Source organism: Pipistrellus kuhlii, unplaced genomic scaffold (assembly GCF_014108245.1).
Source record: "Pipistrellus kuhlii isolate mPipKuh1 unplaced genomic scaffold, mPipKuh1.p scaffold_m20_p_36, whole genome shotgun sequence".
Taxonomy (NCBI): domain Eukaryota; kingdom Metazoa; phylum Chordata; class Mammalia; order Chiroptera; family Vespertilionidae; genus Pipistrellus; species Pipistrellus kuhlii.
In genome coordinates, this window is record NW_023425536.1 from 3,937,860 (window position 1) to 4,009,948 (window position 72,089).

General features: G+C 43.8%; 2 protein-coding genes and 1 pseudogene across 3 annotated transcripts in view; 1 reads left to right on the forward strand and 2 right to left on the reverse strand.

Annotated features, from left to right (window-relative positions):
* Positions 1 to 2,337: 2,337 nt before the first annotated feature.
* Positions 2,338 to 39,500, reverse strand: HABP4 (hyaluronan binding protein 4). Of its 2 annotated transcripts, XM_036461363.2 has the most exons (8): positions 38,956 to 39,499; positions 34,780 to 34,942; positions 28,756 to 28,917; positions 28,488 to 28,556; positions 24,628 to 24,711; positions 9,647 to 9,818; positions 3,826 to 4,011; positions 2,338 to 2,457 (listed from the first exon to the last, which is right to left on the reverse strand). In XM_036461363.2, the coding sequence occupies exons 1-8, from the start codon at positions 39,350 to 39,352 to the stop codon at positions 2,401 to 2,403; spliced, it is 1,290 nt and encodes a 429-aa protein (XP_036317256.1). In that variant the 5' UTR covers positions 39,353 to 39,499; the 3' UTR covers positions 2,338 to 2,400. The 2 variants fall into 2 exon arrangements, with proteins under 2 accessions (XP_036317256.1, XP_036317257.1); XM_036461364.2 differs by lacking the exon at positions 28,488 to 28,556 and having other exon boundaries at positions 38,956 to 39,500.
* On the reverse strand, positions 31,066 to 31,186 carry LOC118732254 (annotated as a pseudogene).
* Positions 39,501 to 71,970: 32,470 nt separating the features above from the next.
* The window catches only part of ZNF367 (zinc finger protein 367), a 28,154-nt gene continuing 28,035 nt past the window's right edge, over positions 71,971 to 72,089 (forward strand). The window contains exon 1 of the mRNA XM_036461342.2: positions 71,971 to 72,089. This exon is cut by the window's right edge and continues 850 nt beyond it. The gene's annotated coding sequence lies outside the window, so the exon portion shown is untranslated.

A 72,089-nucleotide genomic window follows, 5' to 3' on the forward strand; every position in this document is an offset into this window, starting at 1 on the left:
AGGACCGCGTGGAAAACCCACGCCGCTACCCAATGCCAGCCGTGCCCCAGCCATTGGGCAGTCCCTCCCCCCCCACCCACACACACACACATACACTCAGCCGCTGTCCGGCTGGGAGCTGCTGAGGGCCCTCCAGCACCGCTCCTGGGCAGCACCGGGTCATGGGGCAGAGTCCTCTTCGCCCTGGGCTGGGCAGAGGCGGGGCTGTCACTGCCTTGCACCACGTGTACTCGGCCTCACACCTGCCTTACGGTTAACCAGGGAGCTTAGCGCATGCCCCCGGGGTCTTCTCTCCAGCCGGCACGATCCAGTCCCCGCCACTCAGCAACGCCCTCCTCCCTCCCCAGCGATGGCCGGCCGGCCCGGGCTGGGCACTTCCTGGACCGGCTGTTCGTCTGGCTGGGGCTCCGCAGGGCCTAGGCCCCCGGAGCAGGTCTGTGCTGGACGGCAGCGGCGCTCACCAGCGGCATTCTCTCCCGGGGCCAGTTAAACCCATCTCCTCTGGCCCAGGCCTCGGCCTCAGCAAGCTCTCGCCTCGATCTGGCACTTGGTATTGAGGTTTCAGCCGGTGGGGAAGGCCAACAGGCACCTCTCCGATCCAATCTCAAGCCCCGGAGACAGGGCCCTCTGTCTCCCCAGGAAAGCTCACGCGAAAAGTGGTGACATTCTTAACAGGCCCTCAGTGGCCTCCCTGGCTGGCTGCGTCCGTCCGTGGCATCTTCCAGGCTCGGCGGGAAGGGCGCCCGGGAGGTGTGCCGTAAAGGAACCTACTCGCCGGCCCCTCCAGGCCTAGGGATCCCGGTCAGGGGAGGGGAGATTAAAGGAGAAGCCATGCCTGCGCCCCAGAAACACCTGCCCCCGGGCGGGTGGAGAGCCCAGCGGTCGGAAGGCAAGGGGGGCCGAGTGCTGCCTGGGCGCGCAGGGCCGAAGCCCCAGCTGCTCGCACCGCCAGGCGAGGCCCCGCCGGACAGGCCACAGGGCAGGGACCAGCCCCTCCAGGCGGTCAGGGTCACGCCTGCCTCGGTGGGGTCTCCCAGCTGCAGGTTCTGGGACACACACCCCCTCACACACACACACACACACACACACACACACCCCGTCTGCAGTTGCTGCCCTGGCAGCCGGGGCCCAATGGGCTGGGCCGGCGCTGCCTGGGGACCCCAACCCGCTGGACGGCGCTTCCCAGTCCCTCGGGCCCATGTCCTGTGGGTGAACCTGCCAGAAACATGGCCCGTCCGCGACAGCACATCCACACACACCCCAGGATGGAGGGGGGGGGGGACACACACTCACACACACAGCACCCCCTCCCCCCACCGCACAGGAGGGCCTTCCTGGGCCGCGGCCTGGCCGATGCAGGCAGGCTCAGCGCGGGCTGGGGTGGGGGGAGGGGGGACGACGATGGACCAACACTGCAGTGTTTGCAAACCTCACATGCAGCGCTGTGGGCTTTGTAGCACGTGTTCTTCACAACCTGGGGCGGCGAGGGGGGTTGTGTCTTAAAAGGGAGGTTTCACTCGTCTTCCAAGGAAAAGGGGCTCCGGCACGGCCCGGCCGCACGGCTGGTCCTGGCCGAGCGGCCGGAGCATCGCCCAGCTTCCCGTGGCGGCCCTGCCCAGCCCCCACGCCGGCTCCAAACTCCGCGGGCCTTGGGGAGCTACTGCACCGGAGGCTGCCCTAACCCCAAACATTCACGGGAGCAGGGGCGGGGCTGAGCACACACATCCAGCTCCACAAGCCCGCCGGCAGGCCACAGGCCTCAGTTCTGACAAGTTTTGGAGGAGGAAGGAATATGGAACCAAGTGAAGCATGCTCTTTCGCTGGACCCTTTTCACTCGATTGGCGGGTAAATAACATGACTTAAAGCCACAACTTAATGCTCATCCCAAAAGCCACGCAAACCCTAGCTGCGCACACTGATACCCACGTGGTGTGGGTGCGCACAGGCCATTGCACAGCCAAGCCTCCCGGCCGTCTGAGGGTGGCCAGGCTGCACAGTGGCTGCACATGGCTGGCTAATGAAAGCCAGGACTGCAGCAGGCCTGGGAGGGTGACGGTTAGCCAACAGCAAATCTGCTGCAGGTCTGCTCCGGCCTCCCCCCGGCAGCCTCATTGGCGGTGCCGGTCCTCCCCGACAGCAGCCTCCCTCCTCTCTGTCTCCACGGCCACAGCGCGCACCTCCCTCCTCAGCTTCGCCTGCAAGTCCCTCAACAGAAACAATGCCTGCGCTCTGCCTGCTTGGCAAAGTGCGGACTAACCTGACTAGAACAGCAGCTCTGTACCTGAGAAATCTCTAACCCTCTCCACCCCCCACAAAATGCAACGAATCACACCAAAGGGGGAAAAGCAATATCTATTGTTCTGAGTCTCTTCCCCGAGCAAGAAGTCTTCCCGGCAGCCTCACGCCAGAGCAGGAAAGTCTTCAGGGTCGTCCGGGTTTGGAGCAACGTCTTGTGTCTGGAAGAGAAGAGTGTTGGAACCAGCTGTCATTTCATCCAACCCCATTCGAGCGCTCACCGCATGCCGGGCAGAGGCGGGCGGCCCCCAGTGCAGCACCAGGAGCTGCGCTGAGGGTGCCCCCTCCCTCTCACCCTCACTGCTGCCTGACTACTGAGTGCCTGGCAGTGCCCCCACTCCTGTGGTCACAGACAGCAGGGGGTTGGGGACATACGTAGGGTGGGTTTGGGATGGGAATGGGGGGATGAGGACAAATATGTGATACCTTAATCAATAAAGAAATTTTAAAATAAATAAATGTAAAAGTTCAGTTTTGTATGTTAAAAACAAAACAATCCAGTCACCCAGTATACTAAAATTACACCAATCTTTATCCCTGAATGCAAACATACAACTTGAGGGACTATGTGTCCATTCATCTTCATACTATCAGCACCTAGCAGGGTGCCTGCCATGTAATTAGTGCTCAATAAAAATATTTAAGAAAAAAAAAAAAAAAGAACAGAACCTTTCCCAACCTGGCCTCAACTGCAACCTGGAAACTTGTGATGTGTTCTGCTCTTGCTTAGGTATAACCACCGGGGGGCTGCTCCTGGGAGCCAGGGAATCGCAGCCAAAGGAACGTCTGGGGGGTCAGCCAGGAGAGCCAGGAGGACTCTGGCCCACGCTGGCCACGGGGCCTCAGGCCCAACTCCTCCTAAACAGGTATTGGCGTATCTGGGCACCAAACACGATGAAGCACCTTCTAAGCTCACATGGTGCCAGGCCCCCGGGAAGCGGCTAAAAGCAGACATGGCTGCTGCCGCCCACAGACACAATCCGCGATCACACCAGTGACAGCAGCTCCCACTGGAGGCGGTGCTCCGAGAGAGGCAGTGTGCCCTGGTCTGGAGGGAAGCGGAACCCAGGAAGCCTCGGGGAGCGGGCAGGTCAGAGCTGTTCCCGGGAGGCAGGCAAGGGCCCTGCAGTGACCAGTAACTGCGCGACCGGGAGGCAGAGCCGCCTGGGCAGCGGGGGAGCTCTGACTGGAGAAGGGCTGCAGAGGGCCTTCGGCCTGAAAGCTCGGGGTACAGGGCGTGCCCTCCGGCACCGTGAAGGCGGCGATCTGTTCTGATGCGGTGAGTCTGCTCTGAGCGCACCTGCAGGGCAGGCACTGGACCGCTGGAGACCCTGGAGGCCAGGGCTATAGCTGGTCTGTACCCAACTGACGGCGGTGCTGACATCACTGCTCCAAACACCGACAACAGGCCCGCTAGAGAGGAGGCATCCACCACAGGACCTGACGACCCTCCAAAACCAGACCGTGCGGCCCAGGGCTCCTCCTCGGGTTCTTCGGGAAGCCACCGGGATCAGAACACAAACACTCACCACCACTTCCGCTCTGGCTCCATAGTTCTCTGTCCTTCGGATCCGCCCCCGGCCGCCCCGTGTGCCGCCTCTGGCTCCGCGCCCCGGACGAGGGAGGTTACCGAAATTAATCTCCAGCTGGGACGTGATGTCATTGGCCGCTCTCCGGAAAACATGGGCATCATCCTCGCAGTCATCCTTTACTATCTGAAACAGTGACAGCACCACACTCAGCGGTCTCCATGGACAGCACTGGGCTCAGGGTCCGAGCGACACGCTGCAAGGGAGCGAAGGCCTCGTGGCCAGAGTGGCCGCCTGGTGTGGCCGGCCGGGGCCCAGGGTGGAAGAAGGCGGCAGTGCCGCTCTTGCCAGCACAGGGCGCTGCACATCTCACAGCCACACGTTCTCATGTGCAGTCCTAATGCAAACATCTCTAACTTACATTATTCCAACGAAACAAAAATTCTACCCGTTTAGCAAGATGTACAATCGGACATGACTAACAGCAATTGAGACAAATATTTTATATCTGTATATTTTGCTAAGATTAAAAGTTTTAAATTTCTGCTTTTAATTGCTCACAATAATACTTTGATAAGGAAATATTCTCCTTCCTTGAACAGAACTTGATGGAGAAACTCCTTTCAAAGGGGAGAGCTAACTGTACAAATACCAGATGTTAGAAACTGCACGATCTGCAACAAACAATTCTTAACTCCGAGTATATGCAATGGTCAAATAACAGACTGGTTACCTGAGGACTGCTACCAATGCTGTGTCAAGAATGCCAGCCGTTTTTTAAGAACTGCTTTACAAAATTCTTTGAGAAAGCACATTTTATTGTAAGAGGTTAAATAAGTTCTGCCTCTTTTAAAAGAAAACTGTATTAAAAAAGTCTCTCCAATTTTGACTTGGCTTCAACTCCTAAAGGATTTTTTTTTTAATCTCACTTTTAAGTAAAATACAAATCTACAGAGATAAATATTAATTAGCTGCATCCTGCATGCCCCCTACTGGAGATCAAGCCCACAAGCAGGCATGTGCCCTTGACCAGAATCAAACCCGGGACCCTTCAGTCTGCAGGCAGATACTCTATCCACTGAGCCAAACCAGCCGGGCCCCAACACCCAATTTTTATAAAAACTGTCAGCAAAGTTGGAATAGAGGGATCATATCTCAATATAAAAAGGCCATATGTGACAAATGTATAGGCAACATAATACTCAATGAGCAAATACTAAAACCATTTCCCCTAAGGTCTGCTTTCACCATTCTTATTCAACATAGCACTGGAAATCCTAGCCACAGCAATCATCAAAGGCATCCAAATTGGAATGGAGGAAGTGAAACACTCATTATTTGCAGATAACCTGATATTGTAAAGAGAAAATCCAAAAGATTCCAACAAAAAACTACTTGATTTAATAAGTGAATTTGGCAATGTAGCAGGATACAAAATTAACACCCAGAAATCTATGGCATTTTTATACACCAATAATGAATTCACCTGACCAAGGAGGTAAAAGACATGCACTCAGAATCTATAGGACACTGAAAAAAAAGACAGAGGAAGATATAAACAAGTGGAAGAATATACTGTGCTCATGGATTGGTAGAATCAACATCATTAAAATGTCCATACTACCCAAAGCACTCTATAGAGTCAATGCAATCCCCCTAGTATTTTATTATTTTTATTTTAAAAAAATATTTTATTGATTTTTACAGAGAGGAAGGGAGAGAGATAGAAAGCCAGAAACATTGATGAGAGAGAAACATCAATCAGCTGCCTTCTGCACACCCCCTACTGGGGATATGCCCGCAACCAAGGTACACGCCCCTGACCAGAATTGAACCTGGAACTCTTGAGTCTGCATGCCGACGCTCCATCCACTGAGCCAAACCAGTTATGGCAGTAAGCCCCATATTTTATAGATCTAGAATAAATACTCCAAAAATTTATATGGAATCATAAAAGACCCCAAATATCCACAATAATCTTGAAAAAGAACAAAGTTGGAAGAATCACAATACCAGATATCAAGTTATACTACAAAGTCACTGTAAGAAAAACAGCCCAGTACTGGCACAACAACAAGCATATAGATCAATGGAACAGAACAGAGAACCCAGAAATCAACTGAAGCCATTATACTGAATATCTGATGAAAGAGATAAGAACATACAATGGAAACAAGACAGTATTTCCAGTAAATGGTGTTGGGGAAATTAGACAGATAAATGTTAAAAAAATGATGACCAACTTACACGATACACAAGGATAAACTCAAAAATATGTAAGTCGTGAAACCATAAAAATCCTAGAAGAAACCACCGGCAGCAAAATCGCACACATCTCTCATAGCAATATGTTTGTGGATATCTCTCTCTAGAAAAGGGAAACTAAGGAGAAAATAAACAGATGGGACTACATCAAAATAACAAGCTTCTGCACAGCCACATAAACTATCAACAAAATGACAGGGAGCCCACTGTATGGGAAAACATATTTACCAATGATACATTTGATAAAGGGTTAATATCCAAAATATATAAGAAACTCATACAACTTAACAAAATGAAGACAATAATCCAATCTAAAAAAAGGGGGCAAAGGACCTAAACAAACACTTCTCCAAAGTGGACATACAGATGGCCAAGAGACATATGAAAACATCCTTGAAGTCACTGATTATCAAAGAGATGCAAATTAAAATGACAATGAGGTATCACCTCACCTGTCAGAATGGCTACCATCAACAAATCAACAAATGGCAAATGCTGGCGAGGATGCAGAGAAAAGAGGATGCAGACTGTGCAGCCATTATGGAAAACAGTATGGAGTTTGCTCAAAAAGGTAAATACAGAACTGCCATTTGACCCAGTGATTCCACTTCTAGGAATCTACCCTAAGAAAACCAAAACACCAATCAGAAAGAATGTATGACCCCTATGTTCACAGCAGCACAATTTACAATAGCTAAAATCTGGAAACTGCCCAAGTGCCCATCAGCAGACAAGTGGATAAAAAAAATCTGTGGTACATTCACACCATGAGGTACTATGCCTCAGTAAAAAAGACTCTCTTAACCTTCGAGAGAGCATGGAAGGACCTGGAGAGTATCAAGCTAAGTGAAGTAAGTCAGTCAGAGAAAGACAAGTATCATGTGATCTCACTCATATGTGGAATCAAATGACCAAAATAAACTAATGAACAAAACAGGTTCAGAAGAGATCAACCAACAGACTTTTATGCATGCATATGAACATAACCAATGGACACAGACAGTAGGGGGGTGAGGGCAAGTACTGGGGGGTGGGAGTGGCTAGGGAGAAGTCAATGAGGGGAAAAGGAGACTTATGTAATTATTTAAACAATAAAGAATTTAAATTAAAAAGATTTGGAGACATAGAAGCTGGAACACTGTTGAATCTCAGAGGGAAGGAGGGACAGGGTGGATGGGTCACAAGCGATCAACCAAAGAACTTGTATGTATATATACATAACCCACGAACACAGACAATGGGGTGGAAGCCTGGGGCAGGGGACGGGTGCGGACTAGATGGGATCAATGGGGGGGAAAAGGGTCACCTGTAATACTTTCAACAATAAAGCTTTTAAAAATAATAAAGATTTTTTTTAAAAAAAGAAACACAACACCACAAAACAGTAAGAGGCAAAATAATAAACAGCTGCCTCCTGGTTTAGAAAGCAGCTGAATGTTGCAGCAAGGGACAGTGGCCCTGCCCCAGCAAGGGACAGGTGCAGTGGGCTCAGTGAGCTAAAGGTCCGAAGCCAAAGCATGTTGAGGGCCCAGGTCCACTTGCAGACTAGTGTTAGGTCTGGACTTTGCAAAAATCAGAGCTCCAAGGGAATGAGCGTTATTATCCTAGTGCTTTTGTCTCTTAGCGTGCCCACAACAAAGGCTTACGTTGCTTCAAAATAATTTCTGGCTAAAATCTCCAAGGCCATGAGATTAACAAAGACGTGTGCTTTCCTGAGATGGAAGCTCAGAGTCTCAGCTCAGCCAGCTGCTTCAAATATTCCAGGAGCCTTCTCTGCGGAGCCGGAGTCGGGAGGAGAATCTGGTGAGAATTACGGAGAGCAGCTTCTATTTTTACCTAACGTGTCAGCTGCACATGTCACCCTGACAAGCACATTTGTTTTAGACAAGGCTATATTTACAATTCCCCAGAACAAAAAGAACAACAAAAGTGGAGAGGAAAAGAACCAACCAAGCTAACTGATGTACTTGTTAAAAAAAGAAAAAATCTCTCAGAGATTTCCACTTGTAGAAAAAGTCACTTGTAGTAGATAGCTCCGATCTTACTAGTCAAGGCCCCTAAGAGCCTTGAGTACCCAAACAGGAGGGTGGAAGGGGATTCTGTATCATAAACAACACTTTAATGAAGGTATTCATTCAACGAATGCAACTAACCAAAGTGTAAATTAGCTGTAGTGGGTGTGGGTCAGTGGTTAGAGCATCGGCCCACACACTGAAGGGTCTTGGGTTTGACTCCCAGTCAAGGGCATGTACCTGGGTTGCAGGTTCAATATCTGGCTGTCAGAGTGCATCCAGAAGGTAATCAATCAATATGTCTCTCTCACATCAATGTTTCTCTCCCCCCCCCCCCTCTCTTCTTCTCTCTTCCCACCCCCCACCACCCTTCCCTCCTTTCACTCTCTCTTTAAAAAAAAAAGTCAATGGAAAAAATATCTTTGGGTGAGGATTATCAGTGTAAATGGGAATGAGACAATACTATACGGTGCAAAATCCCTGAGTTTCAAACAGAAAATAAATGAGTAATATTCAGCAGAGAGGATTTGCTCATCACCATCACTGACACAGAGACTGGTATCGAGATAAGCAGCGGGAGCAAATGATGCAAATTATAAATGTTCAAATTAGAATGCTTTCGTGTGCCCTTAAGTTCAGTAACTTACACAGAAATGTAAGAACAGGCTTTCTGACCACCCAGCCACCGTGGCTCAGTGGTTGAACCGTCAACCTATAATATAAACCAGGAAATCACAGTTTGATTTCCAGCCAGGGCACATGTCGGGGTTGTGGCTGGATCCCCAGTGTGGGGCGTGCAAGAGACAGCGGATCAGTGATTCTCTCTGGTCAGTGATGCTTCTATCTTTCTCCTCCTCTCCCTTTCTCTCTGAAATAATATATATATATATATATTTTTATTATTATTATTATTTTTTTTTTTTTAAAGACTGACCATCCTTGTCAATATATTTTCAAAGCGGAGGCCTCCAATAGAGAGCTGAACAGAAGCCAGGAGCAGGAAGGCCTCACAGGAGAGGTGCTGTGAGCAGCCCTGACTGGACAGCAGGCTGCTAGGCTCCTCGGCTGAGTTTCAGCAGTTACGCAAGGGAGCAAAGATGCCGCAGCAAAACAAAAAGGTGTCACAAGCATAGCACCTCAACCGGTTTCAAATGATCAACCCTCCCAATTAAGTGCCCTAAGAACTAGAGGTGAGAGTAATCTAATCATGTTTATGTTGAAATGGCATCATTCAGAAACATTCTGTACCTCCCTTGATACAAAAATGAAGTGCAATTAACATGTACTATTTGCACAGTCTCAGCAGAGTTCTGGTTGAGCAGAAAATTCAGTGTCACTATTACTACTTTGTACTAAGTGTCAAAATTCAACCATTTCATAATAAAAATATAGTAAAATTAGGCACACATCATCTCGATTATTCTTGGGTAGAAACTAGAATGCCAACTGCCAATGTTACATTTTCAAAATAGAAGTGGGAAGTCCCATCTCGTTTCCAGTAAGGTATCAGGGAAGATTAGCTCCAGGCAGAACAACATGCTTACATCATCTCTGTATCGGGACTTGTGTATCACCACTGCTTTGGAAGGGACCGTGCACTCAGGTTTCCGGATGTTAAATTCAGGTTTCGGTCTGGTCTGTTCTTGAAGAATTTTCCACTCATCTAGGGTCATCTCTTGAACTTGAGTTTCTTCTTCTACCTCCAACTCAGGAACTCTGGAAAGTATGATCATAAAGAATTACTTTTGATGGGTCTGAAAAGTCTACTTTCTCAAAGAAAAAGTCATAGCCATTAGTTTAACATACTTTCATGATACTGCATCTCGACTCTAAAGAAGGTAAGAAAAATCTTTGTGCTGAGACCGGTTTGGCTCAGTGGATAGAACATTGGCCTACAGATTGAAAGGTCCCAGGTTCAATTCCGGTCAAGAGCATGTACCTTGGTTGCAGGCACATCCCCTGTAGTGTTGGTGCAGGAGGCAGCTGATCGATGATTCTCTCTTATCGATGTTTCTAACTCTCTATCCCTCTCTCTTCCTCTCTGTAAAAAATCAATAAGATATAATAAAATAAAAAAAGAAAAGAAAAATCTTTGGGCCAAAAGCTTCCTTGTTTTATTTTCACAACTTTATGCCATCACTGCCAACAGAAGAGACTTCCTGTCTGTGCTCAAAGCAGTCTTTGAAAAGTAGGAACATTACCATCCCAATGACAGGCACCTGACCACCAGGACTCCCTTCCCAGATGGCACTGCACATGACATGAGATAATTGTAGAGGAAAGTGGGAGAAGCTACTAACGTAAAACAAAGGAAACTATGAACACATTATAAAACAATGGGCCACAAATGCCTACTTTTATAAATAGTCTCTTTTTACAAGTTTATCTTTTAAAAAAAAAAAGATAAACATGTAAATCAGAAATCTGGACTTTAAAGAAGTCCAGAAATAAACCCTCACATCTATGATCAACTGATTTTTTTTGGACCAGAATGCCAAAGACAAAAGAAAACAGTCTCTTCAAGAAATGGTGCTGGGAAAACTGAGTATTCACGGGCAAAAGAAAGAAGTTGAATCCCTACCTCACAGCTGGAAGTATGAGACTCTAGAAAACATAACTGTAAACCTTCAAAACTTGGATTAGGCAATGGTTTCTTATATATGACACCAAAAGCACAAGCAACAAAAGAAAAAGCAAATAAACTGGGCATCACCAAACTGAAAACTTTTGTGCTGCAAAGGATACCATCAGGAAAGTAAAAAAGACAACGCACAGAATGGTAGAAAACATGTAATCATCATATATCTGATAATGAACTTCTATCTAAGAACATACCAAGGATTCTTACAACTCAGTAAAAAGAAATGATCCAACTCAAAACCACGCAAGGCTCTGAATAGTCATTTTCCCAAAAATAGGTCTGTACATAGGCAATAAGATGCTCAATATCATCAGACATCAGGGAAATGCAAATCAAAACCACATCAACTTTCATCACTCCACCAACACAGAGATGTTTAGCCACAAAAGGCCATTTTAAAAGTGTTGGTGAGCCGTGGCTCAGCTGGTTTGAGCGTTGTCCCAATATGCCAAGGTTGCAGATTCAATCCTTGGTCAGGGCACATGCAAGAATCAACCAATAGGGCATAAATAAGCAGGATAAGAAATCAATCTCTTTCTTTTTAAAAACCAATCAATCAATAAATAAGTGTAGGTGAGGATATGGAAAAATTAGAACCCTCTTATATTGCTGGTGGAAATATGAAATGGTGTGACCATTTTGGAAAACAGTCAGACAGTTCCTCAAGAATTTAAACATAGCGCCACCATCTGACCTAGCAATGTCATTCCTAGGTATGTTAGTATACCCAAGAGCAATAGAAACGTTTAAGTCCAGCCGAAACCGGTTTGGCTCAGTGGAAGAGCATTGGTCTGCGGACTGAAAGGTTCCAGGTTCGATTCCGGTCAAGGGCATGTACATTGGTTGCGGGCACATCCCCAGTGGGTGGTGTGCAGGAGGAGCTAGCTGGTCGATGTTTCTCTCTCATCGATGTTTCTAGCTCTCTATCCTTCTCCCTTCCTTTCTGTAAAAAATAAATAAAATATTAAAAAACAAAACAAAACGTAAGTCCTTGGGGTGCCCCGGCTCCAGGTTACTTCTTTGGGGCAATCCATCGAGGAGCCCCAGATGGGTGGGCGGGGCTACCTTTTTGGGGAGATCAATCACGGGGCTCCTGCCCTGTGGGGGCACAGGCCAGGTTGGAGAACCGCCTGCCCCCCAATTTTGTGCACCAGGCCTGTAGTTATTTGTAATAGGCAAAAAGAAGAAACAGCCTAAATGTCAATATGTCAATCAGCTGATAAACAGATAAACAAAATATGACCTATCTACGTTATAGAATATTATTTGGCTAAAAGAAGGAATGAAGAACTGATATATATTACAACATGTATAAATCTTAAAAACACTTATGTGAAATAAGTCAGCTACAAAAAGTTTATGTAGGATTCCATTTATATAAAACAACCAGAAAAGGCAAATTCATAGAGATAGAAAGCAGATTAATGGTAGCCAGAGAGAGGGGAAGAGAGAGTCAGGAGAGGTAGGGGCTGAGGGGATAGTGAATAGGAATTGAGTGTTTATAGGTGTGGGGTAATGAAAATGTTTTAGAATGAGATAATGGGGATAGTGACATAACATTGTGAAAAGTACTATATGTCACTTCATTGTACACTTTAAAATGATCAAAATTGTGGGGTAGCTCAGTTGATTAGAATATTGTCCCAATATGCTAAGGTTGTGGGTATGATCCAGTAGGAGCACATATAAGAAGCAACCAATGATGCATAAATAAGTGGAACAACAAATCAATGTTTCCCTTTCTAGTCAATAAATTTTAAAATATGATCAAAGATATAAATGTTATGTTACAATATTCTACCACCAAAAGATATAATAAAGAAGAAATGAAGTATTAATATATCCTATGATAAGGATGAACCTGAAGGAAGGAGGAACAAGACGGCAGCATAGGTAAACACCTGTACTTGCCGCCTCTCACAACCATATCAAAACGACAACTAGGGATCTTATCTGAGACCTCAAAAAAACACAACTGTGGAGACCACTGAGCAGCTGTGGGGCCCCGATCGGTGCGGACACGCAGATTCCACAGAAAGGTTGGATTTTGCTGGGGATAACGTGGGGTGTTTGGGACCCAGCAGCGGAGGCGGCAGCTGCAGAGGCTGTGGCAGCAAAAGCTGCAGCCGCCGCTGTGGCAGAGACAAAAGCATGAGCGATGCATGATCCAGAGGTCCGTGGAAATCTGTGTCCACAAAAGCCCCTCGCTGTTGGGTCTGGCGTGATCCGTGAGAGTGGACGGGAGTCCTCAAGGTTGCTAATAGTGGGGTTCTCTAGGGAACAACCCATTGGGATCTGACCCGGAGGGAGAACATAGGAGTTTGAAAGGTATGCAGTCTGTTTGTAATTGCCCGTAGACCGGTCAGTCGCACACCTGGCCTTGTTCCCCTACAACCCTTTGCTTCTGATTACAAAGGAGAGACCACCCAGATTGGCTGGCCCTGGGAGACGGCAGGGGGAAGCTGCTTTTCTGGAAGCTGGGAAGCAGAGCAGGGAGAGACCATCTGGAAACCAGCTCCGAGGCAGCCCACTTACACAAACCAGTATTGAGAGCCATAGAGAAAGAGGGCTAGAGCAGCCAAAAAGATGGAGACATCAATCCAAAAACACTGCCACCTAGGGGCTGGAGTACAAACTGACTGTGTTTATTATTAGTTTTATTTAATCAAAAACCAAGAAACTAAGAAATCAGCAACTTAAAATTAAGGACTAGCTTACAATACTAAGGTGCAGTGGGATGCAGGAAACTGCAATACTGTCTTGACTGAGAAACAGGCGTGCCAAACAGAATAATGGAGGAAGCGAATGGCCTTCACTACTGCACACTATTTTGCTAATTTTTTTATTTTTTATTTTATTTTCATTTTTTGCATCTTTTTCTTAAGAAACAAAATTTTTTCCTTTGTTCCTCACTTGATTTTACCTTTTTAATTACTAGATTTTTAGGTTCAATCAGCATTATTACTTCTGCATTTTAACTTTTTTGTTTTCTTTTTCTTTCTTTTTTTCTTTTTTTAAATGCCATTTAATTTTCTCTTTATTTTACATTGCAATTAGTGTTCTTCATTCTATTTTCATTTCTCCTTTAGCATTGTTTAACCCTATCTCAACATGACCTTTACACCATCACTCTCTTTTTAACCTTTTCCCTTTTGCTGTCCTGTTTATCTCAACCCTTTCCTGCTTTAGATTTTCCCTACTCTTTCTGTCTACCCCCTGCTAAAATGTTTACCCTACTTATATATCTAATTTCCAATCCCATGTCAAGTGCATACACACCCCTTTCTTAGCTGTATTAACTAGCAAAAAAAAAAAAAAAAAAATTGTTTTCCTCTCTGTCCTTCTGATGCTGTTTGCATGAATGTTGATTATATTCTATTTTTATGATTTTTAGTGATATTATTTTGCTTATTCTTTTGTTGTTGCTTGGTATTTTTTTATTTGCTTTGTTTTTGTTTGTTTTTTACTTCTGCTTTCCCTCGCTTTGCTGGATATTAGTGGGTGTTGTAGTTTGTATCAATCTCCAGGTACTGTCGCTGGCATTTGCTGGGGTTAGTGGTTGTTCTATTGAAATCTTCTCCCCATATATATACTTTGTTACCCTTTTATTTCTTAGTCTCTTTCTTGTCTCTCTCTACCTTTTTTTTCTTTAATTTTTCCCTGTTTCCCAATTTCATTTTGACACTCCTTTTTTTTCTTTTTTTCCTTTCTTTTTCTTTTTCTCCTGCCCTCTTCTCTTTTTACTCTTCTTCTTTCTCTCCTAGCCCCTAATTTGCCTTTCCCTAGTTGTGACCTGTATTGGAGGTTATTAATATCGCAAACATATTTCTGTTCAGTGCATTGTGTGTTGTACCTGGTTGTGCTGTATTTTGTGCCTTTAAATCAACGCAGGAAAAAGACAACTACATAACCAGACACCCTGAAAAGAGAGACCATGGGGAGACAAAAAAAAACAAAAAAAAAAAACAGCCCACATATGAAAGAAAAGCAGGCATCACCAGAAAAAGAAGTAAAAAAGTTAGAAACAAGCAATCTACCAGAGCAAGAATTCAAAGTAATGATCATAAGATGCCTAAAAAGAATGAAAAACAGATTTGACAATATGAGTAAGAACCAAGAGAAAATGAAGAAGAATCAAGAAGAAATGAAAAATTACATTGCTACTGTGAAGAACTCAATAGAAAGCATCAAGAGTAGATTAGAAGAAGCAAAGGATAGAATCAGTGAACTAGAAGACAAGATGGAAAAAAATACCCAATTAGAGCAGCTTCTAGGAAAAAAAAATTAAAAAGCAGGAGGAGAGCCTAAGGGAACTTTGGGACAATACAAAACAAAACACTATTATAATAACAGGGGTTCCAGAAGGAAAGGAAACAAAGAAAGACATGGAAAATTATTTCAAGAAATAATGACAGAAAACTTTCCTGAGATAGAGAAGAAAAAACCTACACAAACCCAAGATTCTCGCAGAGTTCCAAGCAAAATGAACCCCAAAAGACCGACGCCAAGGCACATTATAATTAAAGTGGCAAACACCAGCGACAAAGAAAGAATCTTGCCTAAACCGGTTTGGCTCAGTGGTAGAGCATCAGTCTGCGGACTGAAAGGTCCCGGGTTCGATTCCGGTCAAGGGCATGTACCTTGGTTGCGGGCACATCCCCAGTAGGGGGTTGTGCAAGAGGTAGCTGGTCGATGTTTCTCTCTCATCGACGTTTCTAGCTCTCTATCTCTCTCCCCCTTCCTCTCTGTAAAATACCTATAAAATATACATATATAATAAAGAATCTTAAAAGCAGCCAGAGAGAAACAGAAAGTTACATATAATGGAACCCCCATCAGACTAGCAACTGATTTCTCAACAAAAACTCATTAGGCCAGAAGAGAATGGAATGAAATATATACAACGTATACTAAGGAAGGGTCTGAATCCACGAATACTGTACCTAGCAAGGCTATCAATCAAAACTGAAGGTGAAATCATGAGCTTCATAGACAAAAAAAAAGTCTAAGGGAATTTATAACCACCAAACCAGCAATGCAAGAAATGCTAAAGGGTTACTGTAAAAATAAAAAAGAGATAGGAAACAAAGAAGGAACACAGGAGTATAGAATAAAAAATGGCGACAAATAAGTACCTATCAATAATAACTTTAAATGTAAATGGATTAAATGCCCCAATCAAAAGACATAGGGTAACAGATTGAATAAGAAAATAAGACCCATACATCTGTTGTCTACAAGAAACCCACTTCAGAAAAAAAAGATGCACACAGACTGAGGGTGAAGGTATGGAAAAAGGTTTCCAGGTGAATGGAAATGAAAAAAAAAAAGCTGGGGTAGCAATATTTATATCTGACAAATTGACCTCAAAGTGAAGGACATAACAAGAGATAATGAAGGCCAATTCATTAATAATAAAAAAAAGCAATCCAACAAGAAGAAATAACCCTGGTAAACATAAAAAAAAAAAAAAACCTGCTGGAGGACATTAAGGGAGAGATTAATAGCAATACAATCTTAGTAGGAGATTTTAATACCCCACTATCACCTTTGGACAAATCATCTAAACAAAAAATCAGCAAAGAAATATCAATCCCAAATGACTCACTAGACCAGGTGGAATTAATCGATATCTTCAGAACATTCCACCCCAAAGCCACAGAATATACATTCTTTTCAAGTGCACATGGGTCATTTTCAAAGATAGACCACATGTTGGGACATAGGTAAAGTCTCTTCAAATTCAAGAAGAAAGAAATCATGTCAAGCATCTTCTCAGATCATAGTGGTATAAAACTGGAAATTAACTACAATAAATATAATCCAGCCGAAGCCGGTTTGGCTCAGTGGATAGAGTGTCGACCTGCGGACTAAAAGGTCCCAGGTTCGATTCCGGTCAAGGGCATGTACCTTGGTTGTGGGCACATCCCCAGTAGGGGGTGTGCAAGAGGCAGCTGATCAATGATTCTCTCTCATTGATGTTTCTAATTCTCTATCCCTCTCCCTTCCTCTCTGTAAGAAATCAATAAAATATATTAAATAAATAAATAAATAAATAAAATCCATAGAATTCAAACACATGGAGACTAAACAGCATGTTATTAAACAATGACTGAGTTACCAGAGAAATCAAGGAAGAAATTAAAAACATCCTAGAAACAAATGACAATGAAAACACAACAATCCAAAATCTATGGGACAAAGCAAAAGCAGTTTTGAGAGGGAAGTTCGTATCTCTACAAGTCTATTGAAAAAAAACAACAACAAAAAATGGTAAATTATCTAACTCTAAAATTCAAAGAGTTAGAAAAAGAGCAACAAAAAAAAGCCCAGTGTAAGCAGAAGGAAGGAAATAATAAAATAATAAAAATCAGAGCAGAGATAAACGACATAGAGACCAAAGAAACAATACATAAGATCAACAAAACCAAGAGCTGGTTCTTTGAAAGGATAAACAAGATTGATGAACCTCTAGCCAGGCTAACCAAGAAACAAAGACAGAGGGCCCAAATAAACAAAATCAGAAACAAAAGAAGTGAAACAACAACAGACCCCGCCGAAATACAAAGGATTGTTACAAAATACTATGAACAACTCTATTCCAACCAACTGGACAACCTGGAGGAAATGGACATATTCCTAGAAAAATACAACCTTCCAAAACTCAATCAGGAAGAATCTAAAAATCTCAATAGACCAGTAACTTGGGAAAAAATTGAAAGCAGTCATCAAAAAGCTTCCAGCAAACAAAAGCCCAGGGCCAGATGGCTTCATGGGAGAGTTCTACCAAACATTCAAGGAAGAACTAAAACCTATCCTCCTCAGTCTATTCCAAAAAATCCAAGAGGAAGGAACACTTCCAAACTCCTTCTATGAAGCCAGCATCACCCTAATACCAAAACCAGATAAAAACAACACAATGAAAGAGAATTACAGGCCAATATCTCTCATGAATATAGATGCCAAAATCCTCAAAAAAATTCTAGCAAATAGACTCCAGCAGAACATCAGAAAGATGACCAAGTAGGATTTATTCTGGGAAAGCAAGGATGGTACAATATCCGCAAATCAATAAACGTGATACATCACATAAACAAATTAAGAGATAAAAATCATATAGTCATATCAATTGATGCAGAAAAAGCATTTGATAAAATCGAACACCCTTTAAAAACTCTCAACAAGGTGGGAGTACAAGGATCATACCTCAACATAATAAAAGCTATATATGATAAACCCACAGCAAACATCATACTCAATGGGCAAAAACCAAAACCATTCCCTCTAAGAACAGGAACAAGACAGGGATGCCCACTCTCACCACTCCTGTTTGACATAGTACTGAAAGTACTATGCAATTAGACATGAAGAGGAAATAAAAGGCATCCAAATTGGAAAAAAAGAAATAAAGTTGTCCTTATTTGCAGATGACATGATATTGTACATAAAAAAACACAAAAGACTCCATCAAAAAACTAATAGACTTAATAAATGAATTTGGCAATGTAGTAGGATATAAAATTAACACCAAGAAATCTATGGCATTTCTATACACCACTAGTGAACTTACAGAAACAGAGACTAAAAAGGCAATCCATCGCACCAAAAAAATTAAGAAACCTAGCAATAAACTTAACTAAGGAGGTAAAAGACCTATACGCCAAAAACTACAGGACACTGAAAAAGAGATAGAGGAAGATGAAAACAGATGGAAGAACATACCATGTTCATGGATTGGTAGAATCAACATCATCAAAATGTCCATACTTCCCAAAGCAATTTATAGGTTCAATGCACTCCCCATTAAAATACCAACAGCATATTTCACTGACCTAGAAAGAACTCTCCAAAAAATCATCTGGAACAAAAAAAGACCCCAAATAGCCATAGCAATCCTGAGAAAGAAGAGTAAAGTAGGAAGGATCTCAATACCAGATATCAAGCTGTATTACAAAGCCACTGTTCTCAAAACAGCCTGGTACTGGCACAAGAACAGACATATAGATCAATGGAATAGAATCGAGAACCCAGATATCAACCCAAATCACTAAGCTCAATTAATATTTGAGAAAGGAGGCACGAATATACAATGGAGTCAAGACAGTCTCTTCAATAAATGGTGTTGGGAAAATTGGACAGATACATGCAAAAAGAATGAAACTAGATCACCAACTTACACCATACACAAAAATAAAACTCAAAATGGATACAGAACTTAAACATAAGATGGGAAGCCATAAAAATACTAGAGGCATATTACAGGCAGCAAAATCTCAGACATATGCCAAAAGAACTTCTTCACTGATACTGCCCCTAGGGCAAGGGAAGCTAAAGAGAAAAATAAACAAATGGGACTACATCAAAATAAAAAGCTTTTTTACAGCAAAAGAAACCATCAACAAAATAACAAGAAAACCCACTGTGTGGGAGAACATATTTGCAAATGTTATCACTGATAAAGGTTTAATCTCCAAAATCTACAGATAGCTTATACAACTAAGTAAAAGGGAGATAAATGATCCAATTAAAAAATGGGCAATGGACCTAAATAGAATCTTTTTAAAAGATGACAAAGGAAGGCCAAGAGGCAAATGAAAATACGATCAAAGTCATTAATTACCAAGAGATGCAAATCAAAACAACAATGCGGTACCATCTCACACCTGTCAGAATGGCCAACATCAACAAATCAACAAACGACAAGTGTTGGTGAGGTTGCGGAGAAAAAGGAACCCTCGTGCACTGCTGGTGCAAATGCAGACTGGTGCAACCACTGTGGAGAACAGTATGGAGCTTACTCAAAAAACTGAAAATGGAACTCCCATTTTACCCAGTAATCCCACTCCTAGAAATATATCCCAAGAAACTAGAAACACCAATCAGAAAGGATATATGCACCCCTATGTTCATAGCAGCACAATTTACAATAGCTAGGATTTGGAAACAGCCTAGATGCCCATCAGCAGATGATTGGATCCAAAAACTATGGTACATCTACACAATGGAATATTATGCTGCCATAAAAAAGAAGGAATTCTCATCATTTGCAGCAACCTGGATGGAATTGGAGAACAGCATGCTGAGTGAAATAAGCCAGTCAACGAACGAGAAACACCACATGACCTCACTCATTTATGGATAATAAAGAACATTATAAACTGATGAACCAAAGGATAGATATAGAGACAGTAAAGCAACAAGCAGACTGTCAAATTACAGTGGGGAGGGTAGGGAGATATGGGGGAGATATGATATCAACCGAAGGACTTATATGCATGCATATAAGTATAACCAATGGACACAAAACTCCAGGGAGGGAGGGCATAAATAGGAGTGGGAGGGTGGGGTAATGGTAAGATATGTACACATATAATTATTTAATTTAAAAATTTTTTAAAAAGGATGAACCTGAAAACATTATGCTAAGTGAAATAAGTCAGACACAAAAGGACAAATATATTCCACTATGTGAGGTACCTAAAATAGGCAAATTCATAGGGACAAAGTAGAATGGCGGTTATCAGAGATTAAGGGGAGGGGAATGGGAGTTATTATTTCATGGGCACAGAGTTTGTTTAAAACAATGAAAAAGTTCTGAAGATGGGTGGTGGAGATGGTTACACACAATATGAATGTAATACCATTAAACTGTACACTTGAAAATGGTTAAAGTGACAATTTTTATGTTATATATACTGTACCACAATTTTTAACATTTAATAATGTAATATACCAGAAACCATTGAATTGTACAGTTTAAATGAAGGAAGCATACAGTGTTGGAATTATATAAGGCTTAAAAGAAAAAAATCATTAAGGGGGAGTTAGTAGGAGATCAAATCTATAATAAGTGCCCTGGAAAAGCTAATGTAATTTAAGGTTCTAGATTATAGGCTAATGATATAAGAAACCTCAGCAAATCAGGAGAGAAACCTAACCATAGAGGAAACAAAATAGACACAACTGCAAAGTGACTTTAAAAGCCAAGCTGGTGGTAGAAAGAACCTCAAAGCAGTGGATGTCTCTGAAGAAGATGAGGGAACTTCCTGGTGATGGTAACATTCTACATGGGATACATATGCAATTTATCAAAAACAATGAATGTACACTTATTCCAATATTTTTGTACATTTCACAATAAACAAATTATTTATCAATATAGCAGGTGGGTATATGTGTTTATTGTAAAATTCTTTAAACTTCGCTGTGCTTTGAATTTTTCATTAAAAAATGTTGGAAATACTAAGATTAAAATATATTCCAACCCTGGCCGATGTGGCTCAGTTGGTTGTAGAATTGTCTTGTACACTGTAAGGTGGTGGGTTCAATCCCTGGTCAGGGCTCATACCCAGGTTGTGGGTTCAATCCCTGAGAAGAAACCAATCATTATTTCTCTCCCACATGGAGGTTTTTCTTTCTCTCCCTTCCTCTCTCAAAAACAAAAGTCAATAAAAAGTATATATTTATGTATATACACTGAGTGGTCAGATTATTATGATCTCTGAATGCATAATAATCTGGCCACTTAGTGTGTGTGCGTGTGTGTGGCTGTGTGTGTGTGCATGTGTGCGTATATTAGAGGACTGGTGCATGAATTCATGCATGGATGGAGTCCAGCCAGCCTGGCCAGAGGGAGGGGACATGGGCGGTTGGCCAGACTGCCTGCAGGTCGAACATCTGGTTGAAGGGACAATTTGCACAGTTGCATTTTATTATATAGGATATACACTGAGTGTCCAGATTATTATGCATTCAGAGATCATAATAATCAGAGAGAGAGCCAAAGCAGGTTTGGCTCAGTGGTAGAGCGTCGGTCTGCAGACTGAAGGGTCCCAGGTTCGATTCCGGTCAAGGGCATGTACATTGGTTGCGGGCACATTCCTGGTAGGGGGTGTGCAAGAGGCAGCTGGTCGATGTTTCTCTCTCATCGACGTTTCTAGCTCTCTATCTCTCTCCCTTCCTCTCTGTAAAAAAATCAATAAAGTATATTTAAAAAATAATAATAATAATCAGAGAGAGAGAGATAGGGAGAGAGAATATATAGTTGCTTTTTTAAATATATTTTATTGATTTTTTTACAGAGAGGAAGAGAGAGGAATAGAGTTAGGAACACAGATGAGAGAGAAACATCAATCAGCTGCCTCCTGCACACCTCCCACTTGGGGATGTGCCCGCAACCAAGGTACATGCCCTTGACCGAAATCGAACCCAGGACCCTTCAGTCTGTAGGCTGATGCTCTATCCACTGAACCAAACCGGTTTTGGCTATATAGTTTTTAAATTATAATATAAATCAGGGAAAGAGCAGAGATAGAAGATAGTTGAAAAATACCATGTTTTATCAGACTGCACTTTTAGAAACATGTGATTATATTTTACACAACTATAAAAAAGGCTAAAATAAAAACTCAATGTCTAAAATTTAAAGGCAAAATTAATCAAATTAATCCAACTGTTTATGAAGTTGGTGATATAACCAACAAAAGAAACTAAAGTGCCTTTAAAATATGAATTTACTCATTTTCCTCTATAACTGTTTAGTAATCATTATTGGAGGTAGTGTTGATAATACTATATGTGGTTGCTGTGTGTTGCACATGAATAAAAGTAGAATGTTACTAACAACTAGGATTTTCAGCATGGAAGAAAAAGACACAAATATAAAATACTTTAGCTAAAAATCTTGTAGTCCTAACTTTCAAATGAAAATATTAAATTAATCCACAACACATTTTATCTTAGAAATATGTGTATGTGTCTATTTCCTTGCTGTTAGCTAAATGTCTTAGAAATAGTCAAGAGCCTAGAGGGAGTGAGCATCCCTAGTGGCCAAAGCATTGTATCTAAATACCATGTCCTAGTAAAGGACTACGGTTCTTCGAAAAATGGCTCAGTATGAAGCATGGGACAGGAAGTATAAATGACAACTGTAGAACAACAGCAAGAAAACTATCCAAGACCGTTCAATATGTGTCAAAAGTATCAAGAATCAACTTGCAGAGCTTTCCTCTAGTTAAAAAAAAATAAAAATGGTTCAGTTTAAATAAAAACCTCAGTGGACTGAAACATACTAGATATGTTTAAATCTCAAAGTTCATAATGACATTTAAAAAGATTTGGCACCTTTGAAGTACACTAGGGAACCAAGTCATTATTCTAAAAACAGATAAATAAGAAGTACTTCTAACCTTTTATTTAACAAGTACCTTTTATTTATCTTGTCTTTCCTTAACAAACTTGTACCTTGGTGCAATCAACTAGTTCTACTGCAGATAATTCCAGCTAATAACTAAAGAATGACAGACTACCACCAACTTGCAGCTCCAATGGACAAAGGCAATAATAATCAGCGACCTGCCATAACCTATTAAACAATCTTGCCAAAAAGTTGAACCTAAATTTTTAATATTATTATTGATTTGAGAGAGAGAGAAAGAGAGAGAGAGAGAGAGAGAGAGAGAGAGAGAGAGAGAGAGAGAGAGAGAGAGAGAAACATTGATGTGTGAAAGAAGTATCAATCAGTTGCCCCTTGTACGTACCCTGACTGGGGACTGAAACTACAGCCTCGTATGTGTCCAGGAATTGAACCGGCAGCCTTTTGGTGCATGAGGCAACACTCAATCACTGAGCCACAATAGCCAGGGAGAACCTGAATTTGATTAAACTTCTGTCTCTCATTACTCCTTTTCAGGAAATACCCAAAATATAGGGACAGAGAAGCATGTCCAACTACTCTACTAGAAATGCTGTGCTGGAACTGGCTGGCTTGCATCAAGTCATAAAGCCAATTGTTAAAATTTCAGGAATTTTGTGAGCCAAATATTAAACACGGTCATTGTTTAAAACTAACTTGTATACTTTTTTAATTAACTATATTATAAAACAAGCTAATAAATGCTCACAACTCACCATTCCCTAATTATTTCACTACAATTTGCCTCTATCTGTGCTCATGGGGCTATTTATGTCTATTGTATGTGCACAGTGAAAATACTACATGATGGTGTATTGACTGCACATCTCTCCCCAACTCTGCATTCAATGATGTTACATTGGTTGGGTTTTTTTGTTTTTACTATGTTTTTATTGATTTTAGAGAGAAAGGGAGAGTGAAGAGAGACATAGAAACATCAATGATGCAAGAGAATCATTGATAGGCTGCCTCCTGCACAACCCCTACTGGGAGTTGAGCCCACAACCCGAGCATGTGCCCTTGGCCGGAATCAAACCTAAGACCCTTCAGTCCACTGAGCCAAACCAGCTAGGGCACACTGGCTTTTTTAAAATCCGCCAATTAAGAATATTTGCACCACAGAAACCAGCAAGCGCAACAGATGTGTGCTTTTCACCCTAGAGAACCAGGCATTAAGTATTTACCAGCATACGGGATGTTTCGGTAAAATTCTGACTCTGGAAAACTCTTAGGACACATGATCTAGTTGTTGAATAAATAAATTGCAAGAGAAAACAGATTAAAAGTGACTCAAAGGTAATCAAGATAGTGTGATATTACAATAATATGAGTCTTCAGGGTTCTGCTGAAGCCTTCCTTTTCCCTGGCCAGAGAGACAAGGATGAGTCTGCAAAGGAGCTGAGAGGCAGGAGGAAAGCCAGAGAGTGCAGGAATCACAGAAACCAATGGCTGGCTGCTGATGGAAAATAGGTTATGAACACAGGACAGAAGACTCAAATTTAACCAATTCATTATCATTACTAACCATTCATTACATTTGAATTATTAATCAGTTCAATTACTTGTAATACATTAAGTAGATCAACCTCTGTGACTTGACAAAAGGCTGAGCTTCCTGCTTTACGAAGCGTTCTTAGAAATCAGTAACAAAAAGCACAATAACTCAATGGGAAAAAGAATTAAACACCTACTTGGCTGGAGACCCCTCCTCCAGGGGGTCTGGGGACTCCTCTACCATCGGGGGCTCCTCCACAGGCCCAGCTGGCTCCCCGTCACTGAAAGCAGCAAGAACCATTCCAGTCACACAAACTTGTTAACAGCAAGGCTCTTAGATATTCGAGAAAGAGAGAGAAACATATTATTGCGTCCTTTTCTTAAGTAGATATCCTTCAAGGAGTTACACACAGGTAATCCATATTAACACAAGAAAGACAAAATGCTCTCAACTGATAATCCATGTAAATTATTTTCACAAATGGGAAAGGTACTTAGAGAAATAGAAGTTTCTATGAATGGTCTAAAATTGAAACAGATTATAAAGGACCAGAAGAAATATTCAAAACTCTTCTGAACTTAGGAAATTCCCATTATTAATAGGAGCCATAAAACAACTTACAATATTAATAGATAAGAATATGCCATATCAAACTTTTAGAAAATGGTAAGAAAGTAAAAACATTCCACAGAAATAGTGCGTTGGATTTCAAACAAGTTGGTAATAACTATTTGAATTTTAACATACATGACTTTAATGCTTCCTTTTTGTGGTAACATTAATCCTATCAGCACATTACTTAAAAATTAATTACTTAAAATTAATCCCAGCAAAGAAATTTCATTTTCAGGAAAATGCTAAAATTAGTAAATATATTGGAGTATATAATGGACATTACATATCCATTAGAAATATTTTACACTCTACATACAGAACCCAGCTTCATAAAATAGGCTATTTTTTCTAAAATAAAGAAATTGAACTGTAATAACAGAATAGACTTTTTACACTATTTTTTATTATTAATCCTCACCCGAGGATATTTTCCCATTGATTTTTGAGAGAGAGTGGAAGGGAAAACAGAGAGAAACATCAATGTGAGAGAGAGAGACATACATTGGTTGTCTCCCAAAGGCTCCGACTGGGCCAGGGATGGAGCCTGCAACTGAGGTAGAATCCTTGACCGGAATCGAACCTTGGCACCCTTCAGTCTGCGGGCTGACACGCTATCCACTGAGCCAAACTGGCTAGGGCTACACTAATATCTTTAATTTTCGAATCAAAGCTATTGTAATCAGATTTTAAAATAACAACTCAAGTTTTTCAATGCAAAATTAGAATGACTGATTTTTACTTTTTAAAAAGGTCCTGAACCAAATGTACTTGTGTTGGAAGGACATCCATGTGGTCCACCCGCCTGGCGGAGGCCCTTCACAAGGCCCTCTGCATCACAGCCTGACCCTGCGGGGTCACGGGAGGTGTTAGCATCAGCAGCCACAGTGCTTAAATTACTCCAAGTTTCTCTGTCTCTTGGCCACGTAATAAGCCAACAGGATAAAAAACACAGGTGCACTGACAGTCATAGCTTTCAAAAAACATAAAACAGTTGATGTTTCTAACTCTCTCCCCCTCTCCATTTTTCTTTGAAATCAATAAAAATATATATTTTTAAAATTCATAAAATGCTACAAAGAAACAGGGAAGGAAAAAAAGCAGAGGACTACAAAGAAACTTTGTAAAAACCGGTATTTCTAAAACTTGAGCCATTGATTTTAAAGAAAAAAAAATCACAGACCTCCCCCCTATATTGACCTAAATTATTTTGTGAATAAACATAAAATTAACATTGTACTTACAGGTCTTATAGAACCATATGCCCACAAGTACAAAACAATCAAGTGTCAATATGAGGCACAATTTGCTTTGGCAGACTTTTTATTCTGTTTAATGTCAATCACCAATGCTGGATAAATTAGAGGAAAGAGCCGAAACCGGTTTGGCTCAGTGGATAGAGCATCAGCCTGTGGACTGAAAGGTCCTGGGTTTGATTCCGGTCAAGGGCATGTACCTTGGTTGTGGGCACATCCCCAGTAGTGGGTGTGCAAGAGGCAGCTGATCGATGATTCTCTCTCATCGATGTTTCTAACTCTGTATCCCTCTCCTTTCTTCTCTGTAAAAAATCAACAAAATATATATTTAAATAAATAAATAAATAAATAAATAAATAAACAAACAAACAAACAAACTAGAGGAAAGATGCAGCGTCAGCCAGGGCCAAGTCCACTCTGACTTCAGTTTTTCCAATTCAGACCATGCCCGCTTGCACACTTATGTTCCACAACACTATGCTGAACACATCAAAGCCTTGTTTCCCAGCTCAAATTCACTCTCACTTCACACTTAAATGAATGACGCCAACAGATTTTAGCCAAATGTTCCCTGATTACTAAACTGTTCTGCTCTTCACAACAGATGTTGGAAGGCAGCATTGCTGCAAACTGCATTATGGGTGTCTATTTCAATTAGTAACAAAAAAATATCTGTTGTTATATTTTAAATTATGCGGATGGAGCAAACTCTATTTTTTAGCACAGATACTTTATGACAAACTGTTCTAAAAACCATAACACCGGAAATGGTTCGAATCCTCCCCCTACACTGAGCCGGCAGCATCGGGCCTGGCCAGCCAGGAACGCATCACTGATAGGTTAGGCTTACCTCTCCTCTTTCCTCATTCACCAAAAGTAGCACATAACTCCACTATACTGCACAGTTTTCATGGCAAATCAAAAAAATCTCAATATAAGTAAACAATTAAAAGTCTTAAGCTACGAAAAATCTCTCAAAGATTACCACCACCTAAGAGCTTTGAGTTTAGAGCTCACAAACCAATCCAAAATGAGTGCCACAGGGCACCTTTGATCTTCCCATTGGACATGCCAGTTGCTAGGAGACATACAGTCATATAGAGACATATATTGGGTGTTCACCACCCCAAGTCAAGTCTCCTCTATCACGGCTCATGCTCCCTTTTCCCATCCTACAATCCCCCGCCCCCTCTGGTAATCACCATACTGTTGTCTATGAGGGTTTTTTCCCCCACTTAATCCCTTCACCTTTTTCACCCAGCCCTCCTACCCCCGTCCCTCTAACAGCATCATTCTGTTCTCTGTATGAATCTGTTTTTATTGTTTGTTAGTTTATTTTGTTCATTAAATTCCACATATGAGTGAAATCATATGGCACTTGTCTTTCTCTGACTGGTTTATTTCACTCAATGACTCTTCAGGTCCATCCATGTGTTGCAAAGGGTTAAGATTTCCTTTTTTTTTTTTTTTTTTTTTTTTTAAGCAGAGTAATATTCCATCGTGCAAATGTACCGCAGCTTTTTATCTACTCATCTACTGCCGGGCACTTGGGCTTTTCCAGATCTTAGCTCTTCTAATAATGCTGCAATGAACATAGGGGTGCAAATATTCTTTCAAATAGGTGTTTCGGATTCTTTAGATAAATTCCCAGAAGTGGAATTGCTGGGTCATAGACAGTTCCATTTTTAATTTTTTGAGGTAACTCTATACTGCTTTCTAGTGGCCGCACCAGTCCCCATTCCTAGCAGCAGTGCAGAAAGGTTCCCTTTTCTCCACATCCTAGCGAACACTGTTGTTTGTTGATTTGTTGTGGTAGCCATCCTGACATGGGATTTCTCATTGTGGTTTTATTTTGCACCTCTCTGATGATTAGTGACACTAAGCATCTTTTCATACGTCTCTTGGCCATCTGTATGTCCACTTTGGATCTACTCAGGTCCTTTGCCCATTTTTAAATTGGGTTGTTTGTTTTCTTGGAGTTGAGTTTTGTACATTTTTAATAAATTTTAGCAAACCCATTTTTAAAAGTTATCTCACTAAACAAAAGCCTAAAATCAACCCTTATTTAAGGAACACAGTATAAAGACACTTGCAAACACAGCAGAGGACATAATTTTCATGAAAGGCAAACAAGGATGGAGATTTCCACTTATTGTAGGTTCACAGAATGCACACATTTGCAGCGTACCTGGTATCTTTTCCGGATCCCCAGGTGCGAACTCCACATCCACCCATGTTATCTTCAGTTCTGATTGTTCTACAGAAAGAAATAGTATTTCTTTAAACTGCAAGCTGGTCTCTAGTCAATATTCAATTCAGAGAAATTGATAATAAGAGCTATCTCAGGATCAGCTCTTTATAAATATAAAGTCAACTAGATATATTAATACGTAACAGATTCATACTATGTATGACTAAGGTCTTAAAGTGAAAATAACACTTATAAAGGAACTTACGTTTTATCATTTCCACCATATCTCTCAAACTCCCGTTTTCCTCTTTGGTCAAAACGATCAAAAGCTCTGTTCCCGGGACCACCTCGGCCTCTGCTCCGCAGACCCCCCCTGGGGCCCCCTCGTCCTCTCAGGGGTCTGTCCCGATCAAACCTGTCCGCTGGTCTAGGAAAACATGGTAAACACAAAGTGATGGATTAAACAGCAAAGGTTTTTTTAAGAAAAAAATATTCTAGAAGGCTATTATGGCTATACTATATTGGAAAGAATGGTGGCCTGCACAATGAATAGTTAACTTTTACTGAGCACATACTATGCCTGTTGTTGTTCTGAGCACTTCACATAGTTATTTAATTCACACAAACAAATCTGTAATATACTACTGCTGCCCAAATGTGAGGAAGGTAGGTACTTGCCCAAGGTCATATGGCTACTAAATGGGGAAGCTGGTGAGAGCAGGTCCTAGGCAGGTCTTAACACTAATCTGTAGAGGGGCACCCCTCCCCCCCTCTCTGGACCTGGTTTCCACATTTGTAAAATGAGGTTAGGACCTGGCCAGTGTGGCTCAGTTTATTGAGCATTGTTCCATGCACCAAAAGGTCTCGGGTTCCATTTTTGATCAGGGTACATGCCCAAGTTGCTGGTTCTGTCCCCAGTCTGGGTGCATGTGTGGGAGGCAATTAATTGATGGTTCCTTCTCAATTTGATATCTCTCTCTCTCTCTCTCTCTCTCTCTCTCTCTCTCTCTCTCTCTCTCTCTCTCTCTCCTCTCTCTCCTTCCTTTCCTGCCTCCTCCCCTCTCCCTTTCTTCCTCTCTCTAAAATCAATTAAAAAAACACACCCACAAACATATTTTTCAAAAACGAGGTTAAATAAACTAAATCTAAGATTAATTCCACTTCTAATACTAAATATTTAAGTTAAATTTGGAATGTCTGTATAATTTAAAAGATGGTTAAACTTCAAATTTTGGTCCCTCCCAAACACACAACCAGTCAGTGACATCTGGGGCTGAAATATCCTATGACAACCTGACTGCTATCCCCATTCTCTACATAAACGTCCAAGAAGAGCTAAAGACAATCTCTTGTTGTTAAACCCAATAGTAACTTCTGTCTTTAAGCCATGACCCCTCTTCACCATGTGACACTGCCAACCACTAATTTTCCTCTGACTTGCCTGGCTCCTCTTTCCCTATCTGTCCTTAAAAAATAATTTTTTAATAGGTAATACCCAAACATGGTACAAAATTGACAAGGTACTCCTCCTCCTGCTCCACAGCCACTGCTACTTCTCAGAGGCAGGCGATTCGGGGTCAAAGGGAAAAGCTCCACACCTTGCCTTTCTCACCTACGTGTCGGTGCTCCGCACACAGCTGCCTGCTCTTCTGGATCCCCATTTGTCCTGAAGGGTGCTGGCACTCCCAACCCCCTGTCCCCTGCACACCGCCCTGGCCTCTATGCCAGTGCTCCATGGCCCTCATTCATGTTTCCCCAGGTCTCTCTGACTCCAGGCCACAAAGCCAGATTCTTCCTGGACACCCCCCTCTGCACATCCCCAGCCCTGCAGATGTGTGACCAACAGTGACCCCTTGCTCCTCCTATGGTCCCTAACTCCCAACACAAAAGCACCCAAACCAGCTACTGGGGCCTTTCTCCACTCCTCCTTTTCCCCTGCCACACCCACCGGACCCAGGCCTGACTGCCTGCCCACTTCCCTCATACCCAGCGCTGCCTCCCTGCTGGTCACCATCACTCCACAAGGACTCCCTTCTCTTCCACTAGACTCAAAGCTCCTGAAGGAAGACACATCTTTCTCATCACTAAACCCTAGTTTAATAAGACAAATTTGTTTTTTAATTTGTCAAGGTTTTTAAAAACATCTAAAACTACAAGAAATTGCTTATTGAAATCTAATGGGGCATTATTTGTGGCTCCAATGCCAAGACGAGAGGTCTGTATCTATGGCTGAAAATGCTGCATTAAAATACTATAATAGTAGTGTGGCTCAATTGAGCATCATCCTGTACATGGAAAGGTCAAAAGGTCGCTAGTTCAGTTCCCGGTCAGGACCCAGGTGGCAGGTTTAATCCCAGATTGGGATGCATGCGGGAGGCAACCGATTGGTGTTTCTCTCTCAGATCGATGTTTCTCTCTTCCCCCTTCTTCTCTCTCTTAAATCAATAAAAACATTTTAAAAGCTACTATTCAATCACGGGTAAAAAGATACAAAACTCCCAATTCTCCTTACTCAAAAAGATAAAAAAGTAAAGAAGCATCAATCATTAACTTTATGCCAGACACCATTCTAAATAAATGTTTAAGTTGGATTTTGTCTCTAATCACCTCTGACCAAAACCAGTTTATATATATATATATTAAACTGATAAGAACAGATACTACACTTGATCTTAGCCAAAAGGCCGAGAAGCGAGATATATATAGATATATATAAATGTATATATGTATGCATGTATATGTATGTGTATATATATATATATATATATATATATACACACACACACACACACACACACACACACACTTTTTTTTATTATTGATTTCAGAGAGGGAGAGAGACAACAAATAAACATTAATGATGAGAGATAATCATTGATCGGCTGCATCCTGCACGCCCCCTACTGGGGATCAATCCCACAACCCCGGGCATGTCCCCTGATCAGAATTGAACCCAGGACCCTTCCGACTGCAGGCCAACACTCTACCCACTGAGCCAAACCGGCCAGGGCAAAAGCAAATTTTTAAATGAAATTATTGTTGAAAAATTTGATTCTATGCCTAACCAGTTTGGCTCAGTGGATAGAGTGTCGGCCTGTGGACTCAAGGGTCCTGGGTTCAATTCCAGTTGGGGGCATGTACCTTGGTTGTGGGCACATCCCCAGTGGAGAGTGTGCAGGAGGCAGATGATCAATGTTTCTCTCTTATCAATGTTTCTAACCCTCTATCCTGCTCCCTTCCTCTCTGTAAGAAAATCAATAAAATATGTTTTTTAAAAAATGTTTGATTCTATATTAAAGTACCTAAAGCAGAGTTCTAAAACAATGACCAAAGAAAAGTAAATTTTTAGTCAGGCCATAAAAGAAAAAAAGATACCTAAAAATTGAGAGGAAATGAAGCAAAACAACATACAAGGAAAATAATACCAACAGTCAAAATCAGGTATGAATTTACATGAAATCCAATCAGATATGCACAAAACTGCAAATTCATTTAAGCTATATTAGTGATTGAAACTGACCTTAAAAATAGACCTGTGTGTTCTGGCATATTTTAAGTCCTTAATCATTTTTCCTTTACTCCACAAGTTTACTCCTATCCCTAATTAAATATATTCTCAATTGCCTCTTACTTTCCCCTTATTATAAATTGTATCTTCTTTGTCACAGATTGGTGAGACTGAGGAATCCTATATTCCACTTGGGAAGCTTTCTTATATACGCACAAGCAGAAGGAAAAAAACGTGGAGCCAAGCATCCCACTTTATATACCGTCACCCACTCTTGTACAACAATCCTAATAACTAGACAGGAGTATGTTTTACAGGTAAGGGAATGAAGTTTCTATATGGGGAATGGGGAGCTGATGTTTAATGGGAACAGCTGGGGAAAGTGAAAAGGTTCTGGAGAAGGATGGTGGTGATGGTTACAAAACAATGCAAACAGACTTAATGCCACTGAACTGTATATTTAAAAGTGGTTTAGCCCCAGCCAGATGTGCGATGGTTAGAGCATCAGCCTGCAGACCAAAGGGGCAAGGGTTTGATTCCTGGTCAAAGGCATGTACCTCGGTTACAGGTTCCCAGTCCTGGTTGGGACACGTGTGGGAGGCAACCAATCAAAGTGTCTCTCTCACGTCGGTGTTTCTCTTTCTCTACCCCTCCCTCGCTTCTATCCTCTCTAAAAACCAATGGAAAAATACCTCTGGTGAGGATTAAAAATAAAAAAGGAAGAAAACAGTAATCATCTCAGACAGTAAGATAGGTAGTTTAATTTTCTTTATAATTTTATATTAGTATGCTTTCCAAATTGTTTCAAGAGACTATAAAAATTTTTATTAAAGATCTTATGGACCTTTATTAATAGAAAGGTACTTTTAAAGAAACGAAGGAACATATATTTTCTGATGGCACATGACGTAAAAAAAAATTCAAATTTCCTTGAAAGTAAAAATTCCTACAGATTCTTAATGTGATGTGCTGAGAAGGGCACAAGCATCACTTCTGTGTTATTCCTGCCAAATAAGTTCATTCCATGAGGAAATAACAAACTCAAATTCTGAGCTGTTCTACAAAACAAACAGTCTGTCCTTTTCCAAAAAAGTCAAATTCATAGAAGAGAAAGGGAGACTAAGGAGCCGTTCCAAATTAAAGAAGACCAAAGGCAATGCCCATTCTTGGACTGGACCCGGAATCTGACTTCTTTTTCTTTTGCTAAAGGACACCACTAAGACAACTGGGGAAATCTGAATAGTCTGTGGATTACACAGTTTAGAGAATTCAACAGAACTGTATTGAAGTTACTAAGTTTGATAACTGTACCATGTTTTTAGTAAATACATTTAAAATAGTTACGGATAAAGGGACATTCCTGCACCTTACTCTTATCTAAAACAACAAAGAAAAAAGTTTTGTGTATATGTGTGTTACACAGAGAGAGAGAGAGAGACTATGAATGTGTAGGGGAAAAGAAAGAAAAGGAGGAAGAGGAGTATAATAAAGCAAATGTGATAAAATGTTAACATTTAAGGAATATGGATAATGGTGTATGGAAATTCTTTGTATAATTACTGCAACTTTTTGCAAATCTGAAATTATTTTTAAAGTAAAAAGAAAAAAAAAAAAACCCCTCCATAACCCCATATCCTATCCTACCCTTACCCTAGCCTTGCTTGCATGTATGATTTCATTTAATAGGCATCTTTTCATGTTACTATATGAAGACCTATCTTATCCTTTTTAAACACTCATAGTTTTGCTACTAAAAAAACAACCCTGGAAACATGAGCTTGTGCTTTTGAGCTATAATTCTGTTATTTCCACAGAATAAATTCCTAAAGTGAGAAAAAAATAATACATAAATGCTTCCTAAAATAAGCTGCTCTGATTCAGAAGCTCTTTATAAGCATGCAGACTGGCCATTACACAGCAAATTTTAAGCAATCTCCAAAAAAGGGCAGAATTAAACCTTTTTCTAACCCGCACCTCCCACATGGTGGCAGATACACCACTTCAATGTTTTAGACATGTAACTGCTAGCGAACAGATCTGCAGAAGTCACCATCTGCTCAGCTCTCTCACACTGAGCTAGTCTGCGGGACTTTCTTGTTTTTTCGGCTTGTTTTAATGGACTCGAGTATAGTTTTACAAAGCTAAATTCTTTAGTTAAAACTTGTAAATGAGATTAGTAGTCAAGAAGTTGAAGAAGTATTGCCCAGCTGGTATGTCTCAGTGGCCCATGAACCAGGAGGTCACGGTTCAATTACAGTCAGAGTACATGCCAGGGTTGCGGGTTCGATCCCCAGGAGGGGGTGTGCAGGAGGCAGCCAATCAATGATTCTCTTTCATCATTAATGTTTCTATTTCTCTCCCTCTTCCTTCCTCTCTGAAAGCAATTTAAAAAACAAATAATAAAAACCAATATAAAATCAATTCATCAAGTCTAAAATAATACTAAACCAAAAACATAATTATATCCCTAGCCTAAACTTCAAAAAAAAAAAAAAATGTGACCACTTGAACATACTTCTGTGCAGTATTTTTATGAGAGTGCTTTTCATAGTTAGCAATAAAGACTTCATTTTTTAATTGTAAAATCATTGCCTGAACCAAGATTTAAGGTCATTTAGGAGGTAAAGGGAAGATCCTTCATGTGGCACCTAAGGTAATATGATGTGCTACTTAAATTATTCCCGGGACTGGCAGCACGGAGAGGTCACCAAGGCTAGCAGTTCTCTGAGAACCGTTCTGGCTCCTAAACCCTCCTCGCCCAGATCTGTGTGCAGTACATACTTTTCTTGTGTAACCTTCTCAGGTGTAAAGTCCGCCTGCCTCTCGGTCTCATAAGGGTGATATTCCCTGTAGGATCTCCGCTCTGCTCTATCCAGTGTCACCTCTGTCCCCCGGCTATCATTCCATCCTTGCTGCTCCCCTCTTCTAGGAGTTCGCTTCTGGCCTGCACGCAAAGAATCAGAGGGGAGAGGTGAATACAAGGTCTACAGCAGCACGTCACTCACAGGTACTTTTACACTTAACTCTTCTAGAAACCACCGTCACGGGAACTGTAGAAGTTTAGAGAAGGAAAGTTGCTTATATTACTACAGCCAGTATCGATTACTTTTTAATAAAAGTTTCAAGTTCCTATTGAATTACAGGCTTTCTCTTATGTCATGAAAAGCATGATAAAATTAAACAGACTACACCAACTAACCTATAATTATAGGTATTGCACCATGACTCTGTGATAGCTAGGATATAGATAATTGCTAAATCAATGACGTTTCACAACAGCAGCTTTATTAAATAAGCTACATCCAGAAACTTCTAAGACTAATGCCCTATACTTTAAATTTTTTTTAGAACCCCAAGTATAGTTTATCATCGGTACTAAGGTTTTTGTTTTTAAATACAGCTTATACCACTATTATCTTGCTTTTATTTAGAAACAGATTTTTCTGCTATTTCCTGGTATTTATGATCATACTTTTCAAATATGAGGCCAAACTTGTCTAGCCAAATCATACATGGGCCCATCAGCACCCAAACATGCATCTCTCACATGTGGAGCTGGCACTCAGCTGGGACGGCGACCCGGCCATTTTCCTCTCTCATCTCCCCATACTCTACTCCCCTCCAGTTCGATGCTTTAACAACTGTAAGCAGAGTCTGTGTTTGATAGGCATGCAATACCTGGTAAATATGTTTGTCATGAAGAATGTTTGTCATTTCAAAATAATATTCTAAAAGCATTTATCTTTTCTTTGTATACACTTAAAAGGCCCCCATCTCAAACATTATTTATAATTTTATTACAGTACTTTGACTTTTCTATAAATTACCCTTCGATTGGTTCTATGGCTGTAAAAGTATTAAATGTATTTCTTAAACAGCTGGTCTCCACTCCAAGTTAGACAAACAAACATGACTCTTAAGATGTTTACACGTATTTTTCCATTTTCCTACTTTATATTTTCTGTCTGAATTTTATAATTTGGGCACATTTATTAACAAAGTTCCAACACCATACAAATACTTCTTTCTTCAAAACCCAAAACAGAAAGACAACAGGGGTACAATTGTTTCCCCCCAATTCAGCGCTAAAAGATGAAGACTACAATTGAACCTAGCTGCTTTCTGTGCTGGGTCAGCAGCTCCAAGTGGATAATGCAAACACTGAATTTCACTAGCCCTTTCCACTAGAAGGCTGGCACACGCAGCTGGTTCGCTGATCTAACGCCACGCCCACGAAGGGACCACATACAATAAAATTTTCAATGAGATTTCTACAAAATAAAGTTGAACTTTGACTCAAAAACAATCATCCTGAAAGGCTAAGAAAAGTAAAGACGAAACGGCCCCCAAGGACTTCAAGAACAAAGTCATTGAGCAAGGCTCACACAGGGTCAACGTACAGTTGACTCTTGAACAACTTGGGTCAAATGAAAAGTCCACATGCAAGTGGACCCAAGTTACTCAGGGGGTCATTGTATATTGCTAAATAGTGAAGGATACTAAAAACCTCAATGGGAAAATCTTAACATTTCCACATCCTTTTGAGATTAATAAATGTTTCCATTATAAGCCAAACATGTTTTGACTTTGTTTCTTAACTACACTAAGTATTCACTCACAATATTCTTTTTTAAAAAAATATATATTTTATTGATTTTTTTTACAGAGAAGGGAGAGGGAAAGGCAGAAACATCGATGAGAGAGAAACATCCATCAGCTGCCTCCTGCTCAACCCTCAATGGGGATGTGTCCACAACCAAGGTACATGCCCTTGACCAGAATCGAACCCGGGACCCTTCAGTCTGCAGGTGGATGTTCTATCCATTGAGCCAAACTGGTTTTGGCTCTCTCACAATATTCTAACTAAATTAAATTTTTTTGAGTGTTAGAAAAGAACAGTACATATAAATTAGGGCTACAAAACTTTGAGAGTAGCTCCCTAACATCCATTACAGAGAAGCTTAGTACAGTAAGTGCATAGGCAGAAATTAATGAGCTGTTAGCTCCTGAAATAACACATACTTGAAAAAAGAACTAGAAAGACAAAATTTCCATTCCAACTACAAAATTAAAGAACTTTAATATAGTTCTCAAAACCCAGATCACCTGGTTCATGAATAATTGACAAAAAAAAGTTATCCATATACTAGATTACAAGGCTAAGTGAAAGAAGCAGACTGCAACCCAGTTTATATCATTTAAACTTAGAAAACAAAATAAAAAATAGGCCCAGCTGCAGTGGCTCAGTGGTTGAGCATTGACCTGTGAACCAGGTCAGGTGCAGCTGGATCCCCAATGGGGAGCTAGCAGAAGGCAATGATTCTCTCTCATCATTGATGTTTCTATCTCTCTTCCTCTCCTTTCCTCTCCGAAATCAATAAAAATATATTTTTAAAAATAAGAAAAGAGGAAATAATTTTGTGCATTAATGTATATAAATACGAGGTGTTAAGAATTGGAAAAATAAAGGATTTCCACTTCATACATTTCTAACTTGTTTCAAACTTTATAACAAAAATGCAGGGCATTCTTAATTTTGAAAGAGTTAAAAAGTGATATGTTAGTAACACTAAATGCAGTTTCACAGCATGAAATATCCATTCTCATTTGTTAAAATATAAAGGGAGAGGAAAAGCTTATTAGCCTTTCTCCATTCTTTTATTACTATACTATTTGGCTAAATAAATTTGAGGAAAAAATATAACTTACTACAAAATGTATATCATAGTCTCACTCTATTTAAACACTCTCATGAACTTACTGGCCTACCAAGGGGTCTTGAATAACTTTTTTAATACATTCAACATCTGTATTAGAGTGACTTATTTCCTGACTCCCAAGGGATGTCACTGGACTGCACTTTTCACAGCTCAAGGTAAACATCACCTAATTTCAGAAGTCAAAGCTCCAATACTTAAATCAGCTGTTTCCCCAGGGTTGGAAGGCACAATTTAATATTTCTGTAATTTTCCAATTTACAGTTGACATTCAATATTATATTATGTTTGGGTGCACGCGTAGTGGGAGACATTTATGTAACTCACAAAGGGATCCCCCGCTGGAGTCTACACAGTTATCACTGTATTACTGGCCGTAAGCTGAGCTTCACATCTCCGCAACCATTCTGTCACTGCCCATTTGAGGGGGGCACAATGTTGACTAAGCAGGGGGCCCTGGCGGGCAGAGCCGAGCTGAAAACGCGGCTAACGGCGGCTGCAGGGGTGGAACCACACATCTCAGTCCACCTCTCCTCTCGGGCCAACCTCGGGGCCCTGCTTTAGGCCCGCGGGCCGCACAGCTGTGCTCCGCTGGCTGCGCCCCTGATGCGGTCCCGGTGAGCCTCCCCCTCCACCCGCAGGAGCCGGTGGCCAAGGTGACAGGAAGCAGCCGGAGGGAAGCACGAGTCCCGCATCCCGCCGGCACCACGTGCGGTGTTTAAAATAAAGCCGGCTGGATGCGGGGGGCTACGGCCAGGGGGTGGGCGGAAGGCACGGGAACCCCGCGCCACCCTCAGCATCCGCGGGCGCCGACGTCACAGCCTCCGCGGTCACCGGGCCTCCCTCCATCACAGAGGCCGCTCCCCGCGCCTCCCGCCCCGCCGCCCCCGCCTCTCCCTCCGCTCCGGGCAGAGGGCGGCTGGAGGAGGCAGACCCGGGGGAGCGACCCCCCTGGTCACCCCCCCGGCAGTGTCCTTCACTCTGCCCAGCTGGAGAGGCCCGTACCCCGAGGCTGCACCCCCCGCCCCCCAAGGGCCTGGGAAAGGTCAGAGCGCGCGACGACGCCCACCCCGCTCTCCCGCCACCGGCTTCGGCCACCAGGACCCCCGGCCCCTCCCGGCCGCCCAAAGGCCCCTCCCCTCCGGGGAGCAGCGGCCGCAGCCTCCCAGCGGGGCGCGGGGCGGTGCAGAGGGGTGACCCCCGTGAGCCCTCCCTCCTTCCCGCCCGCCGCCGCGCTCACCCGGGGGCGTCAAGGGGCCCGGCGGGGCGCGCGTCCCGAGCGGCTGCGGGCCGCCCCCGGGGCTGTCCGGCTGCGGCGCGCCGGGGGCCGGCAGGCCCTTGCGATCCTTCTGGGACTCCCGCCGGCCGCCGGCCGCGCCGGGTCTGTGGCCCGAGGCCCCGGCCGGGCTCCGGCCGCCGCGCTGACCGGCCCCGGCCGCCGCCGCCGCCGCCTCGTCCCGCCTCTTGCGCTGCAGCTGCTGCTGGCGCCGGCGCTCGGCCTCGCGCAGGATGTCGAAGGGGTCAGACTCGTCGTCCAGCAGCTGGTGGAAGCGGTTGGCCACGACGCAGCCGAAACTTTCCTGCATCGCGGCGCCCGCGGCGGCCGCGGCCACGGGGCTCCCCAGAGAGCCCTTCATGCCGCCGCGGCCCTGCGGGCCCGCCGGGGGCAGCCCACGCGAGCGAGTCTCAGCGGAGCCGGCGGCGAGGACCCATCGCGCCCGTCGCTGCAGCCCTCCCTGCCCGGTGCCCTCTTTCCCCGCGCGGGCCCCCGCGCAGCCCCCGACGCCCGGCTCGCCGCGGGCAGACAGCCAATCAGAGCGATTGGACACGCCCCTTTTCCTAGCGGGCACGCCTGGCAGGCCAATCAGAGGCCGGCTTCTGTCACGTCCTGCGACCTCTATGCCCCACCCCTCGACTCACAGGGAGGGGCAGAGCTACCGGGAGGAGCGCGGAGTTTGTGGTCCAGGCAGGCCCGCATGTGTGGGTGGGTTGAGACCACTTGTGTTCTCTCTGGGACTGGACTCTCAGCGTTCATTATTGGCTACTCTTCTCTGAAGTTTGTATAATCATTTACCCATTGGACATTTACTGTGTGTTAGAGGTTTTGGCCAGCGATGAGGGCTGCGAAGAATTCACCACTAAAAGGAGAGAGAGCGCCCAGCTGGCCTGCTCAGTGGTTGAGCATGGACCTATGAACATGAAGGTCGCAGTTAGATTCCTAATCAGGGCACATGCTCTGTTAAGGGCTTGATCCCCAGCGTGGGGTGTGCAGGAGACAGCCAGTGATTCTCTCTTATCATTGTTGTTTCTCTCTCTCCCCTCCCTTCCTCTCTGAAATCAGTAAGATGTATTTTTTAAAATAATAAAAGAAGAGAGGAATGTAAACAGAAAGCTTATTTTTACTTTCCCCAAAGAGAAAGAGCTGTGCTAATCAATGTCAGGGCAAAGAACAAAAAAGCTGCCCTTCCTTTTAAAGCCTTGGGCAAGGAAGGCAGGGAGGTTTTTCGGCTGCTGCTGTTGCTAAGTGACATTGAGAAGACATCAAGAGGAGTTGTCTTTGTTAGTTCTTTAGGAAACAATCCCGGCAGATGTCCTAGGGAGGTGTCTTATGATGATGTTTCCTAAGTCTGTATAATATTCTTAGAGCAAGAGTTGTGAAGTGTTTAACAGAGGCTTGTTTGAAGGGAAATGGGAAGAGAACTTTCTACTAATTATCCCTGGGTTGTAAACCAGCAGGGAGAAGTGTATGCAAGAATGTAGCCTTGAAAGTAACTTGTGTTATAGTTTGAACAGAGGGCGTTTGAACAGAGGGAATGTTTGAAGAGAGGAGCTAACAATCTTGAGGTTTAATTACCAGGTGCTGCTCAGAAGTCTGGAAGGCTACAGCAAAGAAAAAGAAAAGCCTTCTTTTTCCCCTCCTCCTAACACCATGTGCCAGGCATTATGTTGTAGGAGATACTAACTCTGTGATTTATGGATTTCTCAGTATATCGACAGAAAAGTGCCCCGAAGGAAAGGCACAGACTTCCCTACGAGGTAGAAAAGGAACCCGAAGCTTCCCCTAGCAAGTGCTGATTAAGCTGAGCTGCCATCTGAAGGATGGCAGGAGCAGGAGCAGGTGGGTCCATACACAGCCCAGGCACGTGCTCAAAGAAAACCAGTGAACTGGGTTGCAAAGAGGGAGGGCCTTATTTGGTCTGGTCAGGTCATTATTCTAAGAGCAGTGAAAAACAAGTGATAAATGTGAGCATTTCTTGAAAAGGCTACCCTGGCTACAACACGAAGGGCATGGACGGAGGCCAACCAAGCAGAAGGTTGCTGCAGAGCTCCGGGAAAGAGCCGATGATGGCAACTTGGACTAGAACGATGGCAGTGGAGGTGAAGAGAGTAGTAGATTCAAGAGCTATTTTGCAGGTTTTATCAACAGGACTTGGTGAGTCACTAGATGTGGATGAGGAGGAGGAAAAGGAGGGGTGAGACGACGCCTGTTTTTCTGGCGCAGCTGGAATGGTGGTGCTGTTCACGAAGGATCAGAGCACCGGAAGAGAACGCTGATGCGAATCCTGAGTTTACCCTGAGCATGCTGAGGTTTGGGGTTTTGTTTGTTTGTTTTTCTTGTGGCCTGGAATTCAAAGAACACCAAGCTCAGGCCTGGCCGGACGGCTCAGTTGGTTGGAGCGTCATCCTGTACACCAAAAGGTTTCAGGTTTGATTCCCCATCGGGGCACATACCTAGGTTGCAGGTTTCATCCCAGGTTGGGGCGCATATGGGAGGCAACCAAATGATGTTCATTTTCATATCGATGTTGCTCTGTCTCCCTTCTGTTAGTGTTTTGGATGGTGACATAGGCTGTGATAGAATTCACAACTAAAAGAAGAGATGCAGAAAGGAAGCATATTTTTCTTTCCAAGCAAAGAAAGAGCTGCTGTATCATTAGTCAATACAGGGCAATAAACAAAGGGTGCCTTCCACTTTTAAACAATAATGGCTACCCTAACTAGTTTGGCTCAGTGGATAGAGCCATCAGCCTGTGGACTGAAGGGTCCCAGGTTCAATTTCAGTCAAGGGCACGTACCTTGGTTTGGGGCACATCCCAGTAGGAGGTGTGCAGGACGCAGCTGATCCCAGTAGAGGGTGTGCAGGAAGCAGCTGACCTTCTCCCTTCCTCTCTGTAAAAAATTAATAAAATATATTTTTTCAAAAGAGTAATGGCTGCTGTTGCTAGGTTACAAGAAAGGGTGGGCTTTGTGTTGAAGTTGAGCTGCTGACTTACCCGCTCAGGAACCTACCTACCTTAGACTTATTATTCCATAAGGCAATAAGCGCCATTATTGTTTAAGCCACTCTAGGTTGTATTTGTTTCGTGGTCCAGAAGCATCCTGTTAGAGCATCTTGCTCAGGAGCACTCTTGCCCTTTTTTTACTTTCCTGTAGTAGCAAATGGAAAGGGAACACTTAATCCTAACTGCTGCCAGGTCTGTGTTTTACTCACCAATTTTATTTCATTCCTGAGGAGGTCAGGGATGATGTCTGTCTTACTCATTGCAATGTATCAGGTGTACCAATTAATAATGCAAATTTTTTTTCAATAGATGAAGTTGCAAGTATGTTGATATATACGTGATTTGATATGTATGCTATTTTGTTGTATTGACAGCAAGCTTCAAAGCTTCATATGTCATATTTTCTGAAGGTGTTTACATCAAAGATATATTTATGCTTAAAAATGTGGAATCTCATGCCATAAAAAGAGCATTTGCGGGAAGTTTTAATTCATTACTTTATTTTGAAGAAAAGTGCTGCTGAAAATTACCTTATACTTCGGGAAGCTTATGGTGAACATGTTCCATCTCAAGATACTTGTGAACGCTACTTTAAGCACTTCAAAAGTGATGATTTCGATGTAAAAGACAATGTCCAGGTCAACCTAAATAGTTTGAAGACCAACAATTACAAGCATTATTGGGGGTGAAGATGCATGTCAAACTAAAAAACAACTTGCAGAAAGATTAAACATTGTTCAGCAAACAATTTCTGATCATTTAAAATGGGAAAGATTTTAAAGGAAAAATTATGGGTGCCACATCAACTGAACAAGAGACAGATGGAAAACCTAAAACTCATCAGTAAAATGTTGCTTCAACAGCACGAAAGAAAGTTTTTTTTTTTTTTGCATTGAATTGTGACTGGCGATGAAAAGTGGATTTATTTTGAGAATCCCAAATGCACAAAATCATGGGTTGATCCAGGTCAATCATCAACATCGACTGCAAGGCCGAATTGCTTCGGAAAGAAGACAATGCTCTGCGTTTGGTGGGATCAGGAAAGTGTGGTGTACTATGAGCTTCTAAAACCAGGTGAAACCATTAATACTGATTGCTACCAATAACAAATAATCAATTTAAACCATGCTTTGATAGTAAAACAACCAGAACGTGCCAGAAGACACTGCAAAATGTGGTAAAATGCACATAAAACTTATTATTTTGACCACTTTAATTTTATAAAAAACTTATAAAAAACTTATAATTTTTTATAAAAAACTTATAATTTTGCTTCATTATAATGCACCATCACACACTTCAAAACCAGTTAAAGACATGTTAAGAGATCTTGCCTGGGGAATATTAACCCACCCGCCATGTTCACCAGACCTTGCTCCTTCAGATCACCACTTGTTCTGATGGATGGCACATGCCCTTTCTGAGCAGCACTTCAAAAAGTACAAAGAAGTGGAAAATTTGGTCTCTGAATGGTTTGCCTCAAAACAAGAAATGTCTTTTGGGACGATATCCACAAATTACCTAAAGATGGGGGAAATGTGTAGTTAGTGATGGACATTACTTTGAATAAAGCACTTTTGAAGTTTCTCTTGAAATTATCATGTTTTCTTTGATTATAAAATCTGCATTATTTTATTGTATTTTTAAATATATTTTATTAATTTTTCACATAGAGGAAGAGAGAGGGATAGAGAGAAACATAGATGTGAGAAAGACATCGATCAGCTACCTCTTGCACACCCCCTACTGGGGATGTGCCCACAATTAAGGTACATGCCCTTGACCGGAATCAAACCTGGGACCCTTCAGTCCACTCTATCCACTGAGCCAAACCGGTTTTGGCCAATATCTGCATTATTAACCGGTATACCTGGTATATTCCCAGTGTTTAGCATGCTAAGTGGTTGTACAGTAGATTCTCAGAATTTGCTGAAAATCTGAAGATTTTAAAATATTTGGTCATCTCCTGCTTAATCAGCATAGGTTTATGATTCAAAGGCTATATTTTTTACCCAAAAGAGTTGAGAGCAGGTGCTCAAACAAATACTTGTTCCTGAATGTTTGTAGCAGAACTGATCACGATAGCCAAAAGATGGGAACAACCCAAGTATATAACAACTGATGAATGCATAAACAACATGTGATACAATGGGTTAATGTTTGGCTCTAAAAGGGAATGCAGTACTGATACCTGCTGTAACATGAATGAATCTTGAAATCATTATGCTAAGTGAGAGAAGCCAGACGCAGATATTATATGATGGTATTCATATGAAATGTCCAAATCCATAGAGACAGAAAACAGGTGAGTGGTTGCCGGGGGTTCTGGGAAAAGGGGATGAAGAGTCACTGTTTCATGGCCATGAAGTTGCCTTTTGGGGTGATAAAAATTTTCAGCAGTTACCAGTATATAGTGTGGCAGTTGCACAAATGTGAATGTGCAAAACGCCACCGAGTTGTACACTTTAAAGTGGTCAAAATAATAAGTTTTATGTGCATTTTACCACATTTTTAAAAAGCATATATTTTACCATTAGACCATGATTTGTTCGTGGTTTCTGTGCTTCAGTTTTCTGTAAAATGAAGACAATAATTCTATCAACTTTAGAGGGCTATTGTGAGGTGTTGGTCAGTTAACACAAAGCGTTCAGCACCATGCCCAGCACAGAGTGTAAATTCTCGGTAACAGTTATCAACATGGCTAATATCATCACCATCATCATTATAGTTTTGAATCAGACCTAAGACTAGGTAGAGTCCTAACAATACTACAAAGGCTCTTCATACAACAGGATCACCAGATGCACCAGGAACCATGCTTGGAGATGCATCGCCTCAAGCCGAAGTTGCTGCTGGCATGTTCAAGCTGCCCATCACCAAGCCACACCATCAAGGAACCATTGCCCCTGGAGAGACGGGCCTGTCATACTCCTAGTGAACATCTGGAGATATGCCACTCCCCCATTCTCCTCCAATCCTTTCCAAGATAGCCAACCATGGCAAATTCTTAAGGCATGCCCTGCGAACACGCCATTCTAATTTCCAAATCATACGTGTTTTAAGCAGTTACCAGTCAACCACTCCTGGTTGCTTCAGGATTACGAATACCCTTACAACCACTGAAATAGAGATGGTGGCCTCTCGCTGGTAACAGCTTTTATGGGGCTAAGAAGTAATGTGGAAGTTGCTGATGGTAACTTTTTTTTTTTTAATAGGTTACTTGTCTTTTTTTTTAAGTTTTTTTTTTTTTTGCTTGTTTGTTTTTTAATATATTTTATTGATTTTGTACAGAGAGGAAGGGAGAGAGATAGAGAGTTAGAAACATCAATGAGAGATGCCCGCAACCAAGGTACATGTCCTTGATCGGAATCAAACCTGAGACCCTTCAGTCTCCAAGCCGATGCTTTATCCATTGAGCCAAACCGGTTTCGGCTGATGGTAACTTTTTAAGCAGCCTCCCATTTTCCCCTGACCATCTTTCTGGGAGACTGAATCATGAATCCATTCCTAAAATACAACTTTACCACATTAGCATGAGCTACGTGTAACATTATGTGGAATGTGGTCAGTTGAATAGACTGAACTTTCTAATAATTCAAGATATAAAAACGATCTCTAATAATTATAAAACCAAACAGAAAAAAAAAGAAACAGATAAAACACACACACACACACACACACACACACACAATCATATAGCTTAGAGAATAAGGCATACAAAAAAAAATCAGTGAGGTGTGGATGCTGAATCATACCACCTTCGCTTCCATAGCCATTGCTTATTGGCACCCGTGGAAATGCAGTGAAGTTTAACTACCTACAAAAGGTAGATTACATTGAGTTACTTAACATATGAGTTCCATTAGGAGTAATAAAATACACTAACATCTCCCATATTGACTTAAATACACAGAGCAGTTCCGAGTTTAAGAAACAGGGAGCTTTATTAATTTTAATTACATGCCGGAGTAACACGTGGGTGAGGGCCAAGGCAGAGGGCCCTCGGCTGTACAAGGTGTGAGTTTCTGTGAATCACCACAGAGTGGCATCCCATTTACTAGTTTTCCAAGTAGATGACTCTTATCTCTGCTTGCCTTTTCTCTCTCTAAAATTAGGATGATCATCATCAGCCCTGCACTCCTCATAGTTTGATGGGGAGATAAAACCAAAATTGTAAAATTTAAAAGGTAAAATAATTTACATTTCTTACCATTGTTTCCACTTGATAATATATGCAGGAACGAAAATATTTTTCCTAACTCCAAGAGTGTTTCATCTGTCCTTTATGCCTGCTGAGCTGATTGCAAGAAGATCAATCAAATTATAGTTTCTGGGTTAGTTGTTACAAGGTTGATAAATGAATTCGAATTTGGTTTCTCACAGCAAACGAATAAAGCAAGTACATAGTCTCAAAGTTAGGAGTTGTGGAACCTACACCATTAACAATCCAGATGCTGTAAGAGGACTTGTAGCAAGCCCACGTCCATTCATCATGACCAGACAGAGGATGCTGACATCTGGAGAGGACCATGCCCGACCTACTAATGTCTGCGCTCCTGTTGTCACTGAGCTTCTTCCAGCCTCTTTCTGGTGACGTGATGTGACAGCACCACCGAGCTGTGGCTCCTCAGAGCACTGTGCCCATAGCCCAGTCATTTCATTCTCTCAAAGTTCCTAATATGAACATTTTGATATAAGTTATAACTTTTATCGAAGATGAATTATTAATAAATAATTTTGAATTTAGAACTTTTTAGTCTCACATTTCTTCTGGATTCTTATAGTTGTGGGTGACAGAAAACCTACCTGGAATAAATAAAACACAGAATTTAGTTGGCGCGCGCGCACACACACACACACACACACACAAAGCCAAGAATGAACCAGGCATAGCTTGATTGGGATAAACCATGTAAGGGCCTGGTCTCTCTCTCTCTCTCTGCCCCTCCCACTCTCTCTGCTTTATTTTCTTCTGCAGTGGTTTCCCTTTTTCTAGTTTCTCTACATAGATGGTCCCACCAATGCTGTGTTTAAGACTTGCAGTTGTCAGCCTGGCAGGAAAAGGAAGAGGACCTTAATGTCAACATGGGCAGGGGTCCCAGAATTGAACTGGTTACTGTAACAAATGGTATTTCATTCTCTGATCAGCCAGGCCCAGATCACCAACCAGACCAAGCTGGAGTCTGGAGTCAACCCCCTAAACACTGAGACTGAGTGGGAGCCATGGTCCCCGAGGGAAATGGTCTCCACTCCCAGCAGGCAGGGCTACAGGGCTGGGCAGTTGGGCGGTGACACGGAATTCCCCACGGGCAGTGACCAGCACGGGCATGTGGTTTGCATGCTTATCGAAGCATTGGACTGACGTGTCCTGCATTGCACCTCATTCATTTCAACGTCCTTTCCTTTCCTTTTCTGCTCTCATCCTCAGGGCCTGGAAGGATGTCTTTCATTCAGGAAATATTTGCTGTGTGAGTGAATGATTTTCTTGTTTGTACATTTTGAATGTGTAAAATAATATCAAGTATCCTGGTAAGTGTGGTTCAGTGGTTGAGCATCAACCCATGAACCAGGAGGTCGCTGGTTGGATTCCCGGTCAGAGTATATGCCAGGTTTCAGGCTCAGTCCCCAGTAGGGGGTGTGAAGGAGGCAACCGATTGATGTTGATGTTTCTCTCTCATTGACATTTCTAACTCTCTCTCTTTCTCTCTCCCTCTCTGTCTCTAAAAAAAACAAAAAAAAACACCTAATTAAAAATATAAATAAAACAAATCAATGTGTGAAAATTAATTAATACATGCTAGGTGATCAAATAGATGTGATATTGTTTCTTTTTTTGGAAAGATTCATTATTCTGCACATGTGCTAATAAGACATAGCTGAATTTTATATAGTGCTTACAAGATGGGAGCCATCATTCTACTAAGTATTTTCTACCTGTTCACTCAACCCCTGTAACAACCTGAGGAGGGAGATGCTTGTGCTGTCCTGTCTTACAGAGTGTGTGCCTCAGGAAGTGCTGGAGCTGGGGTCTTGAGTGCAGGCAGTGTGGCTTCAGTCTGCACTGCTACCCATTCTCCTTTCCTACTGAGTGCCACGCTAGCAGCCAGGATGTGACAGGACTGGCCTCTCTCCTTAAAGAGCTACGCAAGCAGGGAGAAGGTATTATTGTGAACATAAGCCCATCAGGGGAGCTGAGTGGGGGGTTTATAATTATAACTAAAATGGTGAAAAGCAACGATATACTTAGATCCTCCCTTAAAATAACCTTTTGTGGGATAAAAACTATATGTATACATGCTCAGTCTGAAGGGACTAAAGATGTTGAAATAGGGCTGCCCTTCTGATCGGATTAGATTTCAGAAATGTATTAGAAAGTAAGCCGACACCTCGCTCTCCAAGGATGGTCCATCCAGGGACAGCAGCTTGTTAGGAATGCACACTCTCAGGCCTCCCCAGAGCTGTGAGTCAGAACCCGCACTTTACAACCTCCCTAAGAGACGTCTGTGCGCAGGGGAATTAGAGAAGCAGGCCTGGAAAAGACAAACGGGCAATTGAATCTGTCGGGCTCGTTGCTGGAAGCCTGGTTGTCTTTTGTCGCTGACATGTTTGGCATTATCCAGTGGCGGGCACAGCTGAGGTGTGAGCCTGGGACCAAGGCGCCCAGTGAGGAAGGTTGCCTGGCACCCAGGGAAGGAGGGAGATCCGGGGCCAGCAGGGGGTCGGGCAGCCTCAGGCCACCTCTCCCACCATGAAGTCCTCCCCCGCGTGCATTGAGGAACTTACCACCTGCCGCAGGTTCAGGGGGAGGAGTTGGGAAGCCTCTATGAAGGCGGGGAGTGTAGACCAGGTGAAGGATTGAGCTCGTCCAGGGAGAATTACATGTGCCCGTAGGCAGGACCTCGGGAGCCTCCGATTGGCTGGAACTTTTGTACAGAATGGCAACATATGGGCTACACCAATAGGGAGGGGCCAGACCTTGAATAGCTTATGTGGCATTGTAAGGAGTTTGGACTTCACCTTTTAAACTTAGCGTGTGTCACCAGCTTTTTGAGGGTTGGGAAGAATGAACTTTATTGCTTTGGGTGAAATTATACTCTCATGAAAAGAAACTAAAACTACGAAAAACACAAAGAAAGTAAAACGCATCTGAAATCTCATCACCCAGAAATAACCACTGCCAACATTTCCTAAGCATTCTCTAGTCTTCTTCATACATGTGCGCACATGTAGTTTTACATATCTACTTTTTTTTCACTCAAGAAAGTCATAGACATAGTTCTGTCAACAAATGCAGCTATGTTATTATTTTAGTGGCCATATGCTAATGCTTTATATGTCAGTTTGGATCCAATCAGAAGACAGAGGCACATAGTAATTTAAATGGAAAATGTAATACAGAGAATATTTAAATTATGACAGAAGAGTAAATATAAAAGTGGTAAAAAATAAATAAAAATAAAAATAAAATAAAAAAAGGGAAGAAAGGAAGGAAGGAAGAAAGAGCCCTAGCTGGTTTGGCTCAGCAGATAGAGCGTCAGCCTGTGGACTGAAGGCTTCCCGGTTCAATTCCCAGCCGAGGGTACATACCTCAGTTGCAGGTTTGATCCCAGTCCCTGATCCGGGCACCTGCCTGAAGGCAACCAATCCATGTGTTTCTCTCACATCAATGTTTCTCTCTGTGTGTCTGTCCCCCACCCTTCCACTCTCTCTCTAAAAATCAATGGAAAAATATCCACGGGTGAAGATTAACAAAACAGAAAGCTTAACTCTGTGCCTGGTTTGGCTCAATGGAAAGAGTGTCAGCCTGCAGATGGAAGGATCCCAGGTTCAATTCCAGTCAAGGGCATGTACCTTGGTTGCAGGCTCCTTCCCAGCCCCGGGCCCTGATCAGGGCCTGTGCAGGAGACAGCCAATAGATGTGTTTCTCTTACATCGATTTTCTCTCTGTCTTTCCTTCTCTCTTCCACTCTCTCTAAAAATCAATGGGAAAATATCCTCGGGTGAGGACTAAAATATTGTAAAAAGTGGGAAGAGAATCCTAAAGGCTGTCCTAGGATGGAGGGAGGAGGGAGGAAGAACACGGTTGGCAGGGAGCCCAGGCTCCCTGAGAAAGGTGATGTCACAGCCCACGGATGGTGGAGAGGTTCGCCGGTGGTCAGGGCAGAGATGGCCACAATCCCTGGGAATGCTGGAGCAGCCTCCCAGGCTCAGGCCAGTCAAGGCTGTGCGGGGGTGCGAGGGTGCACCAGGGAGTCTGGAGCCTTCGTCAACACGGCTGGAGCCAGAGCATGAGAGACCAAGACACTGCATGGAGCAAAGCTCAGCGATGGGCCCGCTCTGTGGCTACAGCTCCAGGCCTGGTGTGCACACAAGAGGCAGCCGCCTGGGCTGAAACACAGGCCCATGCCTTCTGGGCTCCTGGCTCTCCTGGCCCTGCCCCGAGGGCCACCAGAGAAGGTTCTCTCAGGCAGTAGGGGAAACTGCATGGAATATGGATTATACAAGTAAGCTGTTAAAAAAAAAAAAAAATGAAAGCAATAACCAAGCCCCATCTGGTTTGGCTCAATGGATAGTGCGTCGGCCTGCAGACAGAAGGGTCCCGGGTTTGATTGCGATCAAAGGCACATTCCTGTATTGTGGGCTCGATCTCCAGTAGGGGGTGTGCAGGAGGCAGCCAATCAATGATTCTCTTTCGTCACTGATGTTTGAATCTCTCTCTCCCTCTCCCTTCCTCTCTCTGAAATCAATAAAATACTATATATGAAAGCAGTAACCAGATCTTATGTGTCATTGTATTCTTATAAGTAACACAGGGCTCGGCGCGTCGTAGGCACTCAGTAAGTGTTGGTAAAGCTAAATAAATAAATAAAACCCGCTAGGAGTTAGGCATTGGGGGGGGGAAAGGCACGCTGTGCAGCAGCCTGGCTACAATCCACCCCAGAACTAGAAAGAGAAAAGCTCCTCCTCTCCCCTTGTCCCCCCAGCACCCACCTCAGCCAGAGCTCAGCATCTGCTGGCGAGAGAAAATGTTTGTAAGGGCCCAGAATCACTTTTGCAGAGCAGGCAATGAAGGACGAATTAGGGAAGCAGTAAATCAGTCACTGGCACAATGTAGTGCCCTTCACCCGTTTTCTACCGATGCATGTTTTGGTGTTTCACCATTTTCAACAGTGCTGGCACGTATGACCCAGACATACATAGTCTCACACTTGAGTGATGTTTCGAAGAGACTTTTTTTTTTAAAATATATTTTATTGATTTTTTACAGAGAGGAGGAGAGAAGGATAGAGAGCTAGAAACGTAGATGAGAAATACAGACCAGCTGCCTCTCGTGGGATGTGCCCGCAACCAATGTACATGCCCTTGACTGGAATCGAACCTGGGACCTTTCAGTCCACAGACAGACGCTCTATCCAACTGAGCCAAACCGGTTTCGGCCTCGAAGAGACTTTTAAGTTGAGGCGATGGATAGGAGATTTACAGCCCATTCTTGGGTTGGTCAAAGCCATGGTTGGCTTGGGGAAACGCCATGGAAATCAGAAGGGCCCCATAGGTGCCCACGGGCTTCCTCTGGAGCTGCCCCCCCAGCTGCGTTTCTGGGAACCATTGACGCTCCAGGGAGGACGTCTTCACACGCCCAGGCCTCTTCTCCCACCTCTGCACCGTCAGCAGAGCCCACGCCGGGAGAGCCACCGGCCTTGCCCCGTGCGCAGGCCCTGCCCCTCCAGGCCACAGCTCCCTCTGCTCCTTCTTTGCGTGGCGCTGAGGGGTCCACTTTCTCCCCTTAGGAAACGAGTTTATTCTCCTGGGGAACATTTTTAATGTGTTGCGTTAGACTCCACATTGACAGTGCTTGTACACAGAATTAAAAGTCCTCTAGGGCCCATCTACCGCATGGAAGGCTTATCCTATACTCCCCTCTCTCCCCCAGTTTCTACCTAGAAACCCCTCAAATACACCCTGTTAGTGTTCGTTTCTTACAGACACACCTCCACTCCTTAGCCAGCAGAGTGACCACATCCTGCCAGGGGGTCCTTAGAAGGATCCAGAAAGAGGTGCTGTCATCATGTTTTATCCAGGAGGAAATCACAGTGAAAAGGCCCAGAGCATTCGCAGAAGGTCACAAAGGTAACGAGCAGCAAAGCTGCTTTTGAAACCAGGCCTCCAGTCCAAGTCCCAGGTGCTTTCCTATTTTAGCGAAAATACACTTAGCCCGAGGGGGGAAAAACCCAGGAGGCTGCTACCTTCTGTGTTGGTTCATCAAGTCTCAGCAAACCCCAGGGGCTCTCAAGACCCCCTCGGAGGTCCCTGCCCTGAATCCCACGCTGCCCAGCGGCCGGCCCTCTGGGGACCCTCCTGCGGAACCCGAACACCTTCCCACACCCTCAGAGGTCGTGCCCCTCCAAGGCCCCGGCTCTCCTCGGGCGTTCCCAGGCCCGGCCAGGAGCTGCCGGCAGCGGGCAGTGGTGGCTTTCCAGGGGATGGGCCCTGCGCTCACACAGCATTGCTCAGACACGTGTGCAGGCCCAGCCCGTCAGCACCAAGCGAAGACATCTGCCAGCCTCCCTGAGTGTCAGCTGTGTGTTCGGCCTGCCATGAGGCAGAGGGGCAGGTGCGGATTCTGCCCCTTTATCTTTCATTATTCACCCCACAGGAGTCGGCCATCCTTTACTTTTTGTTGTTATTGTTGATCCTCACCCGAAGATGATTTTTTAGAGAAAATGGAAGGGAAGGAGTAGAGGGAGAGAGAAAGAAAGAGAGAGCATATACCTCGACTGGGGTGAGGGATCAAATCTGCAACCCAGGTACGTGCCCTTGACCGGGAATCGAACTTGAGACCCTTTGGTGAGTGGGATGATGCTCTAACCATTGAGCAACACCCACCAGGTCAGCCATCCCTTATTTTTTATTTTCTCATATATACACTATATATTTTTTTTCCTGATTCAGTGTTTACAGATATGAAAAATAAAAAAAGCCCCAAATGTCACCAAAATATGTGATTAAAAGAAAATCCTCATAATTTGTCCATCCACCCCACGCTCTCAAAAAAAAATTATTAGGAACCATTCGGCATTTAAAAACACACACATACGTAATGGACTTCATTTTTTAGTGCAGTTTTAGATGCACAGCAACATTGAGCACCAGGCACAGAGGTTTCCCATATTCGCTCTGCCCACCCCGAGCACAGCCTCTGCTGTAACATCTCCTCAGGCTGGTCCATTTGCTCCGATAGGAGTGGAGGGGACGAGGGTTCGCAGTGAACTCCACTCTGCGGTACTCAGCAACTGCGAAGCCCCTCCCTGGCTGCGCCGGCGCTGGCTGTGACCCGCTCACTACACCAAGGAAGAGGGCATGGTGCTGGCCCACTCTCGGCCTCGCCTTCAGAGGACCAGCGCTTCCATGTCCTCTTTCCTTGGAACTCTCCTTGGAAATCAGCTGTCAAGCTGCAAGAAAGCCCACAGCCACGTGAAAAGGCCCCTCGGAGAGGAGGAGGGGAAGGAGCGAGACTCAGGGGCCGGAAACCAATCTCTGTTGCATTAATAGAGGCGTGGACAGGAAGCGGGAAGGCTGGTCAACAACCTTAATTGCTCTAACCTAGGGGTGTCGAACTCAATCAGAGAAGGGGCCAAAATCTAAAATCCAGCCTAAATCGTGGGCCGAATGGTTTACTGAACAGTCATAAACTGTCATTGTGATGGAAACGCAGCGGAGTGCAGTGATGACAGCGCGGTGCGGGCCACATTGCAAGGCCTGGCGGGACGGATTTGGCCCGCGGGCCTTGTGTTTGACACATGTGCTCTAACCACTCACTGTTTAGTTGAGATACCTCTGTTTGTCTTATGTAAATTTCTGTTATTTCCTGTCTAAGGGCTATGGGTGTTTCCCACAGCTTCAGTAAAAGGGATAGCGAGGCCAGAGCGGGATAGTCCTCTTACTAGAGGTGGGCTCCCGCCTGGCCCCCAATATCGCCAAATTAGTACTTTTCTAGTCTCTTTGCATTTGTGTGTGGCCTTCTCCTGGACGGGAACCCTGAACCACACGGGATGTGAAAGGGTTCACTCAGTCATTCTTGTACCACTGGCGTGACGCAGCCTGCCACGTGACTGCAGCTGCGGGAGACCCGCCACGCAAGCCCAGCAGCGCTGCCCGGTGGAGCCCAGCCAACCCACAGGCCGTAAGATAGTAGCCTGATGTTGTTTGGAGCCATTGAGTTTTGGGTTTGGAGGTGACTAGGCTGTGATGTGAGTGATGCAAAGATACCCCATGTCCTGGATATCCTCCCAGCGGCGAGGAAAACAGGAGAACGGGGCAAGTAAACAGCGGAGCAAGAAGCGAAGTTTCTGTAGCACAAACGGCAGGCTGTGATGTGAGTGATGCAAAGATACCCCATGTCCTGGATATCCTCCCAGCGGCGAGGAAAACAGGAGAACGGGGCAGGTAAACAGCGGAGCAAGAAGCGAAGTTTCTGTAGCACAAACGGCAGGTGAGCTCCACAGGCGTCCGGCTAAAAAGACAGCTCTCCTGCTGATGTTCCCTGGGCAGCCACACTTTTCAAGAGCCTCATGATACGCAGCTTAAGTAAGTTCTTTAGGTCAAAATTCAATGTATTAAAGACAAAGACTAGCCCTAACTGGTTGGTTTGGCTCAGTGGATAGAGTATTGACCTGTGGACTCAAGTGTCCCAGGTTCTATTCCAGTCAAGGGCATGTAATACCTTGGTTGCCAGCACATCCCCAGTGGGGTTTGGGGGGTGTGCAGGAGGCATTTGATTGATGTTTCTCTCTCATCGATGTTTCTCTCTCTTCCTCTCTGTAAAAGAAATAATAATAAAATATATTTAAAATAAATAAATAAAATTGCCGAGACCAGTTTGGCTCAATGGATAGAGCATCGGCTTGGGGACTGAAGAGTCCCGGGTTCGATTCTGGTCAAGGGCATGTACCTTGGTTGCGGGCACATCCCCAGTAGGGGGTGTGCAAGAGGCAGCTGATCGATGACTCCCTCTCATCGATGTTTCTCTCTATCTCTCTCCCTTCCTCTCTGTACAAAATCAATAAAATATATTAAAAATAAATAAATAAATAAATAAATAAATAAAATAAAATAAAAAGCCAAGACTAAAGACAACCACATGGTGAAGATAGAAAGATAAAAATCAATGAATAAATAAAATAGTCAATATTTTCATTTAAAAACGTGTCCTAGGCAACCGAGGCATTATAGGTTTTACTGTTTACTAGAAAGGCTATCTATCTATCTGTAAAATACAGAAATATGCTAATTAACCGGGACATCAAAACAGATTGACCAGACAGGAGGAGTTTGTGCATGCAGCGTTGGGAACGGGGTGGCAGGGACCTCTGTGTGCCTGCGCTGGGGGAGGGTTTGGGTTTTGGCTGCTTCAAGGGCCAGAGAGGGAGGCAGGACCAGAATGGCAGGGGCTACGGCTGCTTCTGGGCCGGGGAGGGAGGCAGGGCCGGACAGGCAACTCGGGGATGGGTGGCGCCGCACAATTTCGAATCGAGCACCGGACTCCTAGTTTTAAATAAAAGCAATCGCGTAAATACAAGACACCGAGCACACCAATTCTCTGACCTTGGGAGAGATGGTGAGCGCCTGAGGCCCCCTCTGGTTGAGAGGCCTTGCTTTCTCCACTACACTTTTCAGAATGGCTGAGAGAATTTCTCTCCTGCCCCAGGACCTTCCTATTGTTATTCTTGGATTAGCAATCAAACCCATGATTGACTTGGGGAAATGCCTTGGAAATCAGCAGCTGCTGCGTCACCCAGAGGTGGTGGGAGCTAGCTTTCCCCAGGGTGGCTCACTCCCTAAATTCCTTTGCATCCCTGCTCAGATGTCTCCTTATCAGTGAGGCCTCACCTGACCAGCTTAATTAAAGCCTCGTTTCCCACTTTTTCTCCCTCTTCAGAATTCCCACTGTGTCGTTTGTCTCCCCCCACTGGAGTGTAGAGACATGGTCACCACTGCTCTGTCCCCAGTGCTGACAACAGCCATTGGCACGACTTGGCATTCATAATTGTTGAATGAACGGGAGGGGAATGACTAAGAACTGACTTTCGGCTAAATGGAAATGCTAAGCAACACAATGTACTTGATTCTTTTGCTTAGCATCACAGATCATTCCTGCCATTCTAGTAAGCCTTTTAAAGTGGCTGGGTTTCCTGAATCAATACATAATTTCCCTCTTACGGCTGAGTGGGCATTTGAAAGGTCAATACCTACATTTGTTTTGCAGATCTGACATTTCTGCTCCTGACATTATTGTTTAGCAAATGTGATGGGGCGTACCACTGGCACACAGCCCTGGAGGTCGGGCTGGGTGAGCACTGCGCCCATGGGAAGAGGAGTGGAGCTATTGCCTCCTCACCCCACCCCGAGGGGGCCCAAGGGCCTGAGCAAAGCCACTTAATCTCTGAGATTTTTTTCAGCCTTAAAATATAGACACACTTCCAATTCTACTTAGTAGAGAGAATGTGTTGGCCAAATAAGGAAACATGCAGAGGTTCCCTGCATCGAGAAGAGCAAGGTATTAGACTCATGTCGCAGTAATAACCAGTCTTCAGCTTTGGAGCACCTGGTGGAACCAGGGGCCTCTGCTGTGGCCATGAGAGAAGTCTACCCCAACTTGCAAATCCAGGAAGCGCACAGAACCCCAAACAAAAGGAATCCAAAGAGGACCACACCAAGACACATCATAATTAAAATGCCAAGGGCAAAAGACAAAGAGAGAATCTTAAAAGCAGCAAGAGAAAAACAGTTAGTTACCCATAAGGGAGCACCCATACGATTATCAGCTGATTTCTCAACAGAAACTATGCAGGCCAGACGTGAGTAGCAAGAAATATTCAAAGTGATGAAAAGCAAGAACCTACAACCAAGATTACTCTACCCAGCAAAGTTATCATTCAGAATTGAAGGGCAGATAAAGAGCTTCACAGATAAGAAAAAGCTAAAGGAGTTCATCAACACCAAACCAGTATTATATGAAATGCTGAAAGATATTATTTAAGAAGAGGAAGAAGAAAAAAGTAAAGATAAAAATTATGAACAACAAATACATATCTATCAACAAGTGAATCTAAAAACCAAGTGAATTAAAAATCTGAGGAAGAGCCGAAGCCGGTTTGGCTCAGTGGTAGAGCGTTGGTCTGTGGACCAAAAGGTCCCAGGTTCGATTCCGGTCAAGGGCATGTACATTGGTTGTGGGCACATCCCTGGTGGGGGGTGTGCAAGAGGCAGCTGGTTGATGATTGTTTCTCTCTCATCGATGTTTCTAGCTCTCTGTCTCTCTCCCTTCCTCCTCTCTGTGAAATATCAATAAAATATATTTTTTTTAAAATCTGAGGAACAGAATAAACTGGTGAATATAATAGAATCAGGGGCAAAGAAAGGGAGTGGATTGACAGTTATCAGGAGGAAAGGAGTGTGGGGGTGCAGGAAGAGACTGGACTAAAATCGTACACCTATGGATGAGGACAATGAGGGGAGGAGGTAAGAACAGAGGGTGGGGTGGGAACCGGGTGGAAGGCAGCTACGGGGGGAAAAAGAAACAATTGTAATAATCTGAGCAATAAAGATTTATTAAATTTTTAAAAAAGGGGGGGGGCAAAGAGTGGCATGTGGCTCATGAGCTGCAGTTTGCCGACCACAAATCTAGAGCATTAAAAAGGCAGGAAACTTTCTAATTTCTTTTATGAAGCAAATATAACACTGATATCTAAATCAGATATAGTCCAAAGAAAGAAAACTATTGGCCTATCATGCATGAATATTGATTCAAAAATTCTAAACAAAATATTTGCAAAAAGAATTCAATACCACATTAAGAGACTAATACACCATGACCACGTGGAGTTTATTCCAGAAATGCAAATCTGGTTTAGTATTTGGAAATAAATTAATGTCATACACCATATTAACAAATCTAATAAAAAGATCATAATCTCCACATAAGCTGGAAAATGAGCAAGTCAACACTTATACATCATAAAAACACTCAAGAAGATAGTAATTAATCCCAAATCAAATTTATAGAAAATATCCCTTTATTAACTTTTGGTCGAGAATATGTTTTTATATTTTCAGGAAACAATTCTGAGACCATCTGGATTCCTGTAACAGGCAGTCCTCTGGTTACATCAGACTCGACGTATGTCATTTCATGGTTACATCGCCATCTCTCACTTATCTAATCTAATAAAAGAGTAATATGCAAATTAACCATCACTCCGCTACAAATATGGCAGCGACCATAGCACGAGTGTCCCAATCCGAGGCCTCAGAGGGAGGAAGGGGTGAGCTTTGAGCCACTGCCTAGCGTAGGGGTGTCTAACTCAATCAGAGAAGGGGCCAAAATCTAAAACCCAGCCTAAATCGCGGGCCGAATGGTTTACTGAACAGTCATAAACTGTCATTGTGATGGAAACGCAGCGGAGTGCAGTGATGACAGCGCGGTGCGGGCCACATTGCAAGGCCTAGCGGGACAGATTTGGCCCGCGGGCCTTGTGTTTGACACGTGGCCTAGCGGCTTGGGACGAGCCAAGGGAACAGACTCTGGGCGGGGGGCCACGCCACTCCAGTGCAGCTTGGGACACGCCCCCGGCCCAGCAGACAGAAGCCCCAGCTGACAGAAAGCGGGGCCGCTGGGCCAGGGGTATGCTCCTGGCAGCCCCACAGCAGTGTGGCTTGGGCCATGCCCCAGCCCAGTGGACAGAAGCCCTGCATACACAATGCAGGGGTCCTCTGTATAATACATGAGCTGCAGAGGAAATACCTTTTCTTGTTTTCTTTTTTAAAATATATTTTATTGAGTTTTCACAGAGAGGAAGGGAGAGGGATAGAGAGCTAGAAACATGGATGAGAGAGAAACATCGATAAGCTGCCTCCTGCACACCTCCTATTGAGGATGTGCCCACAACCAAGGTATGTGCCCTTGATTGGAATTGAACCCTTCAGTCCTCAGGCCGATGCTCTATCCACTGAGCCAAACTGGTTAGGGCGGAAACACCTTTTCTGAAGGCTCATTGGCTAAGCTCCCTGTAAGCTGCCATTTCACAGTGCTCTTGGTAACTTGAGTAATAAGAATGCAAGAAGGTGACCTAGGGTTTTTCCATCACACTCCTGGAGGAAAAACTAAGGTCTGCTGCTGGAGGGGCTACGAAATGTCAGTTTGACTCAGTGGATAGAGCCTTGGCCTGCCGATTTCAGGGTCTGGGTTGGATTCTGATCAAGGGCATGTACCTAGGTAGCAGGCTTCTCCCTGGCCAGGGCCCAGGTCAGGTCTCATGCAGCAGGCAACCAATCAAAGTGTCCCTTTCACATTGATGTTTCTTTCTGTTTTTCCCGCTCTCTTCCAAGCTCTCTCAAAATCAATGGAGACATATCCTCAGGTGAGGATAAAAAAGAAAGAAAGAAAGAAATGTCATATCCTATGAAAGACACATCTTGAAAGTGCCTAAAGAAAGTTGTCATTTTTTCATGGTTGAAGGGACTGGAGTCCATGTTAACGAGAACACCTTGGTGGCTGTGACAATGGCAGCAGCAGAGGGGTGATGGGGCTGGTTCCTTCCCCTGATCATCCTAGTCACCTCCCACAGAGGAAGGCCAAACTGCGGCTCAGGCCCACTTCCCGTCAGTAGGACATCTCCTGAGGGCTCTCAGTCTGTGAGAGGGGGCAGGCTTGGCTGAGGGAACCCTCCCCCCAGTGCACGAATTTCATGCACCAGGCCTCTAGTTTATATGTATTTAAAAAGTTCTATCATTTCAACATATATACATATGTGCTTTATGTTTTTTATTATTTGTTTACCACAAGTAAAGGTCAGGAATTGTTATCTTTCTTTTTAAATTTTTTACCATTTCACTTCATTATTGCTATATGTGTGTGCTCCATGTAAGGTGCTTATGTAGGTGGGTTCCAACTTACAGCAAAAATCACATTACATTGTGCAGTAGGAACGGATCTCTGACATAATCCGAGGACCTACTGTATATAAAAAGCTAAGTGACCATCCAACTGTCTGACCTGTCCCTATGACATGCAATGACCACCAGGGGACAAACGGTTTGACTGGTAGTTATGATGTGCACTAATCACCAAGGGGCAGACGCTCAATGCAGGAGCTGCTGAGTTGCTTGGCAGCTGCGCTTCTCAAATGACACACCCCAGAATTAGAGGGGGGATGGCCTGATTCTGGGGTGCATCACCCATGAACCTCCCTCCTGCAATCTGGGACACCTCAGGGGATGTCAGAGAGCTGGTTTTGGCCAAATCCCCCCAGTCCAGGCCGAGGGACCCCACCTGCTGAAGGGACCCTGCTCACTCTGCAGACACCCTTCTGAGCCATGGCAACACCCGAGGTATGGCTAGCCGGGGAGGGACCGCAGGAGATTGGCTCCAGGGTGTGTCTGGCCCATCTCACTCAGTCCTGTCCTGCCAGCCAACATCTAATTATTTTCCTTTCGTTTTGCACAAATCCATGCGCCAGGGCACTAGTAAATAAAATGAAATAAAATAATAAAATTAGGCCCAAATACATTTGGAAACAATATATGACAAAGGTGGCATCTTAAGTCACTAAGGTAAAGATGAAATTTCTAATAAATGTGTGTGGCAAAATTTTTTTAAATCAAGTCAGAAAACAGCTGATAACCTGGGAGAAAGTATTCAGAGTATATTCGCCATAGGCAAAAGGCCATCTCTATATATAAAAGACTAATATGTAATTGTCTACCTGGGAATTCGACCGGGAGAGGAGTTCAATCACTTGCTATGACATGAGCTGACCACCAAGGGGTGGCACAGAACATGGTGGGCAATTAGAGGTGGGGTGCTAAGGGAGTGAGGGAAGGAGAAGGTGGGGAGGTGGGGAGGCCAGGCCTAGGGGCCCAACCCTGCACAAATTTTGTGCACAAGGTCTCTAGTAAAAAATAAACAAAAAGGCCACTTCACATGTCTCAGGCCTGAGCTCTATTGAGCAGATATCTTCAGATGCTGCTTCTCCTCCTAACAGAAGGAGGTTGATAATTTTGTGGAAATGCAGGTGCAGTCTTCCCAGTATAGCACCAAGTCCTGAAGATGTGGGTGTGACAGAATGGTCACCCCAATGAACACACTTGGGCTTCACACTACCCTGTTTCCCCAAAATAAGACAATGTCTTATATTAATTTTTGCTCCCAAAGATGCACTAGGTCTTATTTTTAGGGGATGTCTTATTTTTCCATGAAGAAGAATACAGTACACATTTATTGTTAAATGAAAATAAAGGAAATTTATTACCTGTATATGGTACGGTAGTATGGTAGTACGGTAGTTGTCAACACAAACCAGACAAACTGTGAATCCTACAGTATCAAGAATTTACTCATTTACTCAATGACAATCATGTCATCATCTTCTGGAACATCATCATAACAATCCAATTCCTGAATTTCCTGGTGAATTTCTTGTGACTCCATTTCTTTCAGAATCAGTGGATCAAATCTCTCCTGTTTAGCAAAAGCACTGTCTTTAAATGAGTACTTCTGGTCAAGTAGCCTGCTCGCAGTGCATTTGCAATGCAACTGTCAGTGATTTTCTCCCATGAATTCTTCACCCAAGTCACAACTTCTTGCAGTTTAGGTTTCACAAAGTTTCCACGCTGATTTCTCTCCATTCTATTTTCAACGTAGTCATTAATTTCCATGCGCAAATTGTCTTTGAATGGCCGAAGCCGGTTTGGCTCAGTGGTAGAGCGTTGGTCTGTGGAACGAAAGATCCCTGGTTCGATTCAGGTCAAGGGCATGTACCTTGGTTGCGGGCACATCCCCAGTAGGGGGTGTGCAAGAGGCGGCTGGTTGATGTTTCTCTGTCATCGATGTTTCTAGCTCTCTATTTCTCTCCCTTCCTCTCTGTAAAAAAATCAATAAAATATATTTTTAAAAAATTGTTTTTGAATGGCTTGTTTATTGCAATATCAAGAGTCTGGAGATAGGCTGTCATTCCTGCGGGCGGCCCTAGTGACCAGTTTATGGTAAATTAATTTTCATTCTGAGACAGAGCCTAGGGGGGGCCTTATTTTCAGGGGGTCTTATATTTCACTCAGAAGGAAACCTGTAAGTAGGTCTTATTTTTGGAGGATGTCTTATTTTCAGGGAAACACGGTCTCACCTCCCCATTTCTACTCTTATCCTACCTACTAAAAGAGTAATATGCAAATTAACCATCACTCTGCTATGCCCGCAAGCCACGTCCACCACCCAACCAAGATGGCTTCAGCTACAGAGAGCAGGAGGGAGGCTTGGGTTTCCCAGGCAATGGAGGAAGCCTAAGCCTCCACTCAAGGTTACAAGGTTTCAATAGAAGGTAAACAAATCCAAACAGAAACGGCAGCAGCCATGGAGCTGGAAAGAGCAGGAGACTACGGTTGCCCCCCGGGAAGGGAAGAAGCAAAGCTTTCCACACACCCTGGCTGGCCCAGGCCTCCACTTAAGGCTACAAAGTTTCAATTATAGAAGACACATAAATCCCAACAGAAATGGCTGCCGGCCACCGAGGAGCAGAGCAGGAGGCTTGGCTCTGCTCCAGGCTACAAAGTTTCAATTGTAGAAGGTAAATACATTCTAGACACCAGGGCCTCCACTTGGGTCACCAGGCTGGCCTGCAAACCACTACAGGCCCCTCACTCAGGCCGCCCCACACCCAAAGGGAACCCCCACCCTGATCCGGGACACCCTTCAGGGCAAACCAGGCCTCTATCATATCTAATAAAAAGAGTAATATGCAGATTGACCATCATTCCAATACACAATATGGCTGCCCCATGTGGTCAAAGATCCTGCCCCCATGTGGACACAAGATGGCCACTACAAGATGGCGGGGGAGGGCAGTTGGGAGGCACCAGGCCTGCAAGGAAGGGCAGTTGAGATGGACCAGGCAAGCAGGGGAGGGTAGTTGGAGGCTATCAACCCTGCAGGGGAGGGAAGTTAGGGGTAACCAAGCCAGCAGAGGAGGGAAGTTGAGGGCAAACAGGCTGGCAGGGGAGTGGTTAGGGGGTGATCAGGCTGGCAGGCAGGCAAGCATTTGGGAGCCAGCAGTCCTGGATTGTGAGAGAGATGTTTGCCCACCGGGATCGGGCCTAAATGGGCAGTCAGACATCCCTTGAGGGTTCCCAGATTGGAGAAGGGGGAGGCTGGGCTGAGGGACACCCCCCCCTCTCTATGCACCAATTTCGTGCATCAGACCTCTAGTCCTATTTAATAAAGAGGGAATATGCTAATTGACCATCACTCTGTCACAAAGATGGCTGCACCCACAGCTGAGGCCAAGTTCCCATGAGGAGCCTTAATGAGCAATCAGCAGGGACCTGAGGCTATGCCCTATCTGCCCCCCTTCTGTCCCCCAGGGCTTGACAGAGAACCTCAGGCTGCATTCCTCACCCTGCAGGGCTTGACAGGGGCCCTCAAGCCACTTCCCCCACCCTGGTTTCAGGCCAGGGGACCTGAGGCCGTGCCCCCCACCAGGCAGGGCTTGACAGGGGACTTCAGGCTGCACCCCCCTGCTTGGTGGGGCTTGAAAGGACACCTCAGGCCATGCCCCCGTCCTGGCACCAGGCCAGGGGACCTGAGGCTACATTCCCTGCCCGGCGGGGCTTGACAAGGGTGGGACTGGCCAGCTCTGGATCTAGCCCAATTGTGGAGGGGACCGGCTGGGTCTGGGTCTCATGCGATTTTGAGGCACATGTGGGTGGGCAGGGACTTGACTCTGGGTCCCGTGGTGTGCCCCAGACTCTGACAGGAGGAAGGTTTTCATAACATTTTACTAATTTTCTTTCATCTCTGACACTTCTATTAAAGAGAAAGGGCAAATAGCAATATTAAATTATTTCCTCTAATTAATCCCCTTTTAATGTGCTCGAATTTCCTGCTCACTAGGTCGCTAGTATATACATAAAACAAAAGGGTAATCATGCTAAATAGATCAGGAGTTGTAGTGCTTGCTATGATGTGTGCTGAACACCAGGGGACTACGAGGAATGAAGGAAGGCCCCTGATGGCAGCCAGCAGCCACTAGGGACCCTACCTGTGCACAAATTTCATGCACTGGCCTCTAGTATAACAAAAAGAACTCTTAAAAATTAAGAGGTATCACACCCACAAGAATGGCTGCAATAAAAAAGACAGATAATAGCAAGTACTGGAGAGGATGTGAAGGAATCAGAACCCTCATACACTGCTAGGGGGAATGTAAAGTGGTGTGGTTGCTTTGGAAACAATTTGACAGTTCTTCAAAAAGGTTGCCACATGACCCAGCAGTTCCATTCCTGGGTATTAATCAAAAGAAATGAAAACATTTGCCGGGACCGGTTTGGCTCAATGGATAGAGCGTCGGCTTGGGGACTGAAGGGTCCTGGGTTCAATTCCGGTCAAGGGCATGTACCTTGGTTGCGGGCAGATCCCCAGTTGGGGGTGTGCAAGAGGCAGCTGATTGATGACTCTCTCTCATCGATGTTTCTAACTCTCTATCTCTCTCCCTTCCTCTCTGTACAAAATCAATAAAATATATTAAAAAAAAAAAAAAGTATCCTCTGATGAGGATTAACAGAAATCTTAAAAAAAAAAAAAGAAATGAAAACATTTATCCACATAAAACATTGCATATAAATGTTCTTACAACCACTCTTCATCAAAGACAAAAAGTAAAAACAACCAAAATGTCCATGATAAACAACATGTGCTATTTATCCCTGCGGTGAAATATTTTTCAGCCAGAAAGAGGAGTTAGGTACTGACGTGTACTTCAACATGGATAAGCCTTTAAAACATACTAACTGAAAGAAACCAGTCACAAAAATTCACATTGAGTGATGTTCAACAATGTCACTGATCAGTTCTCTTTGAAGGTGTCAGGATCATGAAAGGCAAGGAATCTCTGCAAAACTGTTACTGTCTGCAGGGAAAGAGGGCCAAGTGGTAACCGGTTCTCTTCTCCATGAGATTCTGGCTAGATGGTGAGAGAAAAAAAGTGGAAAATTGATGAAATTTGAATAAGGACTGTAGTTTAGTTAATAGTATTGTCCTAATGTTAATTTTCTGGTTTTGATCATTGGGTATGGTGATAGCCTTAGGGAGAAGTGAGTGAGGGATATTTGGAAACTCTCTCTACTATTTTTGTAACTCTTCTGTAAGTCCAAAGTCAGTTATGAATAAAAAGTTATATTTATGCGCACGTGTGTGTGTGTGTGTGTGTGTGTGTGTGTGAGCAATAACTACATTGACACCATTCTCCAAAGTTAATCAGTGACACAAAGAAAAGAATAGAACTTAAAAATGGATTTATCCTCATTTACCTTAATTAAATGACAATGATTAAAATGAAATGCCACAGAAGAAAATTCCAATAGATACAAAATGTGCCGATTACCTTTGGTGGAAGTATACAACTAGTGCAACCAAGGTACATGCCCTTGACTGGAATCAAACCTGGTACCTTTCAGACAGCAGGCCGACACTCTGTTCAGGGCTATTTATTATTTTTAAAATATATTTTTTATTGATTTCAGAGAGGAAGGAAGAGGGAGAGACAGATAGGAACATCAATGATGAGAGAGAATCATTGATTGGCTGCGTACTGGGATCAAACCTACAACCCAAGCATGTGCCCCTGACTGCAATCGAACCCGGGACTCTTCAGTATGCAAGCTGATACTCTATTCACTGAGCCAAACCAGCTAGGGCAAGAAAGTGCAAATTTAAATAATAAGTTATTTTTGCCCATCAGTTTTGCAACAATAAAAATATTTATATACTCAGGATTAAAGTGAATGTAAGGAAATAGGAACTGATTTACACTATTGGTAAAAATCCTACGTAATAAAGAGCTCTTAAGCAAATGGTCATCACGTCCTCATGCCAGGGCTAGGGGACCTGAGGCTGTGCCCTCCTGCCCTCCCCCACCGGCACAGGGACTGGGAGAACTGAGGCTGCACCCCCTGCCAGTGGGGCTTGACAGGGGACCTGAGGCTGTGCCCCCTGCCCTGCAGGGCTTGACGGGGTTGGGGCTGGCTGGGTCTCACGCAATTTTGAGGTGTGAGCAGGTGGGCGGGGACTTGACTCTGGGTCCCACAGTGTGCCCCAGACTCTGACAGGAGGAAAATTTTCATATAAATTTTACTAATTTTCTTTCATCTTTGATACTTTTATTATAGAGAAAGGAAAAATAGCAATATTAAAATATTTCCTCTAATTAATTCCCTTTTAATGTGCATGAATTTCGTGCACTGGGCCAGTAGTCCTATATAATAAAAGAGTAATATGCAAGTTGACCATCACTCTAACATATAAGATGGCTGTCTCTATGTGGTCAAAGATCCTGCCCCCATGTGGGCACAAGATGGCCATCACAAGATGGCCAGCAGGGGAGGGCAGTTGGGAGGCACCAGGTCTGCAAGGGAGGGCAGTGGGGGGCGATTAAGCCTGCAAGAGAGGGCAGTTGGGGGTGATCAAGCCTGTAGGGGAGGGCAGTTAGGGGTGACTAGGACAACAGAGGGAAGTTGGGGGTGACCAGGCCTACAGGGAAGGGCAGTTGCGGGGGGGGGGTGGGGGGAGGACGAGGCCTGCAAGGGAGGACAGTTGGGAGGGGGGGATCAGGCCTGCAGGGGAAGGCACTTAGGGGCAATCAGACCTGCAGGGAGGGCAGTTAGGGACAATCATGCTAGCAGGGGAGCAGTTAGGCATTGATCAGGCTGTCAGGAGAGTGGTTAGGGGGATGATCAGGCTGGCAGGCACAAGTGGTTAGGGGCAATCAGAAAGGCAAGCAGTTGGGAGCCAGCAGTTCTGGATTGTGAGAGGGATGTCCAACTGCCCGTTTAGGCCTGATCCTTTAGAGTAGGGGTGTCGAACTCAATCAGAGAAGGGGCCAAAATCTAAAATCCAGCCTAAATCGCGGGCCGAATGGTTTACTGAACATTCATAAACTGTCATTGTGATGGAAACGCAGCGGAGTGCAGTGATGACAGCGCGGTGCGGCCACATTGCAAGGCCTGGTGGGACGGATTTGGCCCGCGGGCCTTGTGTTTGACACATGTGCTTTAGAGCAAGCAGTCGGACATCCCTCGAGGGCTCCCAGATTGGAGAGGGTGCAGGCTGGGCTGAGGTACACCCTCCACCCCTGTGCACAAATTTTGTGCACTGGGCCTCTAGTATAAATATAAAATCATAACATTTTATTTTTTAAATTTTTATTTAAAAAATATATTTTATTGATTTTTTTCAGAGAGGAAGAGAGAGGGATAGAGAGTTAGAAACATTAATGAGAGTCATCGATCATCTGCCTCTTGCACACCCCCTATTGAGGATGTGCCCACAACTAACGTACATGCCCTTGACCAGAATCAAACCTGGGACCTTTTAGTCTACAGGCCGATGCTTTATCCACTGAGCCAAACCGGTTTTAGCATAAAATCATAGCATTTGAGAAAAGCAATTTGGTTATATCTATCAGTTATCTATCAGCTCTATAGCATTTAACCCAGTAATTTCCCAAACCAACAACATTTTGCACATGCACCTAAGATGATATAACTAAGAATTAATCTTTCTAATATTAGAAAAATTGAAACATTTAAATGTCACAAATATCCAGATATTTCTTGATGAGCACTGATGGTATAGCTATTTTTCTTACAAATAGCTGTTTTGGTTTCAAATAGATCTAACTTGGGTTGCAAGCCTGTCAGACCAGGTAGAAAACAGAGACAGAATTACTAAAAGGAAACAGGTGTCTAGAACCTGGAACTGGTCATTAGAACCCTCTAGGGACACTCTATATAGAATGTGCTTCATCCCACCAATCCTCAAGTGTTCTATCTGATCCTTACCCAATTTGAATCAAGCCTGCATTGAAAGACCCACTTAAGCCACTTCAAGTTCTCAATAAGTTTTTAAAATTACATACATCACTACATTAGTGTCTTCTGTAGCAACCAACTTATACTTCTTTTTTTAAAATACATTTTTATTGATATCAGAAAGGAAGGAGAGAGAAATAGAAACATTAATGATGAGAGAGAATCATTGATCGGCTGCCTCCTGCATGCCCCTTAATGGGGATAGAGCCCACAACCTGGGCATGTGCCCTTGACGGGAATTAAACCCGAGATCCTTCAGTCTGCAGGCCAGCTCTCTATCTACTGAGCCAACCTGGCCAGGGCAACCAACATGTACTTCTTCATCCCTTTACCTTTTTTGCTACTACTCCCCCTGCCTCTCCCAGTCTGGCAACCAACAGAAAGGTCTCTGTGCAATTATGAGTCTGTTTCTGTTCTGCTTATTCATTTTGTTTTTAGATTCAGTTGTTGGGAGATATGCACTTATTGCCATTTTATTCATATTTGCCAAACAAAACATTGAGAAAATTACTTTGGAGAATTTTAATGGTAAAATATCTTTCTGTGAATCTCAAAACAAGTGATCAGACATTTTTATCCTACTTCATCTTTGTGTATTCGTAAAGTTGTTTTATCTGCACTTGTAGCTGTGGAGACAAATTACTGAACAGGATTTATGTTATGCTCAGACTCCTACGCTAACAAGGATAAAAGCAACCAAGCAGCTTCAAATGATCATATTTGATATTGTATTTCCAAAGTGAAAAATAATTTTGTTTTATTTCAAGATTTTATCTTGAAACTTTGAAGTGCATTTAAAAAAGAGGATGGGGGGGGGGCAATGGTAAAATATGTACACATATAATACCTTAATAATAATAATAATTATATATATATGTGTGTATGTATATATATATTAAAATAAAAAGGAGGATTTGAGGTATATAGCTTTCTCAGAAGAGGCCTACCTTTTAACAATAGGAAAAACGATTGTAATGATATAGTAAGTGTTCTGAGATGGGTCTTATTCTAGCATTCTCCAGAGTCAGTATATACTACGGGCTGGTGGCCAGGTCTGGGGCAGAACAAACACCAGGAATATGATCCACACCCACTTCAGACAGCTTTCCAGTTGCATTAAAACGGAGCCAAACAAGCTGCATGATCTCAGCTTTGCTCCGGCAATTACCCTCTGGTCGCTTCCTGGCATGTCTTTTATTCTCTGGTGGCAGAGAGTAAGTGGAGTTGCCAGGTTACTGTTGATGAGTAATTTTTAGAAACAGAAAATCAGTGTTCTGGTTCTGAATGATTCATCTTGCACTCTGGGGCATGTGAATGTTAAACAGTTAACTATCAGTTGGTGCTTAATCTGTTAAATCTTGCTCAACCCATAATTTGAGTGCTTTTTTTTTTTTTTCTTTAAGTATGAAAGAGATGGATTATATTTTCCTTCCAGCTCATTCAGAAGTAAATGGCACAATCATTTGGTATTAAATAGTAAGAACAAAATGAATGTTTATTAAATTATGTGAAATGAGCTTTCCACATCAACTATTAAAGTATCCAATTGGATTTAAGCCCTAAAACCTGAAAGTTTTAGAATATGAGGAATGTGACTAAGAAATGTAGGGACCCCATTTTTTAGCCTCTTCTTTTTGTTCAGCAGATGTGAGGCATAATCTGTCGGCCATTTTCAGAGGCATCCTTCCAGAAGATTTATTTATCAAGGTATGACTTTGGGTTAGCCTCAAGTTTTCTCATATGTAAAATGGGAATAATAACATCTGCCTCACCCTAGCCAGTTTGGCTTCATGGATAGAGTGAAGGCTTGAGAACTGAAAGATCCCAGGTTCGATTCTGGTCAAGGGCACATGCCTGGGTTGTGGGCTTGATCCCCAGTGGGGGATTTGCAGTAAGCAGCTGATCCATGATTCTCTCTCATCATGGATATTTCTCTCTCTCCCTCTTCCTCCCTATCTGAAATCATATTTGTGAGGTCTTGTAAGGGTGTGAGGGTTAATTTGCATATTATCTCTTTATTATATTGGATGTATATTCATAGATATTATTGTAGGCTTCCAGAAAATTTTAGCTACATACTATTTTATTTATTGAAGATACTTTTGGTTCAAAGTTCAAAAGATACAATGTTATATGCTATATCTTTTGAAATCTTTTCCAGCCACATAATTCTCCATGGAGTCAACAGATGTATCATTTTCTTGTGTATCTTGCTAGAGATATCTATTCTGCTTAACTAAAAGCAAAAATGTATATTCTTTCCCTATTTTTTAAAACATGAATGAAATCTTACTAATTAACATTTTCATTTTTATCACTTAAACTGTACCTTAGAGGTTGTTCATACCAGTAAAATTTTTCCAAATTAGACATAGCTGTATATTAGTGCATGTGTGTGTGTGTGTGTGTGTGTGTGATCACGAGAGAGCTAATGTGCTCTAGTTACCAAATCTAAGCCTTGACTATTGGATATTCATTTGAAATATGGTAGCAATCATACTTGGGTAAAAACTACTGTTTGAATTTTAACCCTACTATTCTGACTTCGACCTTCACTTACTTGCTTTGTTCATCGCGCGATGGACTTAGGGAGAATGAGTTCAAGTTCTGGGCAAGGTTACAGGCAGAACTTTGTTTTTCATTAAAGAGCCAGCCCTATGTACACTTAGTGGTTATCTCGATGCTGGCCTCGAAAACAATGCTGTTCTGTCCAATTAAGAAAAGTGCACCTGGCATGGTATTGAGATTGTGGGCATGTCTGGTCTCTGGCCTGCAAGGTCAGACAGCTAGGTTTGTCTTCATCATTCTTCAAACGGGCTAAAGCAAACTAGAAAGCAACATTTTATCTAGGAAGAACAGAAAATTCCAAACAACAGTTTGTTGTAGAATGGGGGTTTTCCTTCTCAGAACCTTTAAAAATAACTACCTGCCCCTAAAGCCTCGCAGTCGTGTAGGGTCCGCCTACGTGTGGTACTCTTGCAACTGACCTGGCCAGCTCAATAAATCCTTGCTTTTTCTTTTCTTTTTTTTCTTTTTTTTTTTAAAATAAATTATCAGCCTCCGGTGGTCTTATTTTGAACCCAGGGTTCGACCTCACAACACATTCATAAATTCATCTTATTAATTCACTCAACAGATATTTTTTGAAGGCTTACCACCAGTTAGGCTAGGCTCTGACAATTCAGCCAAGAGCAAATCAGACACAGTCACTTTCCCCCATTACGGTGAAGAAGAGGCTGGACATTCCACTCTGCTGTGGGTGCGTCAGCCCTACACTGGCCCTGGATGGCTGACTGTCAGGCTCGGATTTGCAAGATTGTCCAGCATCGCTCTGGCTCCGGGTGTGGTCCAGAGGCAGGGCGGGCAGACATAGTCTGGAGCAGCGGTAACCCTGCGGGGAGCCCGACTTCCAATTCAGTCGCAGGGATGAAGCAGAGGCCTCTCTCAAGACTTGGGGGGAACCGCCGGCGGCGGGGGTCCTTGGGGCGACTGGGGACATCGATCCCAGAGGTGAGCGCGGACACGTCCGAGTTCGTGTCCCCTCCACGTCTGCAGCAGCAGCAGCACACGGGGACCTGGGAGACCACTTCCTAAGCGTTCCACAAAGATGGAAAACCAAGGCCCCGGCTCACCAGGTCCGGACTGATGCCCACCTAAGCCTGGGAGGAGTGGAGGGGCGGGGACTGGGCCAGTTCACAGCCAGCTCACCAGCTGGGCAGACGGAGCACCCCTGGGCGTGTGGTGAAAGCCAGTGTAGTGAGCGCGAGGGCTTCGGACCCGCAGCGACAGTGGCGGGAGCCGAGCGTCGGGAGGAAGGGCCGGCCCCGGGGCCGCAGACCTTTAAACTCCGGGCGCGCGGGAACCACAGCCCAACAGCCACAGGCGGGCCACCTGCCAACAGCCGCCCCGGCCCCGCCTCTCGCCAAACGCTGTCCAATCAGCAACTCTCCAGCCACCGCCCCTGTCTGTCCCCGTCCCCGCGCGCCTCCGCCCCTGCGATCCGCCCCGGCCGGCGGGGGCGGGGCTCCCGGCGGGGTGTCGGGGCGAGCGCTGACGTCGCACGCTCCCCGGGAGTTTCGAACGCGGTTGGCCTCCAGGCCAGAAAAAACACAGGAGCGGCGGCCAATGGCTGGCCAGGAAGAACCCGCGCGCGGCCCCGGCCCCGCCCCGCCCGGCT

Bases quoted from the DNA above. Each gene is read 5' to 3' on its own strand.
- HABP4 (XM_036461363.2), bottom strand. From the start codon at position 39,352: ATGAAGGGCTCTCTGGGGAGCCCCGTGGCCGCGGCCGCCGCGGGCGCC. The intron at 34,943-38,955 runs GTGAGCGCGGCG...CTTTGCGTGCAG, and splicing joins GGGCCCCTTGACGCCCCCGG to GCCAGAAGCGAACTCCTAGA. The intron at 28,918-34,779 runs GTATGTACTGCA...ATGTTTTCCTAG, and splicing joins GAGAAGGTTACACAAGAAAA to ACCAGCGGACAGGTTTGATC.